The sequence below is a fragment of the Adiantum capillus-veneris genome, chromosome 18 (genome assembly GCF_014529385.1).
Source record: "Adiantum capillus-veneris isolate H3 chromosome 18, ASM1452938v2, whole genome shotgun sequence".
Lineage (NCBI taxonomy): Eukaryota > Viridiplantae > Streptophyta > Polypodiopsida > Polypodiales > Pteridaceae > Adiantum > Adiantum capillus-veneris.
Genome location: NC_140948.1, coordinates 5,120,099 through 5,192,187, shown reverse-complemented (window position 1 = coordinate 5,192,187; position 72,089 = coordinate 5,120,099). Strand labels below are relative to the sequence as shown.

General features: G+C 42.4%; 1 protein-coding gene across 1 annotated transcript; it reads right to left on the bottom strand.

Moving 5' to 3' along the window:
* Positions 1 to 20,932: 20,932 nt before the first annotated feature.
* On the bottom strand, positions 20,933 to 48,871 carry LOC147435172 (uncharacterized). The gene is made up of 4 exons (XM_086488276.1): positions 48,604 to 48,871; positions 48,223 to 48,523; positions 48,104 to 48,154; positions 20,933 to 21,860 (listed from the first exon to the last, which is right to left on the bottom strand). The coding sequence occupies exons 1-4, from the start codon at positions 48,768 to 48,770 to the stop codon at positions 21,417 to 21,419; spliced, it is 963 nt and encodes a 320-aa protein (XP_086344402.1). The 5' UTR covers positions 48,771 to 48,871; the 3' UTR covers positions 20,933 to 21,416.
* Between the last annotated feature and the right edge of the window lie 23,218 nt (positions 48,872 to 72,089).

The following is a 72,089-nucleotide window of genomic DNA, read 5'->3' as shown; positions in this document are numbered from 1 at the left end:
ATGCCTTTTGGGCTTACCAATGCACTAGATACCTTTATGAAGTTGATGAATAGTATTCTATAGGCCTATCTACGCAAATTTGTAGTAGTCTTTCTTGATGATATCCTCATCTATAGTCATTCTCGAGGGGAGCATTTAGAACACCTTAGAAAAGTGTTCCAATCGCTCAGAGAAAATTCTCTTTATGCAAAGGAATCCAAATGTGAATTCTTTGTTGAAGAAGTCAAGTATCTTAGTCATATCATTTCTAAACATGGAATCAAGATGGATCCAAAGAAAGTTCAAGCTATTTTACAATGACTTGAACCTAAGAACCTAGAAGAGCTACATATCTTCTTAGGAATGTCTGGATTTTATCGTAGATTCATTAAAGATTATGCCAAGATAGCAATCCCCATGACTGACCAACCCAAAGGAAAGGAAAAGACGTTTGAGTGGGGGGGAAATCAAAAGAAAAGTATGCAAAAATTAAAGATAGTAATAGCTACATCTCCAATTTTGTACATCATGGAACCCAATAGACCCTTTGTAGTTGAGATAGATTTTGTACATTGTGGATCCCAATCAACCATTTGTAGTTGAGACAGATGCTAGTAAATTTTTTTTCGGTGCGGTTCTAACTCAAGAGGGTTGACCCAAAGATTTTGAAAGTAAAAAGTTAGACCATGAGCTGTTGAGAATTTTGTGGTCTTTCCAGGAGAGCACCTGGTCTCTTGCTGTGAGAATTTGTGAGGTAACTCCAAAAACTATATGAAGGAGTTATGTCATAGATACCATGAAGTCTAGAGTTTGGTAGGGAGTGCAATCAAAGAAGCCCCATTCTCTCTCTCTCTCTCTCTCTCTCTCTCTCTCTCTCTCTCTCTCTCTCTCTCTCTCTCACACACACACACACACACACACAAAGGAAGAGCACAAAAGAGAAAAGCAAAACAACTCAAAGATGAAAACATCAAGGCTTTAGTCATATCTTATCATGGGTAGGATGAAATGGTTAATAGATGAGTTAATGGCATTCAATCTTTGTTGACCAAACAAGCTATGAAGTGTTCTTTGGAATTGTAGTTTTGTGCTTACTATGATATATGTGTTTTGTCTAGTGATTGAGATTAATTGTGTGTATAAATCCTCTTAGTTCCTAGCAAAATAACTACACTTATATTAAAAGAAAATTTATAGTTTAGAACGGATAGTATGATGGGATTCACTGAACGAAGTATTTCAATGAGCCTTTCTGGGCCAAAGAAAGACACTATACGTTATTGAAAGTATATTTTACGGTAATCCATATGTTAATTGTAATAGATCGCACGGAGTGGAAGCTTAATAAATTCACATCATGTGGATTATTTATCTAAGATATTTTTACAATGTGCAAAAGATAGATGTGAGAGAGGTGAAAAGAAGAGAATTTTCACTCCCAAGCCCTATTCTTGCCCGTAGGCAATAAGGATACTACGGAGAGAGATGTACATGTAGCAAGGACAGCCTGGAGTTCACAGAGAGAATGATCTCTTAAGAGTGAGAGATATTTGTGAGAGTGTGAAGATATGGCTACTCACCTTGTGCATTAGTATAGCTCCCCAAGAAGGTTGATCATACCTTTGATGGAGTGTTGTAGCTTGAATGCCTTCAACAATTAGGACACAAAAGAGATTGTTAAGCTGAGAAAATTATGGATATTTTACCTTAGTGGAATTTGGAATATCAACTTCTGTACTTTTGGGATTCCAAGGGGTGTTCTTGGGAAAGGGCATTGTCCATTAGTATTCTTGATTTATGTAACTGTCCATCAATGTCTTCTTGGGAATGTGAAGGCAGAAGTTATGGCGGAATTAGTCTGTTTTTCAGTTACTGTGTTCTATTCTAGTTCCAGTTCCATTCTGATTCGTGTGCTTTTCTATTCTGAATGTCTGTGTCTATTACGGTGTAGGTGTGATGTAGCATGGACGAATTCAATTTTCTCTTGTAGGAGCGAGTGCTGAAGTGTTGAAAGGTTTAGTTGAATGGAGGAAAGACGTTCAGAATAGTGCAAGTTAGTATGGGTGGTTGGCTGCACTCTAGAGGAAGCAAAAGAGGATACATTCCCGTATTGGACAAGGTCAGTTGCTAGACGGTTCCGACAGTTTTATGGGCGAGATGATCAGAGTTCGGAATTGCAGGGAAGTTTGGATTGTAGTGGGATGCATCGAGTTTCTATAGGGGAGGATTCAGATGATACTGTGGAAGATTTGGATGGCGTGGAGGATTATTTGAGTGATAGGTGGGAAGAAGAAGTCGAGAATGAAGAACAGGATATATTTCCGCGGTTGTTGGCGGTTGCAGTTTTTCAGCATGCATTAGTGGCGAGAAGGAGATTGCTTTTGATCCGTTGGGGAGTACCAGTGCAGGAAATCTTGTACAACCAGGTGGACTTACAAATATGGCGGTGGCTAGGCAAGATATGCGCGTCAAATTCTGAACCTTTTCGGGAAAGTTGAAGGAAGACCCCGATTGCCACATATCTCAATACGAGACAAGATGGCAGGCCAGAGGATTTGCCGGAGTGTATGATGCCCAGGCTAAGATGCGTCAGTTTGAGGCTACATTGGATGGGAAGTCTATGCAATGGTTTAGTAATTTTCTAGCAGGTCATTTTGCTGATTATGATGGTTTGAAAGCACCATTTTTGAATAGGTTCAGAAGGGAAAAGACTCCACATGATGTGTTGACCAAGCTTAGGGAAGTGAAACAAAGGAAAATGTTTGTTGAGGATTATGCACAAAAGTTTAACCAATATGTAAGAAGGTTGACTGCTCAAGAAAGGCCAACTAATGAAATGCTTGCTGGGTATTTTTTGAATGGATTAAGGAAGGAATTGAAGAATGTTGTTGCTAAACTTGATGTTGCGGGTGGATTACAAGCATTAGTGGAAACAGCTCAAAGAGCAGAGAAAAGGTTTGGGGTCTCTCATGGGAAAGCAACCTAGAGGTCATCTAAAGAAAAGAAGAAAAGCAGGTCGAAGAAAAAGAAGAGGTCAGATGATTCGGATTCGGATTCGAAAACTGATACTGATCCAGATACGCAAACGAATTCTGATAGTGAAGAGGATTCCAGTGATGATTCGGATTTAGAAGGAGATGAGGATAAGAAGAAGAAAAGCAAGAAGAAGTTGAAGAAAAAGTCTAAGGATAAAGGGAAAGATGATAGAGTGGAAATATTGGTGGAGAAGAAATTGAAGAAGTCCAGTGATGATTCGGATTCAGAAGGAGATGAGGATAAGAAGAAGAAAAGCAAGAAGAAGTTGAAGAAAAAGTCTGAGGATAAAGGGAAAGATGATAGAGTGGAAATATTGGTGGAGAAGAAATTGAAGAAGTTGGGAGTGCAGAAAGTTGTGGAATCAAAATCCCCTCATTGTGAATTTGTGTTAAGGATGGGCATTGGACAAAGGAATGTTGGTTTAATCCGAATTTCAAGGGTGTTGTACCAGAAAGGATTCAGCAAAAGATACAGCAACAAGGACCTCAAACTCATGGGGTGTTTCCAGAGATAGTGGGAAGGCAGACGATGTTCAACAATCAAGGTTGGCAAAGGCAACAACCGTATTGTGGGTGGAGACCACAGTTTAATCAAGGGGGACCATCATTCAGAGGAAATTTCAATTCTGGAGGAGGACCAAGATATGGAGGATGGCATAATTCAAGACCCCCATGGGGAGGAAATTGGAATCAGCAGCAGCGTTGGCAGAATTGGCAGCCACAACCACGAGGATTGAATCAGCCGGTTTGGAATTATCAAGGTGGGAATCAGCAACAACCAAGGGGGCAAGTGTCGTAGTTGCCAGCACCACTAGCACAGTCAGCCGAAGCAAACAAAGAATCGGGAAGTAGTTTGATAGTAGTAGAATCGCTTCAAGATCAAGGGGTGAATGAAGAGGCTATGGATTGTCAGCCGGAATGTGATTGTTCTAAATGTTTGCAAGAGGAAGTAGATGTATTAGTGCCAACAAGGTCAAAAGCAAGGTTGAAACCTCCACTGGACTGAGGGGAGCAGAAGGAGATTCGGGATGAGGTAGCTGAAGATCTGATGGAAAAGGAGCAACAACAGATCAAGCTGAAATCGAAGGAGAAAGGGGTAAAAAAGGAGGAGAAGGAAAGAGACAGGACGGATGCCTTGTTTGAAGAGTTAACTAATTCCTCTATACATTTTACCTTGGATCAGTTGTTGTCATTAATTTCAATTTTCAGGGATAAATTATATACAGTGATGCAAAGATCAAAAATTGCTCCGAGTATGAATGAGGTGCAGCAGACAGTTCAGAGTTGCCAGATTAGCCCGGAGGATGTGGATTTTTCAGTACCGACATTGTCGTTGAAATTTAATAACCGTAAATTTTTCGATGTTCTATTGGATGGTGGATCAGGTGTCAACATACTTTCGGAATCGGAATTTCTAAGGATGCAAGATGTCAGGTTGGAACCAGCTCCATTTCAAGTGCGTATGGCTGATCAGAGCAGAGTTCAACCAATGGGGATGTTAAGGAGACAAGGTATTATCATTCATGGATTGTAGTTTATAGTAAAGTTTGTAGTCATCAGGATGAAGGATTCAAAAAATACTTATTCTATGTTGTTGGGGAGGCCATGGTTTCGCACGGCTAAGCTAAAACGGGATTGGGGAAAAAATGAAGTGACGGTTAAGAAAGGAAGGAGAGAAGTTACATTACCAATGGGGCCGAAGAAGGAATTGTTAGAATCGACGAAGTCAATGTTGGCACAAGCAATTAACATGTCTGAAGGATTGGAGGATGATGAAGAGGCATATTTCCTAGCAGCAAATCCAACAATTGTTCCGGTATCCAAGGTTGATGTGGAGCGGATCATTGACAAATATGTAGTGAAAGAGAACAGTTTGGGAATTGATCAGTTGCAGAGGAATACAGATGGTGTGGAACAGGAAATTCAGAAGAGAGAAAATCCAAGAAGAAACTGTGATGGAGGATTCGGAGTTGGAGCCAAAAGAGAGCGGAGGCTCTGTATGATAAGATGATAAAGAAAGTTTCTCAAGTTAAGGAGGATGATTTACAGGATCTGAATTTGAGGCGGAGAATCATCCAAAGATGGTAAGAGTTAGTGTTCATTTGGAGGATGGTTTCAAAAAGGACTTGAAGGAATTACTATTAGAGTATATTGATGTATTTTCATGGGATTATTCTGATTTGAAAGGCATGGATCCTCAAGTTTACAAGCATCATATAAATTTGAGAACGGATGTTGTTCCAATGATTCAGCAAAGATATAGGATGAATCCAAATTATGCCAAGCAGGTGAAAGAGGAATTGGACAAATTGCTGAATGCAGGATTCATTGTGCCAGTGGATCAGGCGGAATGGTTGTCACCAATTGTGGTGGTATCTAAGAAGTCTGGGAAGTTAAGGGTTTGTGTGGATTACAGAAAATTGAATGCAGCAACAATTTCATATCCATTTCCATTACCTTTTATTGATTTAGTTATGGATGATGTAGCGGGACATGAGATGTACACTTTCCTTGATGGATTTTCAAGGTACAATCAAATACCAATGACTAAGAAGGATATTGAAAAAACTGCTTATATCACAGAATGGGGAGCTTTTGCACACACAGTGATGAGCTTTGGTTTGAAGAATGGACCACCATCATTTTCGAAGGCAGCATTTAAAACCTTTAAGCCACATTTGACAGATTTTATTGTTGGAATTAGGTTTGTAGAGAGACACACACAGCTTGGAGAAGACGAAGGAAGCTCAAGGCACACAATATAGAGTGTATTACTTAGTGTGCAATGGAAAGATAGATAGCCCTAGAGTGACGGGCGTATATACAATGCTCGGGGGGAAAAACCTCCTAAAGAGGGAAAAAATGCCCCGGCGGTCCTACTGTGTTCACACACATCACTACCACATGTATATGGTAACAAATCCCCTCTGGAGTGATGCGGTGAACGAGAGCTGGCACATGAGTAAAGGGAAGTGCCATGCCCTAAGGACATGATCAGTCCACAAAGGGGAGTAAGCCCAAAGCTTTGCGGAAAGCTTCAAGCTTCTCACGAGACAATTCCTTTGTGAAAATATCTGCAAGGTTGTTCTGTGTTGGCACATAAGCCAAGCTGATCTCTCCTGTTGAGAGCCTCTCCCTGACATAGTGGTAATGCACCTCAATGTGCTTTGTGCGAGCATGAAAAACTAGGTTCCTCGCAACTGCCAATCCGCTATGACTGTCAGTGTAGATAGTGTTGGCAGTGTCCTGTCCAACACCCAAATCAGCCATAAGGCGTCTGAGCCATACACACTCAACCGTAGCTGTGAAGACTGCCCTATACTCAGCCTCACAATTCGAAACGTCCACAGTAGGTTGCTTCTTGCTCAACCATGATATACATGAACTACCAAGCATGAAACAAAAACCACTTGTGGACACTTGCATGTCAAAACAACCAGCCCAATCTGAGTCTGAAAAAGCATGTAAGTCTGGCGGCAATGATCCCCCCTTGGGATAAAACAAGCCAAGATGTAAAGTGCCACTAAGGTAGCGGAAAATCCTCTTGACAGCCTACCAATGCTTAGACCCTGGGCTATGCAAAAAAATTTGAGTTGTGAGACTGCAAACTGAATATCTGGCCTCGTGTTTCATACATAAATGAGGTAGACAACAATAGTTTGATAAAGAGTGACATCAGCAGGATCGTCAGCATCATGTAGACTCAACTTCAAACATGTTTCCATGGGAGTGGCAATAGGTTTTCAATCCTCAAGTCCAAACTTACATAGCAATGTCTCTATGTAACTTTTCTCACACAAGGCAATACCACCATCACACTACTGAAGCTCTATACCCAAGTAAAGATGCAACAGCCCCAAATCTTACATCTTGAAAGTAGCATTCAAATCAGCCTTAAATTCAGTAAGATATCTCTCATTTGGTCCAGTGATCAGCAAATCATCGACATAAAGAACCGCAATGAGAAGTACATCACCCTCACGCTTTACATACAATGTGCTTTCTGTTGGACTGTTACAAAAGCCTCGTTTAACCAAATGAGTGTCAGCTTTCTCATACCAAGCACAAGGAGATTGCTTCAACCCATACAAAGCCTTCTTACATCTGCACACTTTTTTCTCTTGTCCTTTTATGACAAAACCGCGAGGCTGCGTACATAAACTTCCTCAAATATGTCACCATTTAAGAAAGCAGTAACAATGTCTGATTGATGTACATCCCAACCAAAATGAGCTGCCAATGCACATAGAAAACGCACAATAGTCATAGGAAAAGTGGGAGCAAAAGTCTCTTCATAATCAATGCCTTTTTGCTATGCATAACCCTTTGCAACAAGTCGAGCCTTATGGCGATCGATCTCACCATCCGGCTTACGTTTCAACTTGTAAACCCACTTTGTACCAATGGCCTTTTTGCCAGGAGGCAAATCACATAAAGTCCATGTGTCATTTTCTACAAGTCCATCATATTCTGATTGCATGGCAGCCATCAAATTTTTTAATTTTTTGTGCTTCATCAAAAGACAGAGGCTCCTCAACATCATGTAAGCTAGACACAGCCAAAGCATAACAATCTGATGCATAAGATGCATGGCGAGAGCCTGAACGAGTACGACTAGACAAAGGTGCATCCAATTTACTGACATGCATAGTGTGCACCATCCATTTTGGCATACCTCTAGCCTGCTCATTTTCAGCCCTTTCCTCATCAAGTACATCATGTACATCTGAATCAGTAATAGGCTGATCTGTAACATTTTCAGAAACCCCCATAGACTGTACAATTGCCTCATTGCAACTTACATTCGTATTTCCACCACTGAAAAGAGGCAACAAAGTGTCATAAATATCCTGTGAGCTTACATTACTATCTCTAGTACATGACAGCAAGGGCTGAACAGAATCTTCCACAAACACTACATCCCGTGAAACCAGAATACGTTTTGTTTGCAGATGATACAACCTGTAACCTTTGCTTTCAGCACTATAACCAAAAAAATACATTTGAAAGCCTTATCATCCAATTTTCTGCGCTGCACTTGTGGCACCAAAGCATATGCCAAACGGCCAAAAACACGCATGTGCTCTATAGAAGGCTTTCTATCGTGCCATGCTTCATATGGAGTAATAGACTGCAAAGCTTTCGTAGGACACCTGTTAAGTACATAAGTGGCACACATGATGGCCTCAAGCCAAAAAGAATGTGGTAAAGCTTGACTTTTGACCATACATCGTGCCATTTCCGTCAGTGACCTGTTTTTCCTCTCAGCAACACCAGTTTGCTGAGGTGTATAAGGCACTGTACGTTGGTGTTTTATCCCACGACTAGCCAAAAATGCATTAAATTCATGAGACATATACTCCCCCCCTCGATCGGAACAGAGGGTGCCCATAGTACATTTCAATACATTTTTAGCCATAGCCAGAGAAACTGTTTGAAGCACATAAAAACTTCGGACTTCGCTTTAAGCAGAAATACCCATGCATGCCTGGAGTAATCATCAATGAAAGTCACAAAGTATAGGTAATTTCCCAAGGACGGAGTTTGCATGGGCCACAAACATCACTATGCACAAGCTACAACCTGCATGTGGCCCGAGCTGAACCATCCTTTGGAAACTTAGACGCTGCATCTTACCCAAAATACAACCTTCACAAACATGTTTGACATGGGCTTCAAGAGGCCTCAAAGAGGCAACCGTATCAGATTTTTGCAAACGAAGCAAACTGGCAAAATTCATATGACCAAAACGTGCATGCCAAAGTTTTGCATCTGAAATAGCCCTTGAATCTGCAACAGCATTTGCAAAATTTTGTCCACACTTGTCATACAAAGTGAGCTTATACAGCCCACGGCACAAAAGCCCAGATGCAACGATTTCATCACCTAAACTGAGATCATGAACTGTACATCTGTCATCCACAAATTTGACTACAAGTCCAAGTCTAGCAAGTACGGATACAGACAAGAGATTCTTCTTGATCCTAGGTACATAAAGTTGATCAAAAAGTGTGAAAGACCTACCATTTGCAGCAGTAAGCACAATCTTTCCAACTCCGTGAACCGGATAAGAGGCATTGTTGGCACAAGTGACTGATTCCCATGAGGGACAGACTCGAGAGAGGTGAACAATTCACGATGTGAGGTAATGTGCTTTGTAGCACCACTATCAAAATACCACACATGTGAATGTGCAGCAACTGACAAGCATGTATCATGGACAGTAGGATTGTAAGTGCACTCTTCGCTAAAAGCCCATTCTGCATCAACATCAGCATTACAATCTCCTATTATTGAAGACGCAATAATGGCTGCATTTGTAGTGGAACCAACATTTGCAATGGAACCACCTTCTTTCTTCTTAGCCTCTTTGGCCTTCAACTTAGGACACTGCTTGATCAAGTGATCATTAGCTTTACAATAATGGCAACGCATCTTCTTTTTGCCCTTATCACCAGAATTGCCAAACGAAGTGCTACCAGCAGAAGCATTAGGAACAGAAGTTTTGCCACTCACAGTAGAACCATAAGAAGTGGCTGCATTGCTATTACCACCCTTTCTTTGAGAAGCAATAAAAGCCTGTTCAACTGCACGCTGCCTAGTCCTGTTTTTTTCAGAAAGTGACTCTTGCAGCAACAATGTGCATAATGCATCAAACTTGACAACTTCAGGATTTCCTTAGGTCATCAGTCTCCAAGTACTAGCAAAAGTCTGGTAGGAATTTGGTAAGGCATCAAGAACAGTCTGCACAAGGGAACTGTCTGAAATGACTTCACCTATAGAAATAAGTTACTCATTGATATCCTTAACACTAGCAAGGAAAGTGTCCATATCATCTTCCTCATGCATAATCTTTGACTCCAGCTCTTTACGTAGTAAAGCAATTTTAGCCTCATTGCGGCTTGCATAAAGACCAGCCAAAATATCCCAAGCCTGTTTTGCAGATTTTGCTTAATAGATGTGAGGAACAATGGTGCACTTCACAGACAATGCAATCAATGCATGAGCCTGCGCATCCTTAACATCTCAACGAGGTTTTTCTGCCATAGGCAAAACAACTCTAACAGCAGCAATCCTTGCAGCAAGACCTGCAACATCCTCAACATCGCCTACATCCTCAGAACCAGGACGTACATCAATGCCCTGCACAATGTTCTAGACGCCCTTTGACACAAGAACATGTTGCATCATATAAGCCCACATAGGTAGTTGTCTCCATCCAACCTGTCCTCAGTAGCAAACATCTTGAACACATCTGTGTTGTTATTGTCAGCCATGGTAAATGTTGCACCTGATGTGAAAACTACCCAAAAATAGGAGAAACGGAGCGAGAACAACAGGTGCTATACAGCACAAACCGTAGAAGACTATAAGGCACGTGTTATGCAGAAAATGACACTGACAGAAATTCTGCACAAAATGACGAAATAGCCAATGCAGTACTGCATGTAGTAGAAACGGAGGCCGAAATGAGCCCAAAATATTTGTGGACCTATGAACGCTCGCCAAAGCTCACTGAAATCAGAGAAAGTGAGCAGGCGTGTACTGGAGCAGCTGGCGACTAAGCCCGGGAGGACGCAACCTACTCTGATACCAATTGTTGGAATTAGGGTTGGAGAGAGACACACACATCTTGGAGAAGACGAAGGAAGCTCAAGGCACACAATAGAGAGTGTATTACTTAGAGTGCAATGGAAAGATAGATAGCCCTAGAGTGATGGGCGTATATACAATGCTCGGGGAAAAAAACCTCCTAAAGAGGGAAAAAATTCCCCAACGTTCCTACTATGTTCACACACATCACTACCACATGTATATGGTAACATTTATGAGGAATACAACAAAATCACAAATCAAAACACACCTTGTTCGATAAACCCTTCGGGAGTTATTTGCTAATTTTATAGACAGAGAAGGAGAGGAAAGACTTCAAGCCTTGATTGATGTACTGAATTCAAGTCCTTCTTTGATAAGAGTGATCTTCCATGGAATGCTTACAAGATTGGCTAGTCTTTCTCAAGGAGGAAGTGTAGGGCTTATGTTTATGTTTATGGATAAGTACAATTAAGCATTAATTATATCATTCGCTATTGAATGGTTTTCAACGAAGAAGATGTCCCCTTTTATAGGTGAAGGGAACCCCCAAGGGTTACACAAGAAAGAGGAGCCAGTGTAAACAGGAGCTGGCAAAGTTTGAAATGGTTGTCCCTGCATGATGTGGGTAGACTCGGGTCCACCATTTTGAGCATATCTCCTCAATCGTGGCTTCAAATAAAAAAAAGAAAAATAGGGACAAAAATTTTAGCTCATGAGCTACGACTCCCATTTATATACTTTTTCCAAATATAATCAAAATAGGATATCTTTCTGGCGGCAAAAGTCTACTTGTGGTCCCCTTGGCCCAGACTTCCATTCGATTGCAATGGACATATCATGCAATATGAAAGCATGACATTGCTCCTTGACAAATTTTTGTAAGAATCCTTCCAATAATTGATTCAAATAGGTGCATCTTTGAAAATTATGCAAGTTAATGTCCTACTAGGATTTGATACCTTTCTAGTAGCTATCAAAAAGGAATATAAGAAAAATATAAAAATACATAGAATATATATTGAAAATATAAAAATACATAGAAGGGTTATACAAATTGGTGAGCGAGTATTTCCGAGCAACAAAATAATCGAGCAAGTCCCTTAAGACATTATTTATTACCTAGAGAAAATTGCAAAAGTCCAAGTGGATTTTCCCACCACAAAGTTGTTATCAAAGTCCTTTGTGATGACTGACACAGAGCACACTAGATCATCGCATAGAGGATCGTGAGCAGACCCTCTTCCTTTTCTTTGAGAGACTCTCCTAATTGCAGGACTACACCCAAGTTTTGAAAAGAATAAACAACCCCTAAATCACTGCACAATCACTACTAACAATCGTATGTCATTTATCATGTAATCAATACACTCATGTAATCAACACACTCATCCTATGTTGAAAGCCAAGCATGAGGTAAAGTCTAGCTATGAGCAAGCCGTGATAACAAAATAATAGCATGTCTTGATTCTTATGAGGAGATACCAAAGATGAAGTTGCATTATTATAGCATCAAAAACATTTGAGATTAGGACACCTTTATATCACAAATAAAATAATCTTAATCACACAATGCAATTACATGACATTGTTTGAACTAGTGGTTTTGAAATCATGAAGAACTAATCAATTTCAAAACGCCTCTAAATATTAAAGAATCTATATCTACAAGATCGTTATAAAAGGAAACTGAAGCAATGGCCTTGTTCGATGTGATTACCAATTGTTAGCTATCTGGGCTCTGAATTTTTTTAAACTAGATTGTCACTCTACTTATCAACAAAATCATCAAGAAAGAAGGCATTCATGACATCAAAACATTCATCACATCAAAGCGAGCAATCTATTAAATGGAACCAACAAGAAATCCAATCCCTTCAATCATGGAGCAAAATAAATAGCCCCCGGCTTGCCGGCTGATCAGCGGATGATTGTCGAGATCATTTTTCATTGGCGTGCGACTGTTAGACAGAGCTATTGGTGCTTTTCACTTGTATTATCTACTTGGAATACATTTCCATATATAGGCTGGTCATCATGTTATTTTTTACTAGGCACACAAGCCAAGTGCTTTTTTCCTACATGCTAGCAATAGTAGTTGACATCGATTGAGCTTGGACGAGCAGTCAGCTTCCTTCAACTCTTTTAGGGCTTGCAAACTGTAACTTTATTTTACATGTCGTACATGAAAACCACACCACACCAAGTCTTCCACATCCTTTTCAATATGCTAATTAGCAATGATTATGTTATGCATGTCCCTGATTATAGTTTGAGTGCAAAACTTTTCCTACGTTTCATGGGTGCCCTACGTTGCGGCATCATTGTAGCATGTACAACAAGTCACTTGTCTTATTAACGTTAAGACTAGTTTTGATAAAACATGCCCTTCAATTGTATCTTCAAAGTAGCTTTGACTCAAATGCATATGACACCAGACCCTTTGTTTCTGCAATCAGTCCCTTGCCTTGCCTCTGCAATTTTTCTAATTGAACACATTCATTAAAATATCATTCGTGCAACTTATTGGCACATTGACATGGGTCTTGCTTCTATCTGAGTAGTTTCTCTCAGGTCCATTTCCTTCTAGGTGTTTTGGATTTTTGTAGTTTTTTTGTCATTCACACATTTCCCCATTGGGAGGACTGCGGGTGACCTAGCTAGGGTTGTTCTCACCATTGTGTTTAAAGTGAAGACAGCAACATAAGCATATGTGGCCATTAAAGACCTCGCCATATTGGGCCTCCTCTTTGACAATGTGATGGTGAGTCTATATTTAGAAAAAGCACCTTCTATTTAGCTCCATCTCGAGTGCCCTTTTCACAAAGGACGCATGCTATTTAGTGTTGAAAGAGTCTGTGATGAATCTTTGGATGCAGAAAAACTTACCATCAAAGCTTCTTCTATTGGCAGCCATTGCAATATAGGTTATGTTGTTGAAGCCCTTTCTGCTTGCATTGGTGACCAATGCAATAAGATTATTTCGCCGAAGCCTTCTCTACTCGCATTCACAACCAATGCAATGAGGTTATTTTGCCAAAGCCTTTATTAATCGTTGGCCTCTCACATTGTCCTGCTCGTTTGAAACCTGTCGAAACCAGTCCGCACCGGTGCGGAATGGTTCCAACAGGCTCACCATATGTATAAAATCATTGAGCAAGTTATTGTTTTTTTATAAAATCATCTCGAGTAGGATTTGAAGTAGGACGTTTCGTAGCTACAGCAGCCAGGCAAGTCGTGGACTCCGTTTCATTAGCAGGTCAAATACGGCGCATTAGCCAGGCATGCTGCTCTGCATAGGAGTAGGGTGACACGGTACAAATCAAGAGCAATGACCCTTGGAGAAAAGCTTGCAACTTCTCCCACTCCTGCAAGAACATTTTCCTCGATGGAAAGACCGGTATTATCAGCATCGATTGTGGCACGTTTAAGGTCGGCAATCCCGGCCGCCACTCCTCGGAATGAGCACGACATCCTCACCTGGAGCGAGTGCCTTCATGAGCATCACGAAGGCCTTCCTCCTCATCACGGCGGCGCCATTCCTCCTTCATGATCAGACGGCCTTCCTCCTTCGCGACGGCTTCCTTTTCTTCTGGTATTCTTTAACCTAGCTATGGGCCTAGTTACCAATAAAATGAACACGTTCTCTGTCGACCAGCATTGGGCAAGCCAGGGCCGACGGAGGTATAATTGTCTCGATAACTGGCCGCTGCAAGATCGAGATGAAATGCATCGAGAACAGTAGCAGCCACAGGTGACCTTCTGCAAGCGACGAGTGGGACTGGTGAAGAAGGCCCACGAGCTCTCCGTGTTGTGCGATGCGCATGTTGCCGTCATCGTCTTCTCCAGCTCCGGCAGGCTCTTTCAGTACACTGGAGGCCTGTACGCAGACATAAATATGTAACGACACACAAGTAATAATATTTTTAAATAAAAGGCCACCCTAACCTCATGACCCTTCCCCTCCCTGGTCTGTGGCTGCAACCAGTCCGCGCCGGCGTGGACTGGTTGCAGCAACAGACCAGGGAGGGGAAGGGTCATGAGGTTAGGGAGAAGACTAGGGAGGGGTATGCTCATTCAGCTCATTTCCTTCAAAATTGCAAGAAGACTAGGGAGGGTTTGTCATGCGGGTAGGGAGAAGACTAGGGAGGTGGGTAAAGTCATTTCTTTTAAAAAAACGTCAAGAAAACTAGGGATGTGTTGTAGCATGCGGTGCCACTAGCAAAGAAAGCGGCATATTAGGCAGAGAAAGAGACACCACAGGAAGACATATAATTCAATTGTGTGGCTCTTGGGAAAACGATGTCGAGACGGCATGATGTTGAGGTGTTGAAACGGATGATAATACAACGACACTTGCAATATAATGGCGAGCAATGCAAGGGCTTTTTTTCCATGATTAAAGAGACTAAGGCATTGGATTGCATCCATATATGTAAGTGTATAGAAGAAACAACTATGCACTTGTGTTGGTTGCTCTTGTTTATGTGCTGCTACAAAGGATCCTGGAAGGCTTTGGAAGCTTTAAATTTCCATCACGTGAGTGAGGCAGGTCTGGATATCCTAGTGAGAGCACTCATAGGATAGGATCTTTTAAGAAATTGTTGCTTCATTACTTTACCTATGCATCCTGCAGGCAAATGCACTTGAGACTTGGGCCTTTTTTGTGCAAAAGAACTTGCAATTGGTTGTGGGTCAGATCGCTTCTATTGAATGATCGCGATAGACTCGTTAGGCAAGAAATTATCCTCATGAAAAGTGGTTCTAGAAGCAAAATGATCAATTCAAGCAGTCTTCTAGAGGTCCTTGCAAGGCACCTTTTCAAGCAATTAGAGAGTCTCAAAGAATTAAGAGGTAGCTTAAAAACCAGTGTTGCACAAGTTGCCAGGGAACTTAAGGGAGACAACAACTTTTGGTAACTAGTAAACTGGAGCTTGCCACTGCTCTTTTACTGCCTCCTCTTATCAAAATACCTTTAGAAGACAACAATCAGATCCATGATAGCTAGACATGTTAACCTCTCAATCAATTTAACTTGCATGTACAAGCACCTGCTAAATTCTTTGAAAAAACTCCGTTTTACTCAAATTTTCCACTATAATTATGATTGTATCAATTTCTCTCTCAAGCATAGACATCGAATTTCCTTCACAAGTATTAACTTCCAAAGGAACACTCTCAATGTGATGCAACAATTTTGAAAAGAGCCAACAACCTTCTATGCTTCCTTGGTTGATTTCTCCCCTTTCATGGTCTTGTCTATACATACAAGCCCCAATTTGCACTTGCAAGCTTCACTTAAAGAATTTCATTGTTTATAAATCTGTTTGAGTAGAAGAGAGTTTTAGAAAACAGCTTTTTTCACAACCAAGCAAAGAAGCAACTAAACATCTACCTATTTCACATGATCCTCATAGCATGGGCCCTTCTCTTGTGTTCCTAGCAGACCTCAACATGGATTAACTGTTAGTCAGGTATGATAAGAAGCAATAACGAAATCATACCTCAAGAATCTTGTTGAGATGGATATGAGGCAGTTGGGTATGCTTGAGCTCATTATACATTCATTGGGCACACAACTTCATCATTGCCATTACATATGCCAGCGATGTAGTTACAGCGGGTGCAGTGCAAATCCACACCTTGCGGCTCTCATTTCCTCCATCATTTTAGTGTCGATCTGGCAAGAGGAAAGGGAGGGCCGCTCAAGGGTGCTGCACTTCGAAGTTGAGAGAGAGAGAGACAGAGAGAGAGAGAGAGAGAGAGAGAGAGAGAGAGAGAGAGAGCTTGTTCTTGCTTGCTTTAGGCACTTGTTTTTTCTTGCTTACAAAAGTGGAGTTGCTTATGCTTTAGGAGGTTCTCGGATAGTATTGTAGGCTTATGAGGTTACTTTTTTGCAAATCTAGGTGCAAACTTTTTGGTGGGCTATGTTTGAGAGGAGGTATGCCACATGGAATTGAATTATATATGTTTCAAGTATGAAGAGATTGCTTATGTCTCAAGAATTCAATTTTCATAATGGTTCTAAAATCTCATTTTTTGTCAATTAAGTGTCAGATTTGTGGTAGTGAAAGTAAGGTGCATGGCATAATTTTTGTGTTTCACCATTGTTAATCTTGTATCAATTTGCTCGGATTTATCTTCGCTCGGTTTCTTTTGCTCGGTGATTAGAAACCCCCACATAGAATATATATTGAAAATCACACTAGCTATAGGATCTAGCTAGAGTGTGAGGTGATAATGGGATAGTACAAAGAAAGAACCAATGTTTTTTTTTCCTAAGTTAAAGAGGCGTAGCTATTGACGCTTTCTCCCACAATACTTTCTAACGATAAAGTAAGAATATGTTACCCTCAAGATAAATATTAGGATGAGATAGAAAGCTTATTATTATACTTATATTTTCATATGGAAATTATAAGTAATATACTTATGCATCTAAAAAGTCACCAAATAAATCTCTTTTCGTTCCCACTGTGAGTGCCACAACACACAACACGAAAAAATTACTCAGTAAATGAGAGGGAGTTGTATGCTATTGTACATGCATTGAAAAAATAGAAGCACTATCTATATTGTGCTATGGTTTTGATAGTATTTGATCAGGAAATCATTAAGTCACTTTCCAATCAAAGAGAATCATAAGACCAGATGGACTGAACTCTTACAAGAGTTCAATTGTGAGCCTAGGTATCGCAAAGGGAAATATAATGTGGTAGCAGACTCCCTTAGTAGGATACTTATAATAAATGATTTGAGTTTTACTCAATTCAATAGTGATCTACTTGAATCATTAAGAGAGAAATGTCAGGTTGATCCTGCATATTCCAAGATATAGGAAGCCATTCAAAAAGGGGATCCATTACAAAAGGTTTCCAATGAGAATGATGCATCGATGAGTGCTTTAGAAGGATTTAAGTGGAAGAATTTTGTCATATATGATGGCTATTTACTCTACAAAGGTAGGCTATGTGTCCCAAAACGTAAAGAGATTAGGCACCAAATACTCTATGAGTGTCATGATAATCCAAGTGCGGGACACCCAAGTGTAAACAAGACCCGTAATCTTGTGAAGAGACAATTTTCTTGGTATGGAATGTATAAGGACGTCCTAGAATATGTGGTTAAGTGTAATAAATGCCATATCAATAAAATTGAAAGACTTAAGATGGAAGGACTACTCCATCCATTAAACATTCCTTTAAGGAAATGGGAGAGTATCTCCATGGAATTTGTAATTGGATTACCTAGAAAACAGAGGGGGCATGATGTATGGATGATAGTGGATAGAGTAACCAAAATGGCTAGGTTTATTCCGACCAAATTTGCTAGCAGACATTGTGTAAAATAGAGACAAGAAGTTTAATAGCCATTTTTGGAGGGGTTTCTTCAAGAGGTTGAAAACCAAACTAAGTATAAGCACAGCTGAGCATCCTCAAATGGATGGTCAAAATGAAAGGGTAGATCAAATCCTAAAAGATATGCTACAAGCATATGTTAGTAAAGGGCAAACTAATTGGGAAGAGTACTTACCTATAATAGAGTTTGCATATAATAGTGCCAAGCACTCTTGCACTGAATATAGTCCCTTTATGTTAATGTGTGGGTTTCTCCTTATGCAGTAGCATTGCAAAAGGAGAAAATTCAAGCAACTAAATACTTTCTAAAAGATATGAATGAAATGCTTAAACTTGCTAAGATAGTATTAAAAGGGCTCAAGATGGAGCTAAGACATATATTGATTTGCATAGAAGGCCTCTTACCTTTGAGAAAGGGGAGCAAGTTTATTTGAAAGTGCCTAAAAAGACTGAAACTATGAAGACAGGACCATGTCCAAAATTATCACCAAGGTATTGTGGACCTTACACAATACTAAAGAAAGTCGGAGATCTAGCTTACAAACTCCAATTACCAAAGACAAGTGGCATACATCCAGTATTCCATGTTAGCAGACTCGAGAAGAAACTGGGTCAATCTTATAACTTATTCAAGATGATCAGATAGTGGAACTCATAAATACTCAATCGCTTCCACATGAGCCAGAGAAAGATACTAAAGAAAAAAGAACTAGGAATACAATTTATAAAGAGTGCTTAGTTAAGTGGAAGGATAGTACTGAAGGGAGTTCAACATGGGAGTGAGTAAGCCCTCTCAAGAAAAGGTTTCCTAGCTTTAGGATTATTCCTTCCAATCAAATTCTTGAGGACAAAAATTCTTCTTAAGGGGGAAGGAATGTGAAGTATCCTATAGCTAGGGCACACTCGTCATACCTAGCTAGGGGTCGAGATCGTGGGAACTGACTCTACACTCATGGATAAAGGTTAAGGAAGCCAAGTATCAAGAAAAAAGGAGATTTTACTCACTCGTCGCGGCCTCGAAAAGGGTGAGGTGACACCGTGTGTGTGTGTGTGTGTGTGTGTGTGTGTGTGTGTGTGTGTGTTGAGCCTGGAGCTTTGCAACTCATCATAGCTAATAGTCATCTTGAGCGATTCTTGAGCAATTCTACAACTAACTTGCTTTCAAGACGCTTCAAACTTAAGACAAAAACCTACATTTTGAACTAAAACTTTGCGTTACTTTTTGGGCATTGAGATTATTTGCACACAAGAGGGTGTATGGCGATCACAAAGGCAGTATGCTTTGAACATGTCGACAAAGTATGGTACAGCACTCACTCCATAACCGCATAAGTCATACATGACAAAACTACACAAGGCTATGTGACAAAAACTAATAGATGGCCTCTTGCTCTAGTTGCTCCCAATCTGCAAGTATCTCCATTTCATATGGTGTTAGGGCTTATCAGGTCTTTGTATCAAGGTCATAGAGTATTTTCTTGCCTTTGGCAATTTGTTCCCTTGCCATCTTATGACATATAGACGTTGTGTGCATACATTCTCTTGGGTTTGGCTGGTTTGATTTGATTCGGGCTATATATCACCAAGTAAGGACGGTTATTCTCGATGTAAGCCATGCCAAGGGTAACTTTATCCTTTACAGAGTAACTAATGAAGGTAACTTTATCCTTTACAAAGTAAGTAATGAAGGTTAGGCTGTCCGTCACAATTTCTCCCAATACTTCCATGTGTATGGACCCACAATTAGTGGATGAATCTAAGCATCGAGGTTTCTCTATTATGGTTAGCATGTGTGCAAGGTGGGTTCTATAAGGCCCCTTTGTGAAGGTGAGAGAGAGAGAGAGAGAGAGAGAGACTTGAGACCACCCCACTAATATGTGCCTCAAAGACCTGATTTACAAGAGAGTTACACGTGCTCCAAATAATTCAATGTGGGTTCCTAGCCATTGTGCAGGGTGTGGTAATCATCATCCAGCTAGAGACGAGACTTCTATTGCACTATCTCAAATTAATCCCCTCTCCGTCTGGTCGTTTTTGAAAATTTGGAAAAGCCAAGAATCCACCAAGGAAAAGTCGCGTTCTCTCTCGTCCGTTTTCTCTGTGTCTAGCGACTTCTACCAACCGCGTGTTGGTGTTGTGTTTATAAGCGTCGAGCGCAGCTCTGCGTCTCTCTCTCTTGCAGTCAGCAAAAGCACGCGAGCAGTAAGCGTGGAGGGGTGGCGTTGTGTGCTCTCTCTCTCTCTCTCTCTCTCTCTCTCTCTCTGTGTGTGTGTGTGTGTGTGTGTGTGTTGCAGGGCATAGCAGGCTTGTGGGAGGTTAGGAGAGGGTGCAAGGCGCGCAGAGAGATTGCGGAGAGGAGGAGTGGCTGAGGCGGGTGTTGCTTTGTGCGCCTGTGAGCAAGACTTGTGCACACGAGGTTTGCAGAGAGGAGAGCCAGCTGGGAGGGCGAGACAGGTGTGAGCAAAGGGCGGGGGAGGATACACTTGGGGGGGGGGGGGGGGTTGAATATCTGGCGGCATCCTGCTGATGACAAGAATATGAAGTTTGTGACAAGAGTCCAAGTTATGAATACACCACCTATAGTGCCTTCAGCTAAGGACCCAACACTCCACCCCACCAGCTCTGCATAGAGAGCAACTGATCAGACATAAGTGAGGAAAGAGAGACAAAAAAGTATGCACTGCCAATTTATCGTGTGTACGTGTGGTTTTGGGGGGAGGGGGGGGATCCCACTCCATTTGTTAGCAATGGAAATAAAAATTGGCGATATCCAGCATGTGAACTCCAAGCAATCAACAATGTAGGATAAAAAAAGGCCTTCCTAAGTGTAGGAGCTCTATGCAAGAAAATGAAAAAACCATGTGGAGCATCAAGAAGATAAGTTGCAAAGGTCGGTTTGAGTGTGGGGCATTCTCAAATTTGGATGGAATAATGTGCAAAGACTAAGACGTCCACAACACAGAAAACTGGAAAAATATAACAAGTTTTGATGTAGTTACTGGCAAATTCTTCTGTTTTTAACCTAAAACCCAGAATAGTTTTACGTCTGCCCTGTTTTTCTTAGGTGAGGAAAAATGTTTAGGCAAGCCCTGCTGCAATGCGCTGAAAGGACCGCGTTGATATAAGGTGCAAAATACACAACCTTGATAAGACCTCAGCTTTACAGTAAAGTGACCCTGGCTCTAACCTGAAGATCTGCACATGATCTGCAATGACCTCCTCAGACAATGCAATTGTGTGGGAGTTCATCTGGAGTCTCTCCATGATCATGGTTCTCAGAGTCTACTGCAGGATTACGTAGTTCCACAGTGAATCGTGCTGAGAAGCAATTCAAGATAAAGTGAAGAGACATTCACATTGGCACCAACGGCAACTACAGAGATTTATCACCAGTTTTAAACAGCCTTCAACTAGACACCGCAAGGCTTATTCTGCCATGTATATGCAGCCATTACATTTTCTGCTGCTTTTTCTGTAGCAAGTAGAGGAGAATGCCCCCAGCCACTGCCACGTTAAGCGACTCAAACCTTCCTGGCATTGGTATTGAGACATGCCTGCAAGCTGCTCTGGTCTCTTCCGACAAACCTTGTCCTTCGTTACCCAAAATCAAGCATAAAGACTCCTCGTTTATGTTGCCAAGTTCTTCTGATGCAGATGTGCAGAATTGATCCTCTTTTTTGCGCCATTGATCGAAGTTTTCTTGGTTAGAAGCCACTGAGTCTGTTTTATGTTGAGCCTCACCCGCATAAAACACCATCTTTCTTGTCTTTGCAAGGGCCTGAAGTTGATCCCATTTGCCACATGCTAAGGGAACCCAGAAGCAAGCTCCTCGAGATGCCCGCAATGCCTTTTCATTGAACGGGTCACAGCAGCCATTCAACAAGAAGACCCCATCCTGTGAAAACACACGCATTCTATTCGCTATTTATGTAAGAAAATAAAACCACATAGCAAAAGATAGATGAAGCATCTTAAACTGCTTGAGAAAAGCAAGATACAGTCCAGACAATACCATGTACTTTACAAATGAGGGGTCCATAGAACATATTGCCCTTAAATTGCACGTAAACCTTGAAGAATTGAGCTATCTCAAAAACAACAACTGATCAAAGCTGAAACTGAAACATATGATTGCAATCAAGACTTCGCATTCTCAAAATCCAATCTCATCTTTTACTCGTCTTTCTTCAAAAGGATCTCACATGAGAAACACGACTTACAGTAGGTTAAAGAGTTTTGGGCTGAACACTGCTGTGATTCCATTATCTGCTGTTCCTCAGCCCAGCACGACATCAACAGTACACCTCTGCCCTACTGCCGCAGTTCTCCTCTACCATCCCCCCCCCCCCCCCCCCCCCCCCCCGAAAAAAATAAAAAATAAAAAAAAAATCCACATCTCTTCCACACTTTTTTCCTCCTTTCTTTCAATTCTCTTTCTACCCCGCCTGTTAGGGAATAAAGGCCTAAGTGCCTTGTACTTATAACTTATAAGTTAAAAAGACTTATAAGTGAGGGGGCCCAAGTGTGAATGGCCCCCTAGTCACTTACTCATATACTCAAATGTGAAGCCCAAAAACAAGAGCGTGGCTTTTTCCCAAAAATCCAACGAGCTCTCTCTCTTCTCTCACGTTTTCTCTGCGTGTGCTCTTTCTGCGCCAATCACCCCTTCTCCTTCACTCTCATTGCATACGACAGCAAGTGGGCTCTCTCTCCTGCTCCCCCACACATGTTATCAGAGCTTTAGGGTTTCCAAGAGAGCCATCTTCGCAATACAGATCAGAATTCTGTTTTTGCTCGCTGCGGGAAGGATATTCAACCGTTTTCGATCAACTCTGTCGCGAAGGGATCCTCTCACCGTGTAGAATCGACCTCCGGTGACAGTTTCCCCAAAATTAGGGTTTCAAAAATTGGCGAACAGCAGCCTATTTCTGCTGAAATTGACCAATTTCGGGGTCAATTTGATGCAATTTCATTAGGGCAAGGCTCACAGTTCAATCTTACAGGTGTTTCCACCAACGAGGTTCTGAAAATTCAGCAAAACAGGTGTTTACAGGTCTGATTTTTGCCCTAAAACAAGGAATTTCAGCAAGCAAATGATGTATACACCTTGTGGAAACCTTTGGTAAGGGTTTGGCAGTGAATGTACGCCGTTTTGGGGTGATTTCGCGTGAAATTTGCTCGCTGTTTTTCTGTAACAGCAAGCTGTTTTTTGCCCGATTGCGCACATTTGGGCGTGTTTAGGTCGGCAACACAGGGTTTCAGTGTTTGCAATCACTCAGAATGGCTTCTAGCAGTGAAAGTGGCAATTTGTTGCACATTCGCAAGCTTGAAGGTGCCCATAACTTTGCTATATGGAAGAAGCAACGTTATAATGTGATGTTGCAGAAGAAACAGGCGAAACCTATTAAGTTACAGGGTGTGAAACCCGTTGATATGGAGATTGAAGAATGGGAAGAAGTGGACGAGTTGGCTCGCTCCACGATCATGCTTTCGGTGTCTGACAATTTACTCTTCAATGTAGAGAATGAGCAGACAGCATGGGGCATGTGGAAGCGTTTAGACGAGTTGTATGCACAGCAGAGTGCTGCCAGTAAAGTGTATTGGCTTAAGAAGCTTATGGATCTCCGCATGAAGGAGGGCACGCACATGTCAGTGCACCTCAATGAATTCAATTCTATTTTCAGCCAACTGACAGAGCTGAAATTCACGATTGATGAGGAGTTCAAAGCTACTTTTCTGCTATGCACATTGCCCGAGAGTTGGGATGTATTCCGGACAGCTCTTAGTAACTCAAGTGCGTCACTTAAGTATGCAGATGTAGAGAGTTCACTCTTGGTGGAAGAGATGAACAGGAAGAACACCACAGGTGGGTCTTCTAATGCTTTGCACTTGAGAGGCAGGTCTCAACAGAGGGAGAAATCTGACAGTAAGGACAGGGCACGTAGCAAATCTCGTAGGAAAGATGTTGTGTGTCATCATTGTGGAAAGAAAGGGCATTATAAACGGGAATGCTATGAGTGGAAGAAAGAGAAGAACAAGGGTGCTGAAACTGATGCAAAGGACAAGGGAAATGCCAAGAAGAGCACTGTGTTGATTGAGGAAATCAATGTTGCTAGTAGTTGTGACAGTGACAGCAGCATTGATGTACTCAATGCCTCTTCTGTGGATGCACATACCCTTGCTATAGGTTCTGATGTGGACATGCATACTTGGATTCTTGATTCAGGTGCCTCCTTTCATGTAACACCTCATAGGGATTGGTTTACACAGTACTCAGGTGAGGTGCAGGGCACTGTTTATTTGGGAGACAACTATGCATGTGACATTGCAGGTATTGGCAGTGTCCAGTTTTCCTTTGATGATGGTATGACTTTTGTTTTGCACAAAGTGCGCCATGTGCCACAACTCAAGAAGAGTTTGATTAGTACAGGGCAGCTAGATGATGCAGGCTATCACACCACTTTTGGTGATAGCAAGTGGAAAATTTGTAAAGGGGCCCGGATTGTAGCCAAGGGTTGTAAATCGGACACTTTGTATCCTTTGCATGTATCTAGTGTGCGTGACCATGTTGTCGCCGTAACCGAGCAGCCAAGTGTCTCTTTGTGGCATGGCCGGTTGGGACATATGAGTAAAAGAGGAATGGAAACTCTGTCTCGTTGTGGTTATTTGCCGTGTTTGAGGTATGCTGATTTTTCTCATTGTGAGCACTGTATTTATGGTAAGCACAGTCAAACACCGCACAAAAGGTCACTTTCTTTGAAGTCTGACAGGTTAGACTTAGTGCATTCCGATGTATGTGAAATGCCACAGTTGTCCTTAGGGGGAAAGAAATACTTTGTCTCGTTTATCGATGATGCTACACGTAAGGTGTGGGTGTATCCAATACGTGCTAAAAGCGATGTTTTGGATACTTTCAAGAAGTTTCTTGCGCTGGTTGAAAATCAAACTGACAAGAAGCTTAGGTCTTTGCGCTCAGACAATGGGGGGGAGTATGTATCAAAAGCATTTATTGACTTTTGTGCTACTAAAGGTATTAAAAGAGAGCTCACGGCTCCTTTTAATCCCTCTCAGAATGGAGTTGCAGAGAGGTTGAACCGGACTATCCAAGAGAAAGTTCGGAGTATGCTGTCACATGTTGCATTACCTCATGGTTTTTGGGCAGAAGCTGTGCAAACAGCTATTCACTTGATTAATCGCTCACCTAGCAAGGCTTTGGGTGGAAAGGTGCCTGAGGAGGTGTGGTCTGGCAAGCCACCCTCATATGCACATTTAAGAGTGTTTGGTTGTGAGGCCTATGTTCACATCCGGAGTGAACTCCGCACCAAACTAGAACCAAAGTCTCATAAATGCATTTTCCTAGGATATGGTGAGGATGGTGAAATGGGGTATAGATTATGGGATCCCGCATTACGGAAAATCATACGCAGCAAGGATGTCATCTTCAATGAGAATTGCATGCACAAACAGCCCACAAAGGTCGAGGAAGTGCGCCGGGTTGTTTTTCGTGAAGATGTTACATATGGACAGCCAAGAAGGCCCCATGTTCAGCAGCCTTTACATGCTGAAAATCAGCCATTAGCTGCTGAAAATCAGCCCCAACAAGTTGCCATTGATGCACCACAGGTAGGGGAACAGGTTGATGCTCCTAGACCGCCCGTTGTTGCGATGCAACCGGCTGAACAGCCTGCTGTTTTTGATGGTTTACAGGCTGAAAATCCACCTGTTATGGATCATTGGGTGCGTAGGTCTACTCGGGTGACAAGGCCCCCCGATAGATATGAACCGTCTTTGGACTATGTCATGCTTACTGATTGTGGTGAGCCATCTTGCTATAAAGAGGCTATGCAACGGGAAGACAGTAAGGAATGGTTCAAAGCAATGGTTTCGGAAATGCAGTCTTTGGAGAAAAACCATACATGGGACTTGGTTGATTTGCCTAAAGGGCATAACGCTCTGCCATGTAAATGGGTTTACAAGACCAAGGTCACATCTGATGCTTCTTCTAAGTACAAGGCACGTTTGGTTGCTAAAGGGTACAAGCAAAAGCATGGTGTGGATTTTGATGAGATTTTTTCTCCTGTTGTAAAGCTTGCCACATTACGTCTTGTTTTAGGCCTGGTTGCTTCTGAAGATATGGAGTTAAAGCAAATGGATGTCAAAACAACGTTTTTGCATGGCGATTTGCTTGAGATGATCTGTATGATGCAGCCAGAAGGTTTTGTGTCAAAGGGGCAAGAGAAGAAAGTATGTAGACTCTTGAAGAGCTTGTATGGTTTGAAACAGTCTCCCCGTGCATGGTATCACAAGTTTGATACATTCATGAGGTCTCAAGGATACAAAAGAAGTAATTCTGATCACTGTTTGTATATCAAAACGGCAAGTGATGGATCTCTTCTATTGCTGATTTTGTATGTTGATGACATGCTTATTGCGGGTAACAATGTCACGGAGTTGGATGCACTACAGCAAAGCTTAAAGAATCGCTTTGACATGAAGGATCTTGGTAATGCTAATCATATTTTGGGCATGCGTATCTCTCGAGATAGACCTAACAGGCGTCTGTATCTATCTCAACGAGATTATGTTAATAAGGTGCTACATCGTTTTCATATGGATGGGGGAAAGGCACTTGATACTCCGCTGCCTCCATATGTAAAACTGACTGCACATGACTGCCCAAACACAGATGATATGCGGGCTGAAATGGCCAAGATTCCTTATGCATCAGCCGTTGGCAGTTTGATGTATGCTATGGTTGCTACACGTCCGGACATTGCATTTGCGGTGGGAGTGGTAAGCAGGTACATGAGCAATCCTGGCAAAAAGTATTGGGAAGCAGTGAAGTGTATCTTGAGATACCTGAAAGGCACTAAAGACTTGTGCATTTGTTTTGGGAAGAGTGAGACATCTGTGCATGGCTTTACAGATGCAGATTTTGCTGGACATCCAGATTGCAGGAAGTCTACCTCTGGATATGTGTTTACATTCACAGGAGGTGCAGTTTCTTGGATTTCTAGACTGCAAAAATGTGTTGTTTTGTCTACCACTGAGGCTGAGTATGTGGCTGCCACTGAGGCATGCAAAGAAGCTTTGTGGCTCATGCGTTTGGTAGAAGAGCTTGGCATTAAGTCACCGGTTCCTGTGCTACACTGTGATAGTCAGAGTGCTATTATGCTTGCAAGGAATCCTGTTTTTCATGCCAAGACAAAGCACATAGAGGTGAAGTATCATTTTATCAGGAGTGTGCTTGATGACAAGAGCATTACACTTGTCAAGGTGCACACAGATGACAACCCTGCAGATCTTTTGACCAAGAGTCTTCCAGCAGAGCGGTTTGCATATGGCCGTCAGATGATGGGTGTTGGATGAGTAAGTGCATGATCAGCTGTTGTATCATAGTTAGCTGATTCTTTGATCTCCCAAGGTACATTGCCTTTAGGTGGGAGGTTGTTAGGGAATAAAGGCCTAAGTGCCTTGTACTTATAACTTATAAGTTAAAAAGACTTATAAGTGAGGGGACCCAAGTGTGAATGGCCCCCTAGTCACTTACTCATATACTCAAATGTGAAGCCCAAAAACAAGAGCGTGGCTTTTTCCCAAAAATCCAACGAGCTCTCTCTCTCTCTCACGTTTTCTCTGCGTGTGCTCTTTCTGCGCCAATCTCCCCTTCTCCTTCACTCTCATTGCATAGGACAGCAAGTGGGCTCTCTCTCCTGCTCCCCCACACCGCCTACCTCCACAATCAAGACCTTACATTGATTGTGGACGTATGGTTCATCTCTATGTCACCTTCCTTCCTTGATCCCAAGGTGGTTAAGTACGCAGTGTTCGGTACAAATTTGGTCTGTAAGGTATGTAGTACAAAATGGATTGAATTTTTAGGTACATTCAAACTCGTAGTTTTTTTCACAAAGCTTAAGACTAAGAGTACTTCATACATTTACTTATGCATTCACCAACACAATAAAAACTAGCAAATCAACAATAGACCATTACAAATGCCAAAAACTAGATTCCACGACTCTAACCGAACAATGAAAACACAAAGCTGACCAATGTCTACAACCAAACACTGCTAGATGTCTGATGTCATGGTCTCATAAAACTAAGATCATCAAAAAAAAAGAAAACGTAATGATAATCCAAGACTAATGTCTGAAGTCTTGACTCTAATAAGTACTGGAAACCGCACTTTGCACAAAAAGCACAAAGCTCATCATCATCATCAAAGGATGATGAAGATGATCATGAGGACCTCTGGTGGGCCTGCATCATCCTCATGCTGCTCTGAAGTCTGGCTGAAATAGGACACGAATCCACGATTTTTCATGTTTTTTCTAACATCCGTACACATCCTATCCGTATATACGGATCCAACTGTACCACTAGGAAAAATATGAACCCCAAAAGGGCCTTGTAAGAGCAACCAATCAGATTTCAGTCAACAATAGGACATAAAAGAGGAATAGGACATAAAAGAGGGGTCATGGATAGCCTATATCTACGTACCTCAAAACTATATCATGTAACATATCTATGGAAAGAGCTCGGCAATGCAAACCAAATGCACTATTGTCCGACAAATTTGGAAGGTACAATGCTCAAGTTATGGCCATTCGAAAAAATGCAAAACTGGTGGGACCATGGCCCACACACCCATTCTCATTGGTGTAGAGAGTATATTCCAAAAGCATCTTTGATCCTAAAGGACCCTTTTGGGGTTCATATTTTCCCTAATGCGGCCGTACTGTACGGATAGGATCCGTACAACATACGGATGCAACATTGCTTGATCCTATGCAGACATAAAGATGGACCAACTCTAGAGAGCCCTAACCTCGAAAGGGCGCGTCTCTTCGCTCAATGGTTGCACCTTTAGGCAAATGGCTATGTCTCTTCATCGAAGGGTTGTGCCTCTACAACAAATGGCCATGTATGTCCCTACAACGAAAGGATGTAACTATTTGCCAAAGGATGCAGCTCTTGGCCTATGGAAATGTCTTTTTTTTTTGGGCAAGAAAAGGGGCTGTATTCTGTGTACAAAAGAAACCTGTGGAGATGCTCAATGGCCCATCACCAAGAAGTAGATGCAGGTTACTAGTTGGATTTCTACCGGCGGAACACAGTTTTCACCGCGAGTATGCGGCATCATGCAGCATCATTCTAGGCTCACAATCCTCCCTTGCTATCGACATGTCTTTTCATTGTGTCTGTTCATCACCTATAAAGGGAGTCTAATGTAAACAAGTTCAATCAATCAAACATTCAGTCTTTTGTGTCAGAATTCACTTTCAATTTTCAGTTTTCAAGTTAAGTATGATGTTCTTCAACTAGGGCACAATTCTTCACACTACAAGAGGGAGGAGAGGTCCCTCGTGTCAAAAGTGGCAATGAGAGTGAGGGTGGTACAAACATCAATTACCTATTAATTATACACAAAGACCTGAGAAAAAAGAAAGACAAATACGTCCAACAACTAGATTATCACTGCGCACATGAAGAAAACGAGCAAAAATAAAATAAATAAAATATATAATAAATATTTAAAGAAGGCAACAAGAAAAATACACCACCCGATGACATATGATAGTATAGACTTAATAATGGAGTCTTTCAGGGCTTGCGTTTGGCTTAACCATTATTGAGCTACTAGCAAGCTCAACAAGAACCATAATCAACCGAGCATTGTTAGACCCTCTCCACTACTCTTTGCAATCAAAAGTCTCTAAACCACAGGTGTGGCTACTTGAGAGGTAAGTTTCAAAAGTTAAGAAGAGTAGCAACTAAAGTTTTAAGGTTGCCAAAGCACAAAGTAGCATAAATATAAATTTAGTTAGCATGGCTGACAATAATAAAGAGAGTAAAATGAATATTGACGACTTTGATTTTGCACATGAAGGTGCTACTAATGGCCCGTGTTTGTGAACTATCTTGTCACTAGATTGCAACAAGCCATGGGCAACCCCGCTTTACAAGCAGAAGTTGCCCAACAACTTTGCACCCATGGGATTCTCCAAACTCCTCAACAAGAGAGAGAGCTTAGGAAGCCTCTTGTAGAGACTTCTAAAAGAAGACTCTCTCCGGTGAGAGAAGAGGAGGAATCCTATGAAAAAGAAAGAAGTGAATCTCCAAGTTTTCCGGAAGATGTGGCTCCGGGAAGACGGCGGTCTCGACGATCCTCAACTCCTTCCAAGAGAAAAAGATCATCATATAGTCCTTCCCCTCGTCATTCTGAGAGGGAAGAGAGGAATCAAAAGAAGAAAAAGGCGAGAAAGAGGTCACCCTCTTCTCCATCTTCATCACCTTTCTCCTCTTCCGATGAAAGCGGCAGTTTTTCTCCTAGAGAGTACAAGAGGAGAGAACATCGCAAATCCTATGTTGCTTGGAAAAGGTCCTATAAGCTTCAAAAGTTCAAGGAGGAGGAAAGAGAATCTCTTTTCTCACCTACGATGGCACCTTTGGTGCTACGGACAAAGTTTTGCCCTTTATCCAACAATTTGATGTGGCATTGGGAGATGAGGGCTTCACGGAGTCCTTCAAGCTACATCATGTAGCTATGCATTTTCAAAAGTCTGTCCAACAATGGTGGGCTAGTTTACGAGGTAACGGCGAAGCTCCAAAGACATGGAAAACTCTACCCAGTTTCCATAATGAAGCAGTTTCTTGGAAGCGATGCCAAAGACAAAGTGCTTACCAAATGGCGAAGTCTGAAGCTATCTCCCAATGAGTCACATCTCAAAGCTACAATCTACCAAAAGATAGACTTCGCCGAACAAAAGCAACAATTTTGTGGGAGACTCCCTGAAGATATGGCCGAGTATGTCAACTCTCAAAGGCCTAAGACCATCACTGAAGTGATTCACCATACTATGGTCGCTTCACGAACCAATTCCAACAAGGGGCTAAAAGAAATTTTTAAGCCCAAGGAAGCTAGAAACCAAAACGAACCTAGAGGGAAAGACAATGCTCAAAACTCTTCCCAAGAGAATTCTAGCACCAACAACAAGACCAAGGAGAAAGAAGTTTACAAAGGTAAAAATAAACTCTCTCCTGAAGAGTTAAGAGGCTTTTTGCAAAGACCATAAATGTTTCAAGTGTGAGGAGCAAGGACCAAAAGAAATTCACTCAAAGAGACTCCTAGAGCTTCCATGGTTGAAGCTCCAAAAGAGAATACTCATTGCAAAGAATCATCCCTTTCCTATCCTTGGGAAAAGGTGTGGAAGCATGATGCCTTTATCCTTTTTGACCCAGGCTCTACTCACAACTTCATATCAACGGAGTTGGCCACTAAGTTAGGCATACAAGCTCATGAGAATGGAGACACCGTTATGGCCGATGGAGCTTTCAAGGGACAAGAAGCCGCAGTTACTCCCTTGATTGGGAAATTAAGGCTTCATATCCAAAACTATGTCGACAAAGAAGACTTTCTCATCTCCCCTCTCAAGCATGAGGATGTTATCCTAGGGGCACCATGGTTCAACCACACGGCTACCAATATGAAGTTCCTTGAAAGAAGAATTTATTTCAACTGCAGGAAAAAGAACATGTACATAGATGCTAATGAGTCGAGTTATACCCCTTGTAAATACGCTTGCTTTTGATAAGTCAATGAAAAGCTCAGTTTCTGCGTATATGATTTTTGTTATAAGAGTCCATAAATGATCCTAAAGTTTTATCCAATGAAAAGGGTAGGAATCAAGAGGAATTATAGTTGTCTAATTTCCTAAATAGATACCAAGATGTTTTTATCGATGACATCCCTGGAGAGTTACCTCCAAAACGAGGGAATGATGACCATAGAATAGAGCTTCTACCTGGCAGCTCACCGTCTAATAAGCCTCCTTATCAAGTTTCCCAAGCTCAACAAGAGGAGATTATGAGGCAAGTACATAAACTGGTGGATAAAAGGATGGTGAGGCCTAGCTCCTCTCCCTTTTGTTCATTAGTCTGTTTAGTGCAAAAGAAAGACGGCACATACCGTATGTGTGTTGACTATAGAGCACTAAATAGGATCACTACCAAAAACAGATTTTCCATGCCGCAGGTAGAAGATCTGTTTGATAAGCTACAAGGCTCTATCTACTTCAGTAGGATTGACCTTAAAAGTGGCTACCATCAAATAAGGATAGTCAATGAAGATATTGTAAAGACCGTTTTTTGTACAACATTTTGTCTTTATGAATATCTTGTCATGCCTTTTGGCTTGACAAATGCTCCGGCCACATTCAACCGCTTAATTGAAAAAAAATTTGGACTCCACCGCATGTTTACTGGAGTGTTCTTCAATGATATTATCATCGACTCCAAATCTCTTGAGGAGCATAAGCAACAACCCCAGGTAATCTTTCAAGCTGAGGGAGAATAAACTTTTCATTAACCGAATTTTTCCTTCAAGAGATTCAATACTTAGGTTACATTATCTTTTAAGATGATATCCGTATGGATCCAACAAAGTTAGAGATAATAAAAGGATGGCCTAATCCAAGGAATCTACATAAGCTACGAAGCTTTATTGGTATGTGTGCATACTATAGACGCTTTATGGAATAATTCTTGCAAATAGCAGCACCATTACATGACTTAACAAAAAAGAACGTTATACATCGATTGCAAAAGAGCAAAATGCTTTTGAGAAGCTCAAAGAAAAGCTTACCTCTCAGCCTATGCTTACCCTACGGGATCTCTCAAAACCATTTGAGATCCAATGTGATGCTTGTGGAGATTGCCTTGGAGTAGTCTTGCTTCAAGAAGAGCATGCCATAGCATACGAGAGTCGAAGACATTCCGACAAGCGAGTGTTGGGCATATACGAAAAGGAGCTACTAGCTGTTCTAAATGTCCTTGACACATGGAAGCATTATCTTTTGGGAACTCCATTCATCCTACAAATAATTCATCAAAGTCTTAAGTACTTCATGACGCAAACCAAGCTTTCCGATAAACAAATGAGGTGGGCAAATTTTCTTTCGCAATTTTACTTTCATATTGCTCATATTGCTGATAAGCACAATCAAGTGGTCGATGCACTATCACGACAACCAAGAGTAAATGTAGTTTCTATATCTATCTTCTATGATAGATGAGTATGCTATTGATCCTGATTTCAAGGATATAATTTCAGCCCTGCCTTAGGAAGAAAGAAGAACCGTTCACCTTGCAAGATGGTTATCTTCTCCATGGCAATAGGCTATGTGGAAGTAATGTATAGATCCCATGCTCCTCCCTATGCGGGGCATAGAGGATTCAACCTACTCTTCGAGGAGTAGACACGTATTTCTACTGGCCTACCATGAAAGTAGACATACAAGAGTATGTTTCAAAACGCGTGGTATGTCAAAAGACCAAGTATGATAGAGAGAAGCAATCTAGATTACTTCAGCCATTACCAATTCCTAATTCACCATGGAAGAGCATATCCATGGATTTTATCTTTGGATTACCCAAGTCTATCCATGGAAATACGGGAATATGGACAATAGTCGACGGGTTTAGCAAACAAGCACACTTTATATCTGTCAAAAAGACTATTAAGGCACATTAAATGGCAACCCTCTTCATATCCCAGATTTTCAAAACACCATGGCTTGCTAACATCATAGTGTCAGATAGAGATCCTAGAATGACCAGTAATTTCTGGAAAGATCTCTTTGAAAATCTAGGAACAAGGTTAAATTTCTCTTCGACTTATCACCCACAAACGGATGGCCAAAGTGAAATAGCTAACCTTACGATTCTAGAACTACTCAAGACCTATGTTATGGAAGTAGATCAACGCTCACAATGGGAGAAGTACCTACCTCTTGTTGAGTATGCGTACAATAACATTGTCCATACTACTACAAGGAAGGCACCTTTCGAGATCATTGAGGGAAGACCTAAAAGTCCCTTGCTACTTAAGGTATATAAGAAGATCTTCACTGCTGATGAGTATAGCCGAGACCTACAAGAATCTTTTCAGAAGATTAAGGAGGCTATATCCATCTCACAACAAAGGCAAAAGGTTGTTGCTAACAAGCACAGAAGGGCCTTAACTTTCAATGAAATGATTGGATGCTACTCAAGTTTCCCAAGGCTCGATTGAGGCAAACTACAGACAAAAATCCTACGGACCACCAAAAATATTATGTTAATAGCAAAAAGATACTATGGTCCTTTTCAAATCTTAAAACCAATCAACGAGATGGCCTATCAACTAAAGTTGCCCAATCATTGGCTCATACGCAATGCTTTTCAAGTGAGCCTACTTAAGCCTTACAAAAGAGAGCCACCGAGAGAACCAATAATAGAGGACCCGCCAAAATCGAAGATCAAGAAGAGGTGCTCTAATCCGAATCCATCCTTTGACATGAAGACAAGGTACTAAGACATGGTAAGATTATCCGACAGTAGCTTATTAAGTTTAAAAATTATCATTTTGAAGGTGCTAGATGGATACAAGGAACACATCTTAAGAATAGTATGAACCATGTCAATGCTTACAATGTTACACTAGAGTAAGCAAATGTAAATGCTTTTTAAATGAACAATGTTTTTTACTTATAAGACTAGTTCTCTTTCTATTGTGCACAAATTTAAGTAGTATGCATGCTTAGAATCATGTTTGTGATGACGACGTCTCCCAAACACCAAGTAGAATTTGTCACTCTACTCTGGGAGTATGATATGGACTTAAGAGCAGACATGCTTGCGGCAGCTAAGTCTCCCTAGCACCAAATGGACTAGTCATCCATTCTGGAATGATGTTGTAGAGTAAAAAGGGATCCTCCACCAGCTAAGAAACATAGACTAATCACTAAGGCTTTATCTTCTCTACCTCATCGTCGAGGACGACTATGGTTTCAAGAGAGAGGTAATGTCATAAAATCTAATATCTACCTATCCCAAATGATTTACTCATATTGAACTGATCATTTAGTGTGTAAAAATGAATGGGAACAAAAGTTGGAATATAGATATGTGCTTTTAGACTTATCTCCGCATGGGACCAAAGGGAGAGAAGGCTATATCTCATAGAGGGTCCAAAAAGGAGATGGTCTACCAAAGAGCAATGAGTAGTTAATGGAGCTTAAAAGACCTTCGGGATAGCTTCATTAAAGACCTCCAAAGGTTAGTTCTAAAAGTCCTTAGACCTGAGACCTTTAGGTACTTTAGACCTTAGGCAAGTTAGGCATGTGCTTGAGGTGCTTGAAGTGATTAAATTGACTAAGGTGCTTGAGGTGCTTCATAACTAAGGTGCTTGAGGTGCTTGATGACCAAGGTGCTTGTGGTGTTCAAGTCAAACATGACTCCTACATAGGAGGGGGCGAGCCGTAAGTTTAGGGGATGAGAGAGCGTGCGCGTGTGCGCACACACACACACTAAAGGCAAGTCCAAGACTGAAGAGGCATAAAGAACACATGTCAAGCCCCTAGCCCTGTTGCCCTCATAGTGTGTCTGAATCCTATTGGATGGCCTTTAGGGAGGTCCAATGAGAATTTAGATGTATTTAAATAATTAATTAAGCTCTCTCTCTCAAAGGGGGAAAGAAGGACACTTGTCCAAATGCTACCTCTATTGCTTGATACGACCAAAGCCTATAATTGGCTAAGCCTTGGCATGGGCCAATGGGGTGCAAGCTAGTGCTAGGAGAGAGAGGGGTCGACCAAGGCAAGCTAGGGTTTTCATTTTTGACACTCACACACACACTCACACATTCTCTCATGTGTTGAGAGAGAACTTCATCTCTTTCTTCAAGCTTGAGAAGTAGAGATAGTAAGCATTGCTTTGAAGCATGGCTCTCTCCTTATGTTCAATAAGAATCCTCTCAAGGAAATGCTCACTACTGTTACTTTAATTCCGCTACAATCAATGTTATTATCCATATTCCGTTACAAGGTTTATCAGATTTTCCTTCACCCTTAACCTTTTCTTTGTCACTCTGAGAGAGGAAGATGTAGATGGAGAATTAGATTGAGAGTTTTGAGAGTTCTTTCTATTGTTACCATTCCCATTAAAAAAAATTTCCTCATCCTTAGAGGCGTCATAAGAGGAAGAGTTACCATTACCATTGGCCGTCTTGAGCTTACCCTTGTTGTGCTTCATCTCTTAGAGTTGAGTCGAGCGTATCGCCTCTTGCAATGTCTTTGGATCACCGGCTTCCACGTCAAACTTGATCGAGTGGTCTAATCCAAAGAGAAAGACCTCCAACCTTGCCTCATCCAATTTCCTCAATTGTCCACCTAACTGACACACGGTTAGCATACGACATCACAGGTTTACCTTATTGAGACAAAGCCCGAAAATCCTCTTTCAATCACTTCAGGTACTATGGAGACAAGAAGTGAGTCTTTAAATCCTTCGCGAACTCCTCCCAACTAAGCTCGAGAGGAGAGACTCAGGATAGGCCCCCTTGTGGGCTTCCTCCTCCTCCATTCACTCATCCTTGCAAGTGATGGCATCACCCATGAGATACATGGAAGCCAAGAGAACTTTGTTATTATCAAACTTTTTAACAACCGAAAAATAAGATGTAAATTGATGCAACCAAGAATAGATGACAATAGCATCCATCTTACCATCATATATATTGAACGTAATCTTCTCGCGAATGGCTTCACTGGTCGTCCGTGTAGCATTGGTCGCCTCTGCGATGGTCTTGGTAAGTTTTTCATAATCCGGCTCCAAAGAAGAGGTATCGGAGCAGACTGTCAAAGTTGTGATGAGATCAAGCATGGCTTCCCTTTCTTGCCTACAAGCCTCGGCTTCAGCCACCAATCGACATTCCTCTTGCTCTGCCGCTTTCGCACGCTCTACTCGACATGCTTCTTCTTGCCGCATCATCATCTCCATCATCATCCGCATCATGGAATCCATGGGATTGAGTGGCAAAGATAAGAGGGGTAGAGGGAGGACTCATGGGAGGATCAGTAGGTAGAACGTGCTCGCCTTATGAATTGGTAGAGGTCTCCATACCGCTACGAATCTTGACCATGCAAGGATTTCCGCTCTTGGTTCAAGGTAGGTCGCAGACTAATCTTCATAAGACTATCTAGCCCCTCGTCGGTGCACCCCGCATGCAACACCCAGGATACAATTGGTTGCTATTTTCCAACGCTCAAGGCACATGGTCCCACGCGCAATGGCAGGCCTGCTGGTCAAAGAGTGGGAGGAGTATCACCGAATGGTTGCAAACACAACCAAAAACACACGAATTTTAGGGGATTAGTAGATTAGTGCAACATCTACAAAGCTCTGTATAACCGGCATGTACACAGTAGAGGGCGGTACTATTTCAATAACCTCTTAACTTTACACAGAGCACTCTGAAGAAAAGAGAACAGATGCGTCGAGCGACTAGAATGCCACTGCGCACCCTGTAGGCCCCAAAGACTGGCGCCCCTTTCGGTATTTCTTTATTCGATTGAAAGTAGATGATCTGAACACTTAGTTCAAACTCTCACAAAGATGTCCAAACCTGACGAGGGCTGAAAACGCAGGTTTCTAACCTGATTTCGGTAGCATAACGACGTCAGATCCCTTATAGATCAAAAGTGCCTGTCTAGGACATATTCCCTCGCAATTTAGGAGCTTTCTGGTGAGCTGTAATAGAATTTCAGCGTGTTGTAATGCCTTGTTTTGCCACTGTCGGATGCCCAAAACCTTGTAAACGCATTTCAAGGCTTTCCTGGGGCTCCCCTAGCGTTCTCTTGCAGTTTAGGTGCGAAACCCTAAACCTGCAGAAAAACACAGCAGGCTGTAATCCTCTGTTTTGGAACGTTTTTAGCGGAGTGAACACGTCTACGTGTGTACCAAGGGCTCCCGCACGCAATGGGACAGTTCCCCTATAACTTGGACGAGTTTTCATGTGAGAAAACTCTCCAAATTTGCAATCTTTCGCGATGGAACTGTGAGTACCTGTGGAGGATTAGCGATTAGCTGATCCGGTTCCAATTCAAAAGGCCCTTGCGGCCCTTGTCTTGGCAAACGCACATAAAACCCTAAGAACTGTACATGAACATTTGAGTAGCCCAACTAGTGGGACATTACCATATGTGCAAAGGGGGGAGAGAGATGCGCGAGAGTAGATCATCGCGCTACATGAGACAAAGGAGAAGGCAAGTGTAGCAGACTTAGTCACTCCAAGTTGAGAATCTACCGCGACACCACAATAAATCACTTCAAAAGAGTTCACAGTTCACAATTGATTTGACACTGGCCCGGCGGAGTTCCGTGCCTAGAGATATTGGCCCCAAAGACTGGCGCCCCTTTCGGTATTTCTTTTTGTATTAATCTGCAACTCAAAGTACAAGCGAGTGGGAGGCTCTCACTCTCAGACTCTACATCCAGATGCCCTCTGAGAAGAGGGAGGCCTGCCCACTTATTTAAATATTACAAGGGATGCCAAAAGCAGAGCCCCAAAAGCTGCCATAATTTTAAAAGCTTTCAAATAAAGCAATTTGAACTCTCATAAGCTTCATAAAATAAAGCAACTCTTCAACAAGCTCTTTCCAACTTTGCGTAGGCTCTTCAGCCAGCTAGCGTAAGAAAATCAGCATTTGTACACTACCGTGAAACGCGGAATTCCGTATTGCCAGTGCCACGTCAACTTTCCGTGTTTTACGCCGCATTTTGCAGGCGTGCCACATCAGCCTTTCAGGGATTATCCACGCCAAGGGGGAGGGAGTGTATGTGTGTGTACAAGGTAGCCACGTCACCAGTTTGTGACATACCCCCCTCTTGAAAGCATTGTAATCGCCCTCGATTACGCCTGCAAAGAACCCAAGTTCCTCGTGAACTTAAGAACCCAAGACTTCAGTGGATGGTCATCACCCGAAGCGAAAAGGATACTTCGCATGAAGGTGGTGAGCATGGGAGTGGCGAAGAAGAGTTTTCCCCACCAGGAGGTTTTTCGGACCCTCCCCCTTCCCCATCTACGTCAAGGATTGCACTAACTCCTATGGAAGCTTTCGACATGATGATGATGATGGACATGAAGTTAGAAAGTGAAGCAAGACAAGCAGAAAGAAAGGACGACTTTGAGCGTGAGCGTGAGCAAGCGCGCTTGGCCGCCGAACAGAGAGCCCAACAAATGCAAGAGTTGTTCGGACTCTTTTCTAATGTACAGGCACAGATTGCAAAGGATCTAGGAGAAGGAGACTCTCTCAGTCTCTTCTTTTCCAAAGCATGATGACAAGCATGATGATTTGCATAATCAAGATGTGATTACTCACAAGCTACATTAAATTTCAGCCATTTAATTGGCACTGTCTTGTTTAATAGAAGCGTGGACCACCAAGTTCGAGCATTTCTCGTAAAGTAAGAGGCAACCCTCCGAATCTTGGAGTGCTCTGAGTAACGCCCTCCTGAGAAAGCTATGTCAAACTACTGTATAAAAGACAAAGCCGTCGAAGCATCTCTATAACCAGAAAATGTGTCAAATTAACTCTCGGAGTTTCTTGCTTTTATCTTCCAGAAAGTCATATTGGTTGGCTTTATAAAAATTCTTCTTCTTTGCGTAAAAGCTGTTGTCATCAGAGTCCAAACTATCTGAAGACGTGTCCTCTGTACAACTGTCAACCACGGGGCGAGATTGTTAGGGAATAAAGGCCTAAGTGCCTTGTATTTACTAACTTATAAGTTAAAAGACATATAAGTTAGGGGGACCAAGTGTGAATGGCCCCCTAATCACTTACTCATATACTCAAATGTGAAGCCCAAAACAAATAGCGTGACTTTTCCCAAAAACTCCAACGAGCGTTCTCTCTCTCTCTCACGTTCTTCCCTGCGTGTGCTTCTTCAGCGCTTCTCTCCTCTTCTCCTTCACTCTCATTGCATACGACAGCAAGTGGGCTCTCTCTCCTGCTCCCCCACATATGGTATCAGAGCTTTAGGGTTTCCAAGAGAGCCATCTTCGCAATACAGATCAGAATTCTGTTCTTGCTCGCTGCGGGAAGGATATTCAACCGTTTTCGATCAACTCTGTCGCGAAGGGATCCTCTCACCGTGTAGAATCGACCTCAGGTGATAGTTTCCCCAAAATTAGGGTTTCAAAAACTGGCGAACAGCAGCCTATTTCTGCTGAAATTGACCAATTTCGGGATCAATTTGATGCAATTTCATTAGGGCAAGTCTCACAGGTCAATCTTACAGGTGTTTCCACCAACGAGGTTCTGAAAATTCAGCAAAACAGGTGTTTACAGGTCTGATTTTTGCCCTAAAACAAGGAATTTCAGCAAGCAAATGATGTATACAACTTGTGGAAACCTTTGGTAAGGGTTTGGCAGTGAATGTACGCTGTTTTGGGGTGATTTCGCGTGAAATTCGCTCGCTGTTTTTCTGTAACAGCAAGCTGTTTTTTGCCCGATTGCGCACATTTGGGCGTGTTTAGGTCGGCAAAACAAGGTCTCAGTGTTTGCAATCACTCAGAATGGCTTCTAGCAGTGAAAGTGGCAATTTGTTGCACATTCGCAAGCTTGAAGGTGCCCATAACTTTGCTATATGGAAGAAGCAATGTTATAATGTGATGTTGCAGAAGAAACAGGCGAAACCTATTAAGTTACAAGGTGTGAAACCGGTTGATATGGAGGTTGAAGAATGGGAAGAAGTGGACGAGTTTGCTCGTTCCACGATCATGCTTTCGGTGTCTGACAATTTACTCTTCAATGTAGAGAATGAGCAGACAGCATGGGGCATGTGGAAGCGTTTAGACGAGTTGTATGCACAGCAGAGTGCTGCCAGTAAAGTGTATTGGCTTAAGAAGCTTATGGATCTCCGCATGAAGGAGGGCACGCACATGTCAGTGCACCTCAATGAATTCAATTCTATTTTCAGCCAATTGACAGAGCTGAAATTCACGATTGATGAGGAGTTCAAAGCTACTTTTCTGCTATGCACATTGCCCGAGAGTTGGGATGTATTCCGGACAGCTCTTAGTAACTCAAGTGCGTCACTTAAGTATGCAGATGTAGAGAGTTCTCTCTTGATGGAAGAGATGAACAGGAAGAACACCACAGGTGGATCTTCTAATACATTGCACTTGAGAGGCAGGTCTCAACAGAGGGAGAAATCTGACAGTAAGGACAGGGCACGCAGCAAATCTCGTAGGATAGATGTTGTGTGTCATCATTGTGGAAAGAAAGGGCATTATAAACGGGAATGCTATGAGTGGAAGAAAGAGAAGAACAAGGGTGCTGAAACTGATGCAAAGGACAAGGGAAATGCCAAGAAGAGCACTGTGTTGATTGAGGAAATCAATGTTGCTAGTAGTTGTGACAGTGACAGCAGCACTAATGTACTCAATGCCTCTTCTGTGGATGCACATACCCTTGCTATGGGTTCTGATGTGGACATGCAGGTGCCTCCTTTCATGTAACACCTCATAGGGATTGGTTTACACGGTACTCAGGTGAGGTGCAGGGCACTGTTTATTTGGGAGACAACTATGCATGTGACATTGCAGGTATTGGCAGTGTCCAGTTTTCTTTTGCTGATGGTATGACTTTTGTTTTGCACAAAGTGCGTCATGTGCCACAAATCAAGAAGAGTTTGATTAGTACAGGGCAGCTAGATAATGCAGGCTATCACACCACTTTTGGTGATTGCAAGTGGAAAATTTGTAAAGGGGCCCGGATTGTAGCCAAGGGTTGTAAATCGGACACTTTGTATCCTTTGCATGTATCTAGTGTGCGTGACCATGTTGTCGCCGTAACCGAGCAGCCAAGTGTCTCTTTGTGGCATGGCCGGTTGGGACACATGAGTAAAAGAGGAATGGAAACTTTGTCTCGTTGTGGTTATTTGCCGTGTTTGAGGTATGCTGATTTTTCTAATTGTGAGCACTGTATTTATGGTAAGCGCAGTCAAACACCGCACAAAAGGTCTCTTTCTTTGAAGTCTGACAAGTTAGACTTAGTGCATTCCGATGTATGTGAAATGCCACAGTTGTCCTTAGGGGGAAAGAAATATTTTGTCTCGTTTATCGATGATGCTACACGTAAGGTGTGGGTGTATCCAATACGTGCTAAAAGCCATGTTTTGGATACTTTCAAGAAGTTTCTTACGTTTGTTGAGAATCAAACTGACAAGAAGCTTAGGTCTTTGCGCTCAGACAATGGGGGGGAGTATGTATCAAAAGCATTTATTGACTTATGTGCTACTAAAGGTATTAAAAGAGAGCTCACGGCTCCTTTTAATCCCTCTCAGAATGGAGTTGCAGAGAGGTTGAACCGGACTATCCAAGAGAAAGTTCGGAGTATGCTGTCACATGCTGCATTACCTCATGGTTTTTGGGCAGAAGCTGTGCAAACAGCTATTCACTTGATTAATCGCTCACCTAGCAAGGCTTTGGGTGGAAAGGTGCCTGAGGAGGTGTGGTCTGGCAAGCTACCCTCATATGCACATTTAAGAGTGTTTGGTTGTGAGGCCTATGTTCACATCCGGAGTGAACTCCGCACCAAACTAGAACCAAAGTCTCATAAATGCATTTTCCTAGGATATGGTGAGGATGGTGAAATGGGGTATAGATTATGGGATCCCACATTACGGAAAATCATACGCAGCAATGATGTCATCTTCAATGAGAATTGCATGCACAAACAGCCCACAAAGGTCGAGGAAGTGCGCCGGGTTGTTTTTCGTGAAGATGTTACATCTGGACAGCCAAGAAGGCCCAATGTTCAGCAGCCTTTACATGCTGAAAATGGTGCTGAAAATCAGCCATTAGCTGCTGAAAATCAGCCCCAACAAGTTGCCATTGATGCACCACAGGTAGGGGAACAGGTTGATGCTCCTAGACCGCCCGTTGTTGCGATGCAACCGGCTGAACAGCCTGCTATTTTTTATGGTTTAGAGGCTGAAAATCCACCTGTTATGGATCATTGGGTACGTAGGTCTACTCGGGTGACAAGGCCCCCCGATAGATATGAACCGTCTTTGGACTATGTCATACTTACTGATTGTGGTGAGCCGTCTTGCTATAAAGAGGCTATGCAACGGGAAGACAGTAAGAAATGGTTCAAAGCAATGGTTTCGGAAATGCAGTCTTTGGAGAAAAACCATACATGGGACTTGGTTGATTTGCCTAAAGGGCATAAGGCTCTGCCATGTAAATGGGTTTACAAGACCAAGGTCACATCTGATGCTTCTTCTAAGTACAAGGCACGTTTGGTTGCTAAAGGGTACAAGCAAAAGCATGGTGTTGATTTTGATGAGATTTTTTCTCCTGTTGTAAAGCTTGCCACATTACGTCTTGTTTTACGCCTGGTTGCTTCTGAAGATATGGAGTTAAAGCAAATGGATGTCAAAACAGCGTTTTTGCATGGAGATTTGCTTGAGATGATCTGTATGATGCAGCCAGAAGGTTTTGTGTCAAAGGGGCAAGAGAAGAAATGTAGACTCTTGAAGAGCTTGTATGGTTTGACACAGTCTCCCCGTGCATGGTATCACAAGTTTGATACATTCATGAGGTCTCAAGGATACAAAAGAAGTAATTCTGATCACTGTTTGTACATCAAAACGGCAAGTGATGGATCTCTTCTATTGCTGATTTTGTATGTTGATGACATGCTTATTGCTGGTAACAATGTCACGGAGTTGGATGCATTACAGCAAAGCTTAAAGAATCGCTTTGACATGAAGGATCTTGGTGATGCTAATCATATTTTGGGCATGCGTATCTCTCGAGATAGACCTAACAGGAATCTGTATCTATCTCAACGAGATTATGTTAATAATGTGCTACATCGTTTTCATATGGATGGGGGAAAGGCACTTGGTACTCCGCTGCCTCCATATGTAAAACTGACTGCACATGACTGCCCAAACACAGATGATATGCGGGCTGAAATGGCCAAGGTTCCTTATGCATCAGCCGTTGGCAGTTTGATGTATGCTATGGTTGCTACACGTCGGGACATTGCATTTGCGGTGGGAGTAGTAAGCAGGTACATGAGCAATCCTGGCAAAAAGCATTGGGAAGCAGTGAAGTGTATCTTGAGATACTTGAAAGGCACTAAAGACTTGTGCATTTGTTTTGGGAAGAGTGAGACATCTGTGCATGGCTTTACAGATGCAGATTTTGCTGGACATCCAGATTGCAGGAAGTCTACCTCTGGATATGTGTTTACATTCACAGGAGGTGCAGTTTCTTGGATTTCTAGACTGCAAAAATGTGTTGCTTTGTCTACCACTGAGGCTGAGTATGTGGCTGCCACTAAGGCATGCAAAGAAGCTTTGTGGCTCATGCGTTTGGTAGAAGAGCTTGGCATTAAGTCACCGGTTCCTGTGCTACACTGTGATAGTCAGAGTGCTATTATGCTTGCAAGGAATCCTGTTTTTCATGCCAAGACAAAGCACATAGAGGTGAAGTATCATTTTATCAGGAGTGTGCTTGATGACAAGAGCATTACACTTGTCAAGGTGCACACAGATGACAATCCTACAGATCTTTTGACCAAGAGTCTTCCAGCAGAGCGGTTTGCATATTGCCGGCAGATGATGGGTGTTGGATGAGTAAGTGCATGATCAGCTGTTGTATCATAGTTAGCTGATTCTTTGATCTCCCAAGGTACATTGCCGATAGGTGGGAGGTTGTTAGGGAATAAAGGCCTAAGTGCCTTGTATTTACTAACTTATAAGTTAAAAGACTTATAAGTTAGGGGGACCAAGTGTGAATGGCCCCCTAGTCACTTACTCATATACTCAAATGTGAAGCCCAAAACAAATAGCGTGGCTTTTCCCAAAAACTCCAACGAGCGTTCTCTCTCTCTCTCACGTTCTTCCCTGCGTGTGCTTCTTCAGCGCTTCTCTCCTCTTCTCCTTCACTCTCATTGCATAGGACAGCAAGTGGGCTCTCTCTCCTGCTCCCCCACAGAGATTTAGGCTTCTTTGCCTTTTTCTTGCCCTTTCCGAAGCTTTGCTTTTTACTTCGCTTTTTGCCTTTTCTGTCTTCTTCGTTGGAGTCAGAGGAGCTAGAAGAACTCGAAGAAGAAGAAGAATTGGGTACTCCTTCAAATCAAACACGCTTCTTCTGCTTTCTTGCCGATTCATATGTAGACTGACGACCCAAATAACCCGGGAAGTCAGTTCCTTTCTATTGCTTTTTGTCGTGCTTTTCTGCTTTATTTTGCCCGTCAAAAAGCTGAGCAATTCGTGCACCAACCACCTCTATTAATTCTTGCTCTGTGTACATCTTGGGAGTAGGAGGTTTCTTGAGAGCCGGTTTGAGGGGTGGTTCTGTGGTCTGCTGGCACTGTGCATGCACCTCGTCGAAGGAGGTCTGGCTCATAAATTTTGCAAATTTCGGGTCTTTCCCAATTTAGCATCATCTTTGTTGCATTGCAGATCAAACGTCGACGCTCCATCTCTTCGATCCCCGCCTAAGTAGGCCGAGGCGGGTCGTACTCCTCGCGTGAATCTTCGTTGTGATCTCTTCTCGCATCTCCGAATGCAGAGCAAGCCGACTGATCTCTGTCTGAAGCCATAAGTGCCGCGTAAAAGGATCAGATTTCCTGTAGAAGAGAAATCGGCCGCGCTTTGATACCATTGTAGCAGACTTGGACACTCCAAGTCGAGAATCTACCGCGACACCACAATAAATCACTTCAAAACAGTTCACAGTTCACAATTGATTCGACACTGGCCCGGCGGAGTTCCGTGCCTAGAGATATTGGCCCCAAAGCCTGGTGCCCCTTTCGGTATTTCTTTTTGTATTAATCTGCAACTTAACGTACAAGCGAGTGGGAGGCTCTCACTCTCAGAGTCTACGTCCAGATGCTCTGAGAAGTGGGAGGCCTGCCCACTTATTTAAAGATTCCAAAAGCAAAGCCCCAAAAGCTGCCATAATTTTAAAAGCTTTCAAATAAAGCAATTTGAACTCTCATAAGCTTCATATAATAAAGCAACTCTTCAAAAAGCTCTTCCCAACTTTACGTAGGCTTTTCAGCCAGCTAGCATAAAGAAAATCAGCGTCCGTATACTGCCGTGAAACGCGGGATTCCGTACTGCCAGTGCCACGTCAGCTTTCCATGTTTTACGCCGGGTTTTGCGGGCATGCCACGTTAACCTTTCAGAGATTATCCACGCCAAGGGGGAGGATGTGTGTGCGCGTACAGGGCAACCACGTCACCAGTTTGTGACAGCAAGCTTTCCATTAAAGCTGTGAACATGCACCCACTACTCACACACACACACACACACACACACTATAAGTCACAATGAAGCAAAATAGGCCTCAACCCTCGTTTGGGCGCCCCCTCTTGCTGAGGTGTCCTGCAGGTTGCTCTCCTTCTGCCAAGTGTCCAGTTTGCCCCTTTTGAATTAATTCCCTAGTTCCCACCCAACTTATAAAGTTGTAAGTGACTCCTCGAGTGGCCCAAATCCCATCCGGCGCGCACAAGCTTCCATACTCATCAGAATTCAGTGCTAACTGGCCCGACCAGTCCCAAACTGACTGACCTAGACTCCCGACGCTGTCGAAGTACCGGACCACAACGGGAGCGCTAGCGAGTGCAAGCCGGTTCCGGTTAGGAATCAAGTGTACACATTTAAATATCCTAATTTCAATAAATAGAAATTACTCAAAAAATAAAAAAATGGTCCATTTAGCAACATCCCTTTGGTTTCTAAACAGTTGTTCTCAATTGTAGTGCTTGTGCATATCCTTCCAGAATCTCAGGATAAGATGCTAATTCTTGCTCATTCATCCACTGAGCGGCTAAAGTAGAATAGTTCTTGAACTTCACCGAAATATTCCGTGTAATTCTTTCCGGACTTTAGTGGCCGCTCCTGATGATGAATGATTTGCTCCGCTTGGACTACTTCTTCCGTTTCCTCAGCCTTAGGAGGTTCCTCAGCAATAGGGTGAATTGGAGATGGTCCAACATATGCCGGAGTAAACTAACATGGAAAGCATCTAAAATGCCATCTTGAGTATCAGTTGCCTTTGTAGAAAATTTGAACTGTAGACCACACTACATCCAATAATCCCCATTCGTGAACTGTGAACACATTAGTGCTTACTCAAGGTTCTTTTTACTTCATGAGAGATGTGCAAAGACTAGAGAGAAAAGAGAGAATGATACTATGAAATGAAGGTTCTATGAGCGTGAGAGAGAGAGAGAGAGAGAAGACTAACACCAGATGGGGTCCCAAACCCCCCTCCAAGGGCCCTCCCTCTCTATCGTTAGAGAGTTATATAAGTTGGGATTTTCTTCTACCCCTTTCTATCCCTAGAGAGGTATTTGCTTTGGATAAGTTGGGGTTTTCTTCTGCTCTTCCTTTCCTTTCTTTAGGCCTCTCGGCCAGTTCCTGCAAATCTCAATCTAGGCCAAAACCCGAAGGTCACTCTCATGTCCTAGTGCCACGCAGATGATCACAAATGCAAATACCACATAGAGAGAACTGTTCACGGCACAGAAGATTCAGGCTTTGACCAAGAGATTGGCATGGGCCACCTTTCTAGGGGAAGTGAGATTGTGACTGGCCGTACGAATGGATCAGATGTGTCTATGACATCAATGCAAAAACCATAACCCTAAAACCTGTCACATCCGCAAGTACCACCCATGGCTAATATAATCAGCATACATCTTTCTTCTGCCGCACTCGATCAGAATGCACAAACTTGCTGCATTACCTTGAAGCTTGCAGCATAGCCAATTAGACTTCACTAAGAGCCAGGGGTGTTGTTTTATCGGTTCTCTGCTTAGAGGGTTCGATTCTTGAGGTGCAGTTACACTCGAAACAGGCCACACCAAATCACAGCCATTTACATTGCTTCAACATAGATAGACACACAAACATAAGCATTGAGCACAGCTCAGTTGAGTGACGGGCTGTGTTAAAAATATTGCTACAAAACTGAGGCACTCATTGGGTGGAGAAAGTGAAAAAAAAAAACGATTATCAAAAATTCTCTACATGATGTAGAGAAATACAAAATGGCTAAAAAATCTGTCTTATATGAAACTGTAACGATCAAAAGAGCTTCTATGGAGCTAACACAAAGTGCAGTCTGCATCAAAGATCACCAACCCTTGCATCGAATTGAAAGGCGGTCTAACGAATTGATATGAACAGATGGAAATTGTCCATCTGTTCGGAAGAGACCCTAACATAATGAAAACCTCAGATAGGCATGCATTTATAAGAGTCACAGTCAAGTACCCAATCGAAGGCTGCAGCAGTGCGTAATAAGGTCCCTACATTTCCAGGATCCTGCGGATAAAATTATGTAAGACCTCGTGCAATAACAATATAAGCAATCCTTGGGAGACTCAAAGTACCTGAATGCCATCGAGGACAAGCAATCTTTGAGGGCAAGGACACCAAGAGGATAGCGATGAAAAGTTGTCGAGTGACCGCTCTAGGCAACAAAAGGAGGACGGCAAGCAAGTGACTCCGACAGCATTGCACCCTTGTGTGGATTGCACCCCCGACAGCTTGTGCATGACCCCTGGGGTAACCTCTACCACTCGTTGAGCAAATTGTGCAAGAGAGGCCCGGGCATTTGAGCCCTCCAGAACGAATAGATACTCTATAAAGGCTCTCTTTCCGAGCTTTGATGGCACAATATCACAGAGCTCCCTTACAACCAGCCGTGCAGAAGGATGAAAATCAACAATTTCAGCATGGAGATGCAGGAGCCGAGAAAGAAAAAGAAATACCTCAGAGGCACGTCGCCCACCAGCACTAAGGAGCCAGAGGCGTAGCGGTAGGCGGAGTTCTGCCTCAGTTTCACCACGTGCTTCACAAAGGGATTGGCAACACTCGACAAGTGCTGCACATGCGCTGCCAACCTCACTTCGTCGCTCAGCGCCACAGAGGGCGCCATCCTCTCCAGCAAGGCCTCGCAAATTCATTTCCCTCTCTCCATGTGTAAATGGACCCTTAGCAAGCTTGTTACGTAATACGGCGTGCCGAGAAGGCGTGCCGCGTGAACTGCAACGAGGCGTCCAGCTTCCGCACTATTTGGCACGGGGTTTTCAAATAGGATCAACGGTGAGGACCCTCGAATGTGTTTTTGTAAATTCGGGTCGAAAAGTAAATTTGGGCCAGTAGGTAAATTCGGATCGGCACCTTGAGCTTCGAATCCATGACCTCCCCCGTGCGGTGCATGTGGTCTAAACACCACGCCTGCATGCGTTCATTGAAGTATGTGGTATTTCAATGAATTCGGATCCGCACCATGAGCTCGAACCCACGACCTCCCCCGTGCAATGCATGTGGTCTAAGCACCACGCCCGCATGCGTTCATTGAAGTATGTGGTATTTCAATGCCACAAATGTAAATGCGGGTTGATTTCTAAATTCAGTTCAGTTTTGTAAATTCGGACCATGTAATCTTGTAAATTCGGGTCGTGCGAATTTGTAAATTCGGGTCGCCCGATCGCACGGCCTACAATGCACGTGCCTCACCATTCTCACCTCCACCCTTGATCACATTTGAAGGTGCTCGTGCCATATAGTGTTGAGGTCGAGTCATATAGTGTTGAGGCACACCGAGGGTTGTTAAAACTGAAGCAGAGAGATTGATGCCTGTCAGTCAGCATGAGGAGTGCAACGATGGCTTTCCCGCTCATGGAGCCTTGCATCCGAGGGTACAGTGTCGCCTGCTTCTGTGGTGGGTTCGAAAAAGTGATTGAACTGAGCTTACCAATCCGTGGACGCCACGACAGACGGATTTCCCTTGGTGGGCGACTTGGGTCGGCAGTCTGAACGAGGCCTTAGGGTCTATCTCACACAGGCATGGAGGAGATGGGATCTACAGTGGGATGATTGAGCACCACAGATCTTGAGCAGAGTATCCGCTCATTCATCTCTTAGCAAAGTATCCGCTCGTCGTCAAGATCATGAGCAATGAGCATGTTGGGCATATGCACTGCCACAAAATTACTTCGATGGTTTTATAAATGGATCGTGGTCAAGCACAATGTTCAGAGTGGGTTGCAAATTAGCCGGGAGACTTTTGATTACATTCGCCAAATGGTTTCTCCACAAATGAGAAGACAAGACACAAACATGCGTAATGTAGTGCCTCTCGAGCGAAGGGTTTCTCTAGCCATACATCGGCTTGCTAGTGGAGCAAATTTGGAAGTGCTTGCAGACTTTCATAGCATGGCTCGGAGCATAGCAACCTCAGTTGTCCTCAAGTTTTGTTCGGTTGTGCAAGAAAGTGGTCTTCGAAGCTTTTACATCCGATGGCCATTGGTTGCTAGAATGGCACAACTTGCAGAAGGATTCGAAGCTCTTCGTGGGATACCATATGCGATTGGGGCTGTGGACGGATCTCACATTCCTATTTTTGCTCCTAGACAAAATCATGCAGACTACTTCAATAGAAAAGGTTTTCACTCCGTGCTTCTGCAGATGACAGTGGCTGCCAATTGCATGGTCTAGGACTATGATGTTGGTTGGGCAGGTTCAATGCATGACTCCAACATTTTCTCAAGAAGCATGCTTGGAAGGCGGTGTGAAAGTGGAGTTTTGGGAAATTATTGTCTTGTAGGGGATTGTGCCTACCTGGCACGGTCGTACATGTCGGTTCCCTTTAAAGGGATCAAGGATGGCCTACATGAAGACAAGTATTATTGGAAATTCATCCAATCAAGTACTCGTATGCCTGTGAAGAGAGATTTTGGGATGCTAAAAGCTCTTTTTGAATCTTGTTGAAGTGTTGCACATGAATCTTGGGAATCTCCCAAACGCATGTTGGAATTAGGGTTGCAGAGAAACACACACAGCTTGGAGAAGACGAAGGAAGCTCAAGGCACACAATAGACAGTGTGTTACTTAGTGTGCAATGGAAAGATAGATAGCCCTAGAGTGATGGGCAGTTGTTGGAATTAGGGTTGCAGAGAAACATACACAGCTTGGAGAAGACAAAAGAAGCTCAAGGCACACAATAGAGAGTGTGTTACTTAGTGTGCAATGGAAAGATAGATAGCCCTAGAGTGATGGGCGTATATACAATGCACGGGGGAAAAAACCTCATAAAGAGGGAAAAAAATGCCCCGGCGGTCCTAGTGTGTTCACACACATCACTACCACATGTATATGGTAACAAATCCCCCTTGGAGTGATGCGGTGAACGAGAGCTGGCACATGAGTAAAGGGAAGTGCCATGCCCTGAGGACAGGATCAGTCCACAAAGGGGAGTAAGCCCAAAGCTTTGCGGAAAGCTTCAAGCTTCTCACGAGACAATGCCTTTGGGAAAAGATCTGCAAGGTTGTCCTGTGTTGGCACATAAGCCAAGCTGATCTCTCCTGCTGAGAGCCTCTCCCTGACATAATGGTAATGTACCTCAATGTGCTTTGTGGGAGCATGAAAAACTGGGTTCCTCGCAACTGCCAATGCGCTCTAACTATCAATGTAGATAGTGTTGGCAGTGTCCTGTCCAACACCCAAATCAGCCATAAGGCATCTGAGCCATACACACTCAACCGTAGCTGTGAAGACTACCCTGTACTCAGCCTAACAACTCGAAGTGGCCACAGTAGGTTGCTTCTTGCTCAACCATGATATACATGAACTGCCAAGCATGAAACAAAAACCACTTGTGGACACTCGCGTGTCAAAACAACCAACCCAATCTGAGTCCGAAAAAGCATGTAAGTCTGGCGGCAATGATCCCCCCTTGGGATAAAACAAGCCAAGATGTAAAGTGCCACTAAGGTAGCGATAATCCTCTTGACAGCCTGCCAATGCTTAGACCCTGGGCTATGCATAAATCTGTTGACCTGTGAGACTGCAAACTGAATATCCGGCCTTGTGTTGCATACATAAATGAGGCAGCCAACAGCAGTTTGGTAAAGAGTGACATCAGCAGGATCACCAGCATCATGTAGACTCAACTTCAAACCTGTTTCCATGGGAGTGGCAATAGGTTTGCAATCCTCAAGTCCAAACTTACATAGCAATGTCTCTATGTAACTTTTCTGACACAAGGCAATACCACCATCACACTGCTTAAACTCTATACCCAAATAATGATGCAACAGCCCCAAATCTTTCATCTTGAAAGTAGCATTCAAATCAGCCTTAAATTCAACAATATGTCTCTCATTTGGTCCAGTGATCAGCAAATCATCAACATAAAGAACCACGATGAGAAATACATCACCCTCACGCTTTACATACAATTTGCTTTCTGTTGGACTGTTACGAAAGCCTTGTTTGACCAAATGAGTGTCAGCTTTCTCATACCAAGCACGAGGAGATTGCTTCAACCCATACAAAGCCTTGTTACATTTGCACACTTTGTCCTCTTGTCCTTTCTTGACAAAACCGCGAGGCTGCGTTACATAAACTTCATCAAATATGTCACCATTCAAGAAAGCAGTAACAATGTCTGATTGATGTACATCCCAACCAAAATGAGCTGCCAATGCACATAGAAAACGCACAGTAGTCATACGACGAGTGGGAGCAAAAGTCTCTTCATAATCTATGCCTTTTTGCTGTGCATAACCCTTTGCAACAAGTCGAGCCTTATGGCAATCGATCTCACCATCCGGCTTGCGTTTCAACTTGTAAACCCACTTCGTACCAATGGCCTTTTTGCCAAGAGGCAAATCACATAAAGTCCATGTGTCATTTTCTATAAGTGCATCATATTCTGATTGCATGGCAGCCATCCAATTTTCAGAATTTTGTGCTTCATCAAAAGTCAGAGGCTCCTCAACATCATGTAAGCTAGACACAGCCAAAGCATAACAATCTGATACATAAGATGCATGGCGAGAGCCTGAACGAGTACGACTAGACAAAGGTGCATCCAATTTACTGTCATGCAAAGTGTGCACCAGCCATTTTGGCATACCTTTAGCTTGCTCATTTTCAGCCCTTTCCTCATCAAGTACATCATGTACATCTGCATCAGTAATAGGCTGATCTAAAACATTTTCAAAAACCCCCATAGGCTGTACATTTGCCTCATTGGAACTTACATTCGTATTTCCACCACTGAAAAGAGGCAACAAAGTGTCATAAATATCCTGTGAGCTTACATTACTGTCTCTACTACATGACAGCAAGGGCTGAACAGAATCTTCCACAAACACTACATCCCGAGAAACCAGAATACGTTTTGTTTGCGGATGATACAACCTGTAACCTTTGCTTTCAGCACTATAACCGACAAAAATACATTTGACAGCCTTATCATCCAATCTTCTGCGCTGCACTTGTGGCACCAAAGCATATGCCAAACGGCCAAAAACACGCATGTGCTCTATAGAAGGCTTTCTATCGTGCCATGCTTCATATGGAGTAATAGACTACAAAGCTTTCGTAGGACACCTGTTAAGTACATAAGTGGCACACATGATGGCCTCAAGCCAAAAAGAATGTGGTAAAGCTTGACTTTTGACCATACATCGTGCCATTTCCGTCAGTGACCTGTTTTTCCTCTCAGCAACACTAGTTTGCTGAGGTGTATTAGGCATTGTACGTTGGTGTTTTATCCCACGACTAGCCAAAAATGCATTAAATTCATGAGACATATACTCCCCCCCTCGATCGGAACGGAGGGTGCCCATAGTACATTTCGATACATTTTTAGCCATAGCCAGAGAAACTGTTTGAAGCACATAAAAACTTCGGACTTCGCTTTAAGCAGAAATACCCATGCATGCCTGGAGTAATCATCAATGAAAGTCACAAAGTATAGGTAATTGCCCAAGGAAGGAGTTTGCATGGGCCCACAAACATCACTATGCACAAGCTACAACGTGCATGTGGCCCGAGCTGAACCATCCTTTGGAAACTTAGACGCTGCATCTTACCCAAAATACAACCTTCACAAACATGTTTGACATGTGCTTCAAGAGGCTGCAAAGAAGCAACCGTATCAGATTTTTGCAAACGAAGCAAACTGGCAAAATTCAGATGACCAAAACGTGCATGCCAAAGTTTTGCATCTGAAATAGCCCTATGAATCTGCAACAGCATTTGCAAAATTTTGTCCACACTTGTCATACAAAGTGAGCTTATACAGCCCACGGCACAAAAGCCCAGATGCAACGATTTCATCACCTAAACTGAGATCATGAACTGTACATCTGTCATCCACAAATTTGACTCCAAGTCCAAGTCTAGCAAGTGCGGATACAGACAAGAGATTCTTCTTGATCCTAGGTACATAAAGTTGATCAACAAGTGTGAAAGACCTGCCATTTGCAGCAGCAAGCACAATCTTTCCAACTCCGTGAACCGGATAAGAGGCGTTGTTGGCACAAGTGACTGAATTTCCATAAGGGACAGACTTGAGAGAGGTAAACAATTCACGATGTGAGGTAATGTGCTTTGTAGCACCACTGTCGAAATACCACACATGTGAATCTGCAGAAACTGACAAGCATGCATCATGGACATCAGGATTGTAAGTGCACTCTGCGCTAAACGCCCATTCTGCATCAACATCAGCATTACAGTCTCCTTTCACAGAAGACTCAACAATGGCTGCATTTGTAGTGGAACCAGCATTTGCAGTGGAACCACCCTCTTTCTTCTTAGCCTCTTTGGCCTTCAACTTAGGACACAACTTGATCAAGTGATCATTGGCTTTACAATAATGGCAACGCATCTTCTTTTTGCCCTTATCACCAGAATTGCCAAACGAAGTACTGCCAACAGAAGCATTAGGAACAGAATTTTTGCCACTCGCAGCAGAACCATAAGAAGTGGTTGCATTACTGTTACCACCCTTTCTTTGAGAAGCAATATAAGCATGTTCAACTGCACGCTGCCTAGTCCTGTTTTTTCTAGAAAGTGACTCTTGCAACAGCAATGTGAATAATGCATCAAACTTGACAACTTCAGGATTTCCTTGGGTCATCAGTCTCCAAGTACTAGCAAAGGTCTAGTAGGAATCTGGTAAGGCATCAAGAATAGTCTGCACAAGGGAACTCTCTGAAATGATTTCACCTGCAGAAATAAGCTGCTCATTGATATCCTTGACACTAGCAAGGAAAGTGTCCATATCATCTTCCTCATGCATAATCTTCGACTCCAGCTCTTTACGCAGCAAAGCAATTTTAGCCTCATTGCGGCTTGCATAAAGACCTGCTAAAATATCCCAAGCCTGTTTTGCAGATTTTGCTGAACGGATGTGAGGAACAATGGTGCGCTTCACAGACAACGCAATCAATGCATGAGCCTGCGCATCCTTAACATCCCAACGAGCTTGTTCTGCCGTAGGCAAAACAACTCTAACAGCTGCAATCCTTGCAGCAAGACCTGCAACATCCTCAACATCGCCTACATCCTCAGAACCAGGACGTACATCAATGCCCTGCACAATGTTCCAGACACCCTTTGACACAAGAACATGTTGCATCATATAAGCCCACATAGGGTAGTTGTCCCCATCCAACCTGTCCTCAACAGCAAACATCTTGAACACATTTGTGTTGTTGTTGTCAGCCATGGTAAATGCTGCACCTGATGTGAGAACTGCTCGAAAATAGGAGAAACGGAGCGGGAACAACCTGTGCTATATAGCACAAACCGTAGAAGACTATAAGGCACCTGTTATGCAGAAAACGGCACTGACAGAAATTCTGCACAAAATGACGAAATAGCCTGTGCAGCACTGCCTGTAGTGGAAACGGAGGCCGAAATGAGCCCAAATCAAAATTCTGAGCAGACCAAGCTCTTCAAGCTTACACAAAATATTTGTCGACCTGCGAACGCTCGCCAAAGCTCACTGAAATTGGAGAAAGTGAGCAGGCGTGTGCTGGGGCAAGTGGCAACTAAGCCCGGGAGGACGTGACCTGCTCTGATACCAATTGTTGGAATTAGGGTTGCAGAGAAACACACATAGCTTGGAGAAGATGAAGGAAGCTCAAGGCACACAATAGAGAGTGTGTTACTTAGTGTGCAATGGAAAGATAGATAGCCCTAGAGTGATGGGCGTATATACAATGCACGGGGGAAAAACCTCCTAAAGAGGGAAAAAAATGCCCCGGCGGTCCTAGTGTGTTCACACACATCACTACCACATGTATATGGTAACAACGCAATTGTACCCTGCTTGGTATCACACAACATCTGCCTAGTGCATAAAGATAGCTTTGATAGTGCTTGGGTTCCGAGCTAGAGGATAGGTGACCTGGAAGAAAGTAGAAAAACTGCTTCTACAAGTCTCATTGAGTTGCAAGCTATTAGACCACTTACAAATGATGAGTGTATTTCTCGTGGTCAGGGCAGTGATGAGTTAGATGATGATGGGGATTTGGTAGTGGCATCTGGGGATGGAAATGTAAACATGGACAACTCATGTGAGTAGTCTCAGGGTGTAGATCGCCAAAAGTGCAAGACCAGTGGTGCAAGCAAACGAGACAACCTAGCTAGAGCGTTATTCAAAAAGTACACAGCAAGAATGTGGCACCATGTTTGGAACTAACTCAGAGAGTCCATCTGCGCTAACATAGAGCTCATTCGATAACGAGGAGATATTTGGTAGCTGAAAATAGAAGATGCACGTGTGGACATGCAAAGCCAACATTTCGCACAGTGTGGGTTGGCCAATCCCAATTTGATGTATTTCTAGTTGCTTAATATTTGAGAAGCTCTTGTCTGCATTTTTTTGTGATTTTGTTAACTCGAGGTTTGATTGCAGGGTAACTTGGATGACACACATTCTGGTGTTTATATGCAAACATGTATGCGAGTTATTTTTATTTATGGTTATGTTATATTTGGTCATGTATGTCAGGGTTGCGACAAATGTTTGTCTAGGCGGGTTTAAGGTCACGAAGTCAATGTGATTGTTTGTTGCAATCATGCAAATTGATGAGGACTAATGCAATCGTCACAGCAACTGTAAATTTCTCATCTCGAGCTTGGAGACGGTAGTTGGTTGTCGAGTGTGTGTGTGTGTTGTTATGTATGGGTCGCGTTTTACTGACGTTGATGGTACTCATGTCTCTTTATGTTGATAATAGATCTAAATGCTTTGAGCTTTAATTGCACAATGATGTTGAGCCAGATCGTTGGGGCAAAGTTGTCTTTTGAAAATAAAGAATCTGTTAAGATTAAATTCTTGTCATGGTGCTGATTGTAAGCTTTTCAAACTTTGGTATCTATTGTTGTTTAGCTCAATTGTTGAAGCTCGATGTGGAAAGAGTACACTAGCAGGCATGTTCGATTAGTGTTTGAAGAGGATGCATATGTTGATGATGATCCCGAAATTGACAAATGTGATTTGGAGCTGCAATGACAACTTATTTTGTAGCTTTATATCCATGGTTTTGCACTCAAAAGTGCATACTTTTATGTCATGTATCCTTGACATGGCAAACTTTATTAATGGTATGATTGTTTTCAGATAATCAAGTCATTATGTGAAGCTCTTTCTTCACCTTTGCTCCTGTTTTTCTCTCTGTTTTAGGGCTGTTGAGTTGCTTCTTTTTCTACTCCTTTGCTCTCTATCTCTCTTTGTTTTTAGCTTCTACATCTTCTTCTTCTTCTTCTTCTTCTTCTTCTCTCTCTCTCTCTCTCTCTCTCTCTCTCTCTCTCTCTCTCTCTCTCTCTCTCTCTCTCTCCTCTTCAAGATCAATAGCTATAAAAAATTTTATGTGCAAAGCATGAATTCGTTTGTTGCTTTGTAATGCTCTTCAGCTGATATGTGGTTGGCGCCATGTATTGCCCATAGGTTGTCCACTATGTGTGATGCCTCTTCTCACTGCCCAACTCGTGGAGGTGTTTGGGATGTCGCCCACTGAAAAGCAAGACCCCTTGTCCGGGCGCTCGGTTGTGACACAAGCCTTAGATCCCATATGCACATGCCCGTGTTAGATATAGGTTGGGGGGGGGGGGGGGGGGGGGGGGGGGGGACTTCCTTGCCATTGCTATGTAAGGCATATCTGTTAACGACACTTTGGAGAGGATGCCCATCAAAACATGTATTGTCTCAAGCCCACTATCATTCGTCAATTTAGTTCACAAATGTTGAAGGCTCGAATTTTTTGTACTTCTATGATGATGCCACATTTGGCATTTGTTCCTACCAAAGCACTACCAATGTAACATTTAATGGTCTAGTAACTTGTGTGTAGCGGAAAATAGCATGAACATAGTGAGCATTTCATTAGAATAGCTTCCTAATGAGACTAACAAGAATGCTTGGGTGGAGAGAGCAACAAAAAGTATAACACCTAGTTAGATAGCATGAACAATACTTCAAAAGAGAGAGAAATTAACCAATTGACAATAGTTGAGGACCGGATTTGCATGGAGCCGGTCCCCCCTCCAAAAGACTTTGTATTATGATTTCTCCCATCAAGAGAGACATTTTACAATACAATTCTTTGTGTAATTCCTTCAATACTAGCTAGTGCAATGAAGATGGAAACTTCATGCACTAAGCAAAACACTTATCAAACACAACATCAATTCCCTCACGGTCTCGAACCCAAGACCTCACACACCTTCGAAGATGGTGAGAGCTAGCGGGGTATGAGAGTAGATTGAGAGGAAGAAGGAGTATTCTTACGAGAAAGATGTACATCTCCTCACATAATCATGTTGGGGTATAAAGCCCAATGTGGTCGCCTAGGTAAGTGGGCGGGCTGCCAGGTATGTACACATATTCTTTTGTTAAAACCTAATAAGAACTCACTATGCTCTACACATTACAGTAGAGCGAGTTCACCATATCGTCGTGCTCTTCTTCTCGCACACTCTCTCGCATCGCACTTCCGCTCGTACTCCTTCAACTGGTATCAGAGCTCAGATTGAGGCTCGGGGCAGCACTGCAGGAGGCTAGAGTCACCAGCTCAGATTGGAGTGAAATTCGACAGGCGAAGACACGGTCCCAAATCCTGTGGGTAAGGCCGAAAGACTCGGTGTTCTCAGAATTTCATTCTGAGGTCATCTCGACCACCGTTCGGCTTCGACAAAGGTCTGCGCAAGCCATTTTCGACTACGTGGTCTCGACGGGTGCAGATCCGACTCTGCAAATTTGGGGTTTTCGGCTTACGACTGCAGGTGATGAGGATATCGACACTCCCAGAGTGTTGATTTGTGGCTGTCTACACATCGAAGGACAGCTCACAGTTCTTGGAGGCGTGTCACATACGACACGGGTGCATCTACACACAGACTGTAGGCGACATCCACTAGTTCATCAGGTAGCTTGTGTTTGCTGCTTGATATTCCAGATTTCATCCTGACATTGCAGGTACTTCTACATGGTATGTATTGTCAGAGATGATGTATGTATGTTGAGGGTTTGCTGGCTGTGAGTCACGCAGCAAACAACCGCCGCAGCGGTTACATCATACAGTGGGAAATTTGTGGATGTATGACTTTGTGGGAAGTCTATGTACTGTCAGATTTACTGCAGCCTTTGTTGAGGGTCGAGTGAGGTTTTATTGAGCTGGGGGATTCTCGAATGTTGAGATCCTTTCGGTGATACAGGTCTTGGAGCGATCCCTCGAGCACCCTTAGATAGGCAGCTAGGATGTATTGACTGTGAGTTAGACAGTTGGGATTGCATCTTTGATTTACTGCCGTTGAGGCATTGTCGCAGTCTATGCTTACAGGACAGTGACAGGACAGCGAGAGACAGTACAGGTGCAGGACAGGTTTACCCGCAGCTTACAGTGTCAGAGAGACAGTGTTTTTTGAGCTGTTTTTAGTACACCAGAGCCATTTTACAAAGGAGTCTCTGCCGAAATTTATGCAGAATCTGAAGCTTTCTTGGTTCATTTGACAGGTTGATATTGGTTCAGAGGTCAGTTTACAGGGGAAACTCTGCCGAATTTTTCCCAAAAAAGTAAACTACTGTGAAGCGTAGCTATGGCTGGATCACAGGACACTGCTCTTTACAATATCAAGAAGCTGGATGGAACCAATTTCCCATTGTGGAAGAAGCAGATTTGGCACGTGTTGGTACAAAAGAAGCCGATAAAACCTATAAAGCTCAAGGGGATAAAACCAAAAGATATGGACGAAGATGAATGGAGCGAAATGGATGAATTGGCACTTTCTACCATTATGCTGACTTTGGCAGAAAGCGTTTACTTCAATGTAGCAGACGAGATGTCGGCTTATCAAGCATGGTTAAAGCTGAGTGATCTTTATGAGAAGTAGAGTGCAGCTTCACAGGTATACTGGCTTAAGAAGCTTGTTGACTTGAAGATGAAAGAAGGGACACCTATGTCCAATCATCTGAATGAATTCAACACAATCTATAGTCAGTTGTCAGCTCAAGGTGTCAAGTTTGATGAACCTGTTAGAGCTATGTTCCTGTTGATCACATTGCCGGAAAGTTGGGACACTTTTCGCACAGCTTTGAGTAATTCTGCACCTCCAGATGGTTTGAACATAGAAGGTGTAGAAGGAAGTCTGCTTACTGAAGAAACCAATAGAAAGACAATGGACAAAGGCAAAGGAACAGCCTTAGTTGTCAGGGGAAGGACCAAAGAAAAGTATAAAGGTGGAAAGAGGAATCAGTCTCGTAGCAAGTCCCGCAGTGCTAAAGGCAAGAGTGACATAGAATGCTACCATTGTGGCAAGAAGGGTCACATGAAAAGAGACTGCAGAGAATGGAAAGCAGAAAAAGGCAAAGAGAAAGTTGAAGACCATGGTGAGAAGAACAAGTCCTCAGTGAAGATTCAAGAAATAAATGTGACAAACACTGTTGCAGAGGATGACAGTCTAGTGTCAGGAGACATCTACTTCTTGAAGAATACAATGGACTCAGCTCTTCTTACAGCATCTGATGGAAATGCACTGAGTGACTGGATTATAGACTCAGGGGCATCACTTCATGTGTCTCCAAACAAGGAGTGGTTTACCTCTTATGTGACCACTAAAGATCATGTTCGGCTAGGCAATGGGCAGACATGTGAGATCTTAGGTGTTGGAGATGTTCAATTGAAGTTTCAGAATGGCTCTTCTTTCACGCTGAAGAATGTGAGACATGTTCCCGCAATTACAAAGAGCTTGATCATCACAGGTTTACTTGATGATGCTGGCTACGTCACCATTTTTGGACAGAACATGTGGAAGATATCCAAGGGTTCTATGACAGTAGCACGTGGAGTAAATTCTGGAGGAATTTACATGATTTATGTATCAAATGTCTCTAAAAATGTAATCAATGTAACCGAGCAGCCGAACGTTTCTTTGTGGCATAGCCGGTTAGGACATATGTCCAAGAAGGGAATGGAAATCTTGTCTCATTCTGGTTATTTGCCTGGATTTTCATTTAATGATTTTGAATTATGTGAACATTGTCTGTATGGTAAGCAAACACAGCAGCCACATAAACATAGAAGCAGTAGAAGAGATACACAGTTGCACTTGTTCATAGTGATTGGTGTGGACCTATGCCTAACCTATCTCTAGGGGGAGCTTCTTACTTTATGACATTTATAGACGATTACTCGAGGAAAGTATGGGTTTACTTTCTCAATCACAAGGATGAAGCGTTTAGTGTTTTCAAAACGTTTGTGACACTTGTGGAGAATCAGAGTGGAAAGAAGCTTAAATGCTTACGCACTGACAATGGTGGAGAGTATGTTTCAAAGGCCTTTCAGGACTTTTGTGAGTCAAAAGGTATAAAACGTGAACTTACTGCTCCTTACAATCCTCCTCAAAATGGTGTTGCTGAGAGGATGAATAGGACCATACAAGAGAAGGTCAGAAGTATGTTGTCTAATGCACAGCTGCCAAATGGTTTTGAGCTGAAGCTGTATCAACAGCTGTTCATCTTGTAAATAGATCTCCTAGCAAGGTTTTGCAAAAGGATTCAGTGCCAGAGATGGTATGGTCAGACAAAATGCCCTCATACAAGCATCTCAGAGTCTTTGGCTGTGAGCCATATCCTCACGTTCCAAAGGAATTTAGGAACAAACTAGAGCCAAAGAGTAGAAAGTGCATCTTTCTAGGGCTATGGTAATTCTGGTGAGATGGGGTACAGACTTTGGGATCCCGAATCCAGAAAGGTTGTCCGCAGCAATGATGTTCACTTTAATGAATCCAAATATCATTCTAAACCAGAGAGGGTTGAGGAGATTAGAAGAGTTGTCTTCCAAGAAGATGGACCTGCACGTGCAAGACAAAATGTCAAGGCTCAAGAGGAGCAAGGACAGGATAGAGTGGAACCACAGGTTGTGGCTGAGCCTGAGCCACCTATTGTGCGTAGATCTAGACGTGTCATGCGACCTCCTGATAGGTTTGTTCCATCTATGAACTATGTCATGTTGACTGATTGCAATGAGCCTTCATGTTACAAGGAAGCAGTGCAAATGAAGGACTCCGGGAATTGGCAATTGGCCATGCAATCAGAGATGACAGCTCTGCATAAAAACCAGACATGGAAGCTAGTTAAATTACCACGGGGCAAAAAGGCTCTACCCTGTAAATGGGTTTACAGGTATAAGATCACCGCTCATGATAGTCAGCCAAAGTACAAAGCAAGGCTTGTTGCCAAGGGCTTTAAGCAAGAACAAGGCATTGACTTTGATGAAGTCTTCTCTCCGGTGGTCAAGATGACTACATTGAGATGCTTTCTTGCATTGGTTGCCATATTAGATTTGGTGTTGCACCAAATGGATGTCAAGACAGCGTTCTTGCATGGTGATTTAGATGTGGAAATTTACATGCAGCAGCCAGAAGGGTTTGTTGAGAAAGGCAAGGAAGATTGGGTATGCCAGTTGTTAAAGAGTTTTTATGGCTTAAAACAATCACCGAGGGCATGGTACCATAAATTCCACAAGTTTATGCTTTCTCAAGGCTACAAACGTAGTGAGTTCGATCACTATCTATATACAAAGAAGGCTAAGGATGGTAGTTGGCTGATCCTTATTTTGTATGTGGATGACATGTTGATTGCTGGCAAGCACTTGGAAGAAATTTCAGCTTTGAAGTCAAAGATGGCAAAATCGTTTGACATGAAAGACATGGGTGAAGCAAGTCATATCCTTGGTATGCGCATTGAGAGAGACAGATCAAAGAAGTTGATTTGGTTATCTCAAAGAAAGTATATTGACAAGGTTTTGCAACGTTTCAATATGGAGAAGGGAAAGGCATTGAGTGTTCCATTGCCACCATATGTGAAACTTAGCAAACAAGATTGTCCTGTGTCTGAGGAAGAACAGGCTGAAATGGATAAGATTCCATATGCGTCTGCAGTGGGTACTTTGATGTATGCAATGATTGCTACTCGCCCAGACATTGCATTTGCAGTGGGAGTAGTAAGTCGATACATGTCAAACCCAGGCAAGAAACATTGGGAGGCAGTGAAAGGAATATTGAGATACCTGAAAGCTACAAAGAGTATGCGTATATGCTATGGGAGTCAGGAGCTAAGTGTAAAGGGTTTTATAGACTCAGATTATGCAGGTGACTTAGACAACCGAAGGTCTACGTCAGGGTATGTCTTTACATTGGCTGGTGGAGCAGTATCATGGCGTTCTAGATTACAAGATTGTGTTACTCAGTCTACTACAGAGGCTGAATATGTTGCAGCATCAGAGGCATGCAAAGAATCAATTTGGCTTAATCGACTAGTAACAGATTTGGGAATCAAAGAAGAGATGCCTGTGTTGTATTGTGATAGTCAAAGTGCTATACAATTGGCTCGCAATCCAGTTTATCACTCAAAGACAAAGCATGTGGATGTGAAGTATCATTTCATCAGGGAAGTGCTCGAGAATAAGCAACTTCAGCTTGTCAAAGTTCACACCACAGAAAATCCTGCTGATCTACTTACAAAAGGACTTCCCTCAGAGAGCTTTGCGCATTTTCGCAAGCAGTTAGGTGTAGGGTAGTACATCACTTCTCTACATCTCTTGTATATTAGCTTGTATAGTAGCTTCTCTCACACTTAAAGTACCACATTGGACTTTAAGTGGGAGGTTGTTGGGGTATAAAGCCCAATGTGGTCGCCCAGGTAAGTGGGCGGGCTGCCAGGTATGTACACATATTCTTTTGTTAAAACCTAATAAGAACTCACTATGCTCTACACATTACAGTAGAGCGAGTTCACCATATCGTCGTGCTCTTCTTCTCGCACTCTCTCTCGCGTCGCACTTCCGCTCGTACTCTTTCAAATCACTCATACTAGAATAGCTTAGCTTAGTAATTAGCATGGTAGAGGAGATGAGCATGCATTGAAGCTTGGCTCTTGGTTAGATTTGTATCACAAAGCCAAGAGTTGTTGGTGTAGACATTCCTTCTCACAAGCTTGGAGTAGGTGGTAAGCTTTCCATTAAAGCTTGAGAAGGAGAGAGAGTATTCTTTGCTTCACACATGAGATTGTGTGAGTGTGTGTGTGATAATGCCTTGCAAAAATCAGCCCCCTCTCTCTCTTGGTCGACCCTCCTTGCTAAATGCTCATGCTACAGCCCTATTGGACCTCCCCAGGCCTAGCCAATGGAAATTAAGCAGCATAAGTGATAGCCCTCTGACATGTGTCCCCATTTCCAATTTTGTGAGAGCTTTAGGTAATTAATAAATGCAACTAAACTCTCATTGGACCCCTTTGCCTCCTTGCCAATAGGAATCAGGCAAGCCGTTGGGCTGCTAAATGCTCATTGGTCCCCATGGGAGACTGTCCAATAGTCTTCTAGAGAGCTTAATTCTTATTGGTTCTTTTATTGAGTGTTTTTAAATTAATTAAACTAGATTTACTCTAGCCTAATTATCATTGGTCGACATCCATGGCCATCCAATAGGTTTTGAGTACACCTTGTGGGCATGTGGCCTAGGGAGCTGACATGTGCCCCTCTTTCCCCTTTTGTACAAATGAAGCTTGTGAGTGTGTGTGGGTGTTTCTCTCTCATCCCCTACTTCTTGGGCTCGCCCCCTCCTATGTAGGGCTTGACAAAGACTTTTTGGGACACACTCAAAGCATCCAATTCCCCTAATGTTTGACCTTTGGACACAACCTTTGAATTTTGGAACCTTAGCATTTTGGAAGTCTTAATGGGCTGAACCTTAGGGTCCTTTGAGCCCATTGTTGCACATAGCTCTTTTGCAGATGGCCCCCCCTTTGGATCCCTATTTTCCCTCCTTTGGATCCTTACTGTGGCCGGTCTACTAGCTTAACCAATATTCTAGGTTTTTCTCCCCTGGCACTTCCCCATATTAAATGATCAGTTTAACATGAGAAAATCATTTAGGAGAATTAGATATTGATTATTATGACAACCAACCATGACATCTTTCTCCAACAAACCTTGACTAGCAATCTCATTGTGAATTATCTCGCCCATGTCAACTTCTTGCATAAGGCTAGAGGCCTTCAAGGTGTGAGCATAGGTGATTGCATCTCGAGAAAGGCCTTCCCTTCACATCTGCTTCAAACAAACCATAGGTCCGTTGTCACGTCCATGTTGGGCATATCTACAATCATATGCTCCAAGAGAAAACATTTTGGAGAGAATATAGATATTTCTATAACATCATATTTTGCTGGGTTATTTCCTTGAGGATATGTATGTGAACTAATTAGAAGAGGATACCAAAGTATATGAGCATTAAATGAAGAAACCATTTGGATATTTTGATGGCTTTGAAGAAAATCTTTACATGTCTATTTTGTAAAAATAATGTCCAATAGGTTCTCTATCCTAACTCCCTAAGCTTATTGTACATTAAGTGAATTCCAAGAAACATCATACTAAAGTGGAGGCTCCCCAAGGCTTTGCATGCTCTTACAAGTGGAATCCACACATCTATCAACATATTCCTCCAAGTACTCTTCTCTTCTAAGTGTTATCACAAAAGTTAATATGTATCCTTGTGCCGACTTAGAGAGAGAGAGAGAGAGAGAGAGAGAGAGAGAGAGAGAGAGATCAACTGAAGTTAGTGATGATGATCTTATTAGTGTGATATTCTCTAGAGTTTGTGGAGAGGAAGCTCACAAAATCACATTTCATGTCATATACGTCAACAAAAGTGATACCAAGCACGAGAAATTTGTTGTCAACTTGTCATGCTTGGTCGGCCTTGTCGTAGAATTTTTTTTGGCTTGCTAGTGTCAAGGGCCTTAATTTTTTGATCTTTTAAGCTTTTGAGATAAGGTGATGAGGGTTGTAAGCGGAGCCCTCCAAATCATTGTTTGTTCTTTAATGCTAGATCTTGAGATTGATAAAACCAAGACAATTATATTTGCTTTTGTACTCATTTAAAAAAAAAAACCCCTGTCCTCTTTCTCTCTCACAGACACACTCACATTCACACCATGCTTAACAACACTATTGTTTATTTTTGGACACCACATCTTAAAATCTTTAACATTTCTTATGCTTATTTTTTGTCATTATCATTGTAATTGTAATTCTCACCATGCCTCAAGTTTAAACAAAAGCATGTGGAATGTCAGGCCTAAGGTTAAATCGGGCAGGTCAAGGGCTAGGACAGATGTACGATAAAGAGGATCTTATAAATAGCAGGGCCAAGGGCCTATATAATGCATGGGTGGGTGGTTATTTGTAGGAAAGCTATGGAGGAGGGGGAAAGTAGGAGTGAATCTTGGAGGATGGACTCTCTTTCAATCTTGGCTATCTCTAGCTCTCTCACACAAAAGCATCATGGAAGGTGTGGCTAAGGAGGAGGCGTAGGTCAACGTGGGAAGCAAGGCTTTCAAGCACGAACTCAAGGAGCAAAGGTGGATTGATTAGGCCTGTGAGAAAGCATCCTTAGGTGGGCTTGTTTCTGAAGCTAAAGAGGAGGGAACAACCACTTTGCAAGGGAAGGGGGTCGGGGTCAACTGCCATGAAACAGATTGCAAGCAGGCTGTGCACGTGTGCGTCGCCCTAAAGAGCGCCATCGCTACAGAGTAAAAAATTCTTCAGTATTTCTTTTCTAGCTCCAGAAGGTGCCCTATTATTGGACACCCCCCTACTAAGGGATTTATCCCACCATCATAACAACGATACGGGCAAGGGGTGTCTAGTCAAAGACATGCACGGGCCATTCATGACCTAGTACGACCTCCGCACGTAGGATATACTGATGTTTTGAAGCTCATCTGCAAAAAATTCTAGCGGCACACAAAATTGTAGCTATGGCCAAAACTTATATACGTGCTTCGTCTTTTCAAGCAAGATTTTTGGTCATGTGCACTTAGCTACGTGTAAGTGGACGTCATGTTCAACCTCTAGGTACACGTATGATTTGGTTTTATTTCATTTTTTCATATGCTTTGATTGAGTTTTCCAAGTAGGATATATAAGATAGAATGCTTTCATCCATTTCGCTCTTAAGACATGACAAGGTCATGGAGGAGCAAAGAACTTTGGGCATAAGTGTACCATAAACACTTTTCCACCCCGTAGTCATGGATCTACATGGTAGGGTTTGGTTTGGCACATGTTGTCACAAGGGATACAACATAGTCTAAGAACTCATGGGGTTCCGTTTAGCTCATGTGGAGAAAGAGTTACGAGGGTCCCTCTCACTCATGCCGTCGAGTGTTTACATGTATCTCCACACACAAGTACATCTTGTACTTGATGGATGTAATTTTTTTGGACATTCGTATATGAGACATATTCCTTACATGGAGAATACGAGTCTTTGGGACTAACATTGGTGCATGTTAACTTAATTATGTATCGTGATAGAGTCTCTAGCTGCTGGTCAAATCCGTTCCACAAACCATTTTAAGCACGTAGTATCAGGAACAATTTCAGTGGCAAAAAACTATCGAGTACTTAGAAAGACTTGTAAGGTTACAAATGCTACTAAACAACATTTACGTATATAGCAAGGATATGTATTGTTAATGAAAACGTTTCATTGTTTGTGCATATATGTGATTTTTGTTTCACATTCTATTATGGATCAAACGTTCTAGCAAGGTTTACAAATGATTGCAGTAGGACGTATTTAGTTTTTTCTAAGAACTATTTACCCTACTCTTTCATGTGTGCTATGAGCATCACATCCGCCATCAGCATTGTCGATTCTAGTCATGAAAATGCAGGTTCGGATCAGTTTTTGCTAAATGCATGCACACTAGGTGTTATGGGCCCTAGTGTTTAGCAAATGCTGATTTGGAGCGGCATGCAAATTCCTGAAGTTGGTAGCATATGAAGCATTTACAAGATTAGTAGCTGGTCTATCAATCACCAATAGAGGTCATGGCTCGGTTTGGGTGGTGATAGATAAGTTGACTAAACTTTGTACGGTTTATTCAATCCACTTTATCTCTAAAGTTAACCAAGTTGGTTGTTCGTAACATTGTTGATTATTCAGCAATGTGGCCTATTGAAGTATGTTCTAGTCAAATGGACAGTTGGATCCATGAAAGATGCCATTGTGAAAAAATTAGTGTTCTTATGAAAATATCACCACTATTGTTTTTGAGGACGAAAATGCTTCTCCAAAGGGGAGTAATGTCAGACCTAAGGTAAGATCAGACAGGCCAATGGCTAAGAAAGACACGTGGTAAAGATAGCACGACCAAGGGCCTATATGGGGCATGGTTGGGTGGTTATTTGTACGTGTTAGTCGCCTCGATCTTAGATGGTCCTTCTCATGGAAGCCATCAATACAAGTGTATGGGTGCTCATCTAATTTCAACCTGGTCTCGACTTGGTCTCTATCTTTTTGCGCTTGGGTCCTAGCTTTCCATGGCTCGAGATCTTCATCTTAAGACTTGACATAGGAGGCAACAAAAATATGTATATCAAACACATATAAATCTTGACATCAAATGTTTACTATTGAAGAAAACATGTGCTTAAAGTAATTTACAGCAAGTGATATCAAAGGGCATAAATGAAAGTAAATCAAACTATTAATATGTTAAGAAAAAATGTGTCTTGATCAAGTTTGTGAGGATAAATATGATGTTCGAGACAAGATACAATGAAAACTATGAGCCTAGTTAAACTTTTCATCATGGCTTAAGGAAATGACACAAACTGCATACCACATAGAGCAAGACACACGAAAGTATGTTGAAGGGTTGGCAATATATCTCTCCAAACATTATAAAAGAATGGAAGCCATGCTTTGCCTTGTAGTTTAGTGTGCCGTTTAATCAAATTTATACACATGGAAATTTGGACACTTATAATAAGTTAGTATGATAATTCACTTTTTTAATATCTTCATGGAGTTAGTATTTCAAGTCATGTTTTAAGATGTTTAGAGTCCATAGGCACTAGTTTTTCCCAAAATAAATCACCTCGTTGAGCACCTATTTTGGAGGTAAGTTTTGAGCACATTTGAGTGAGAATTTGGAAAGGTTTTGCGTGAGCGAAATGCTTATTTTGTTATGCAAGAAAAAATTCTTTTGAGTGAGTGAGTGAAATGTTTATTTTGTTATGTAAGAAAAGTTTATCTCGTTAAGCGTTTTCTATTTCTATGTTTTCATGCTTGTTTGGCATTGTAAAAGTGAGTGGGTGCGTAGTTTGAAACGTTTTCAGGCCATTTTACAACTATTTCGGAATCATAGGTTAGAATTTGAGAAAAGGGGTCATGGGTTTTTCCACAGACCGCCTCACAAAAATTGTTAAGCTTCCAAAAATAAACATTTTGATATCTCACAAGCCGGTTCTAACTCTTTGTCATTTTTGAGTTACAAACCTTTGAAAAGGGATATTTCCCATCACTTTGTTCCCAACCTTTTATCTCTCTCATGCATATGTTATTTTTATGCATGCATGTGTTTTGGCTATTTTGATAGGTGATTGAAGCCCGGACAAACGGTCCGCTTTTGGGGCTAATTTTGGAGTTCGAATGCCATTGCTTTTCATCTACATCAAAACCGCCTATTCTTGGTGAGATTTATGTGATTGAGATTGTGATTATACTTGTGAGTGACGATCATGACTTTAATTGAGAAAAATTGTGATTGCTAATGTGCATGCAAACTGTAATAGCTTAGGGGTGCTTGGGTGGTTTGAGCTCCTTCCTCAAGGTTGTGCTCTATTTGTTGTAACTTTGATTCATATCAAAAAATATCTCTATTCCCTGCGTCTATTGTATTCTCTATATCTCTATTCTTGTGTTACCTTTAATTGCTAGTACGAGTAGTATCAATGTAATAGAAATTGATAAATATTTCTTTATTGTAGTTGGCAGGTGGCAAAAGAATAAGTGAACTATAAACTATGTAAAAGGATAGCAAGTTTATCTATGGTAACTTTATGTTCGGACGGATAGTTTGCAATCATTTTGAGCATTCAAGAAATCTATAAGTAACTACGTGCAAGAGGAAAATTCTCACTCTTACTCACCTAGTGTCTGTGTTCTTCTTCTCTTGTCTCACCCTTCTTCTCCATGTGCCTTTGTAGCACTCCGCTCTAGGAGGTGCACGTGAGACAAGGGGAACTAGTGCCTTGGAGTCCACCTCCCAACCTCCCACTATATACCATGGCTCCCAGCCCTTTGCCTTAGTTGGACTCCCTTTCCACACTGCCTAGCCCGGGCTTGCCCTTGTCTAGGCCTTGCCCTTGTCTTGACATTACTCCCACCTTAAAGAAGAGTTTTCGTCCTCAAAAACAGAAGTGGGAAACTTCTTCTTAAGAACACTAATGTTTTCCCAAGTGGCGCCTTCCTCAGGTCGATCTTTCCACTTGATTAAAGCTTGTTGACGTACATGATGACGCTTACGTAAATCATGATAGTCAAGAATGCGTTCAGGTTCATGCAGTAAGGTAGGAGGTTCAACGAAATCAACCAAAATCTGTTGGTCAATGACATTGTCGTCCCAATGTAACCGCTTACTTAAACGGCTTACATGAAACACCGGATGAATACGAGAATGTGTAGGTAGCAATAATTTGTAGGCACGATCACCTACTCGCTTGAGTATTTTGAAAGGCCCACAATATCGTGGAGATAATTTAGGTGTTGGCCCAGTTTTCAGACTTTCTGAAAGTTCTAGCACACGTAAAAATACTTTCTCCCCTTCCTCAAAGGTAACTTGCCGACGTTTCTCATTAGCGTACTTCTTATACTGATCCTGCGCTTGTCGGACATTCTGACGAGCGAGTTTCAACATATCCATGTGGTCTTGGAGAAAATCCTTAACCTGTTGTAGCTTTTCAGTTGCCAACCCCACCGTAACAGGTGACCTAGGTTGAAAACCATACATGAGCATGAAAGGACTAAATCTAGTTGTGACATGCTTAGCACTATTGTAGGCACACTCGAGAATATGTAAATATTCTTCCCAGTCTGACTGTTTCTTTCTAACATATGCTCTTAGCATATCCTCTAGCACTTGGTTAACTCGTTCAGTCTGACCATTTGTTTCTAGATGATCGGTTGTACTGAGGTTTAATTGTGTACCCAATTGTTTGAACACAGCCCTCCAAAAATGAATGTTAAACTTGGGATCACGATCACTGACAATGTTACTTGGCAAACCATACAACTTGTATAAGGACAAGGGAACTGGAACATGCTCATCATCACCCAACCATGTCCTATATAGGCCCTTGGCCTTCTAAATATAGGGACCCCCTTGACTGCATGTCCGTCCTGGCCCTTGGCCGTGCCTGGTCCTACCCTTGGCATGACATTTTGTCCTAACAGTGCACATGTACGTGCTTTTATACTCTCACTCTCTATCTCTCTTAGATCATGCACCGTTGTAGGTTGTGTGCATGTGCGATTTTCCAAGTATACAGATTGTTGGTTTTATTGCTTGTAGCATGTTATTTTGTGTATTTCGCAGGGACGCCATGCTCCCATCTATAGCAGTGGTATCAAAGATTTGAGTAGTAGACACTGGTTAAGGAAGATATTATCAGAAGATATCATGCCCATATTGAGAATATGAAACTTACATATGGGGATGTATGCTTAAGATGAGAATACTTGTAAAAAGCACAAGAAGAAGAAGTTGGAGGAGTTTTTACATAGTTGGTTAGAGAAGAAGAAGAGGTAATCCATGCAGACTTAAGTTATGTAAATTAGTGGTGAAAAGTTCATTTAATTAATAAGAAATTGTGTTGAAGAGAGATTTGATAAAGGAAGGCTTCAAGACTTTGCCGTGTGCGTCGGTCGATAACAAGTGAACAACCCAGATACCATCGGAGCTGCTATAGTAGCATCTCATAATCAACAAAGCCTAGTGACATTTCAATCGTGGCAAGCTCGGATGAAATGACTGCAATAGATCTACATCCACGTTCTCTTGTAATGCCATGGGAGTAAACCCCAAAGTGACCAT

What these genes read in the sequence shown, in the direction of transcription:
- LOC147435172 (XM_086488276.1), bottom strand. Translation starts at nt 48,770, where the DNA reads ATGGCGCCCTCTGTGGCGCTGAGCGACGAAGTGAGGTTGGCAGCGCAT. An exon ending in GTGGGCGACGTGCCTCTGAG is followed by an intron (nt 48,524 to 48,603) that starts GTATTTCTTTTT and finishes GCTGGTTGTAAG; the next exon opens with GGAGCTCTGTGATATTGTGC. An exon ending in CTGCTGCAGCCTTCGATTGG is followed by an intron (nt 21,861 to 48,103) that starts GTACTTGACTGT and finishes GTGTTTTCACAG; the next exon opens with GATGGGGTCTTCTTGTTGAA.